This window comes from Talpa europaea, assembly GCF_964194135.1.
Source record: "Talpa europaea genome assembly, chromosome: 14".
Lineage (NCBI taxonomy): Eukaryota > Metazoa > Chordata > Mammalia > Eulipotyphla > Talpidae > Talpa > Talpa europaea.
This window is the reverse complement of record NC_140082.1, coordinates 90,682,592-90,751,214: the sequence shown is the minus strand read 5'-3', so window position 1 is coordinate 90,751,214 and position 68,623 is coordinate 90,682,592. Positions and strand designations below refer to the sequence as shown.

General features: G+C 53.6%; 2 protein-coding genes across 4 annotated transcripts; one reads left to right on the top strand and one right to left on the bottom strand.

The window, feature by feature from the left end:
- Positions 1–10,942: 10,942 nt before the first annotated feature.
- On the top strand, positions 10,943–22,833 carry KIF7 (kinesin family member 7; the record flags this gene model as incomplete). Of its 3 annotated transcripts, none has more annotated exons than XM_084253511.1 (18): positions 10,943–11,270; positions 12,189–12,389; positions 12,712–13,105; positions 13,207–13,720; positions 13,990–14,106; positions 14,574–14,801; positions 15,599–15,723; positions 16,036–16,151; positions 16,270–16,401; positions 17,491–17,693; positions 18,516–18,713; positions 19,056–19,181; positions 19,319–19,495; positions 20,285–20,500; positions 21,024–21,230; positions 21,866–22,064; positions 22,144–22,293; positions 22,463–22,833. In XM_084253511.1, 18 exons carry the CDS (start codon positions 10,943–10,945, stop codon positions 22,831–22,833), a joined length of 4,002 nt encoding a protein of 1,333 aa, XP_084109637.1. The 3 variants fall into 3 exon arrangements, with proteins under 3 accessions (XP_084109637.1, XP_084109638.1, XP_084109636.1); XM_084253512.1 differs by having other exon boundaries at positions 15,596–15,723; positions 17,491–17,687; XM_084253510.1 differs by having other exon boundaries at positions 15,596–15,723.
- A 961-nt stretch (positions 22,834–23,794) lies between these two features.
- TICRR (TOPBP1 interacting checkpoint and replication regulator) lies at positions 23,795–54,332 on the bottom strand (the record flags this gene model as incomplete). The annotated part of the gene is made up of 22 exons (XM_084254078.1): positions 23,795–23,907; positions 24,362–24,484; positions 24,559–26,701; positions 27,832–27,989; positions 28,540–28,671; positions 29,674–29,735; positions 30,714–30,804; positions 35,009–35,155; positions 36,921–36,978; positions 38,612–38,708; positions 39,211–39,450; positions 39,606–39,685; positions 39,774–39,867; positions 40,142–40,242; positions 41,240–41,391; positions 43,389–43,607; positions 44,903–45,042; positions 47,373–47,502; positions 48,386–48,620; positions 50,007–50,245; positions 51,716–51,989; positions 53,679–54,332. 22 exons carry the CDS (start codon positions 54,330–54,332, stop codon positions 23,795–23,797), a joined length of 5,682 nt encoding a protein of 1,893 aa, XP_084110204.1.
- Between the last annotated feature and the right edge of the window lie 14,291 nt (positions 54,333–68,623).

Below are 68,623 nucleotides of genomic sequence, written 5' to 3'. Positions count from 1 at the left end.
TACCATCTTACACCAGTGAGAACGGCACATATTAAAAAAATTAGCAACAACAAATATTGGCGAGGTTGTGGAGAAAAGGAAACTCTCCTGCACTGCTGGTGGGAGTGCAAACTGGTCCAACCACTATGGAGAGCTGTGTGGAGATTTCTGGACCTACTAAACATAGAGCTTCCATATGATCCAGCAATTCCACTCTTAGGTATTCACCCAAAGGACACAGAAACATCCATTCCAAAGAGCACCTGCACCCCTGTGTGTATAGCAGCACTGTTTACAATAGCTAAGCTATGGAAACAACCCAAATGCCCCAAAATAAATGACTGGATCAAGAAGATGTGGTACATATACACCAGGGAATATTACTCAGCAATCGATAAAGATAAACACATGCAGTTTGAAGCAACATGGATGGAGCTAGAAGGGATCATGCTCAGAGAAATAAGCCAGAAAGAAAAAGAAAAATACCGGATGGTCTCACTCATAGCAGGAATTTAGGAAACCTGAATAAGAGACCAGGAAAAAGACTAATCAACACAAAGTAAAAATCAAAATCAACAAGCAACTATAAACCAGAGACACACTACGGGGGCAGGGGGTGGTAGAGGGAAGGGCAGGGAGAGGAAGGACTAGAGTCAAAATAAGAGGGGGTACAATTGTATGGGGAATATAACCAAAATGGAAATGTATACATTGTGCAAAGATGAAAAATCATGTAAGAATTTTATAAAATAAAATATTAAAATAAAAAAAAGAAAGAAAGAAACTCTCAGTGTCATCCTGTAAATGCTGTGAAAGCTAACAACAAGGATTACATTGCTAGCCATTACTCTAAGGACAAAGAATGAAATTCAGCCTGGCCCACAGACCCTGGATCATCTGTTCTCCATCTTCCTCCCATCAAATAAATGGAAAGATATACCCAGTTCATAGGTTGGAAGAATCAACATTGTCAAAACGGCCATCCAACCCAAAGCAATTTAGACATTCAATACAATCCCAATAAAAATCCCAATGGCGTTCTTCAAAGAAATAGAACAAATATTACTGAAGTTCATAAGACAACACAAAAGACCCCAAATAGCCAAAGCTTTCCTGATATCAAAGGGGGGAAATGAGGTATCACACTTCTGATTTCCAACTATACTATAAAGCCAGAGTAGTTAAGGCAGCATGGTAATGGAATAAAAACAGACACACAGACTAATGGAATAGAATTGAGAGCCCAGAAATAAAACCATATGTTTACGGACAATTAATATACATGACAGGAGCAAAGTACATGCACTGGAACAAAGAAAGCCTCTTCAATAAAGGGTGCTGGAAAAGTGGACTGCCTCATGTAAAATAATGAAACTAGACCATGATCTCACACCACACATGAAAATCAACACAAAATGGATAAAACACTCAGATATAAGACCTAAAAACATCAAATATATAGAGAAAAACCTATGTAAAATGCTCCCTAACATAAATTTCAGAAACATGTAAAGGAGAAAGTAAACAACAGATACTATATCAAACTAAAAGTTTTCTGTACAGCAAAAAAAGACAGTGACCCAAACAAAGAGGAATTAACATAAAAGGGGGCCTCCCTGGAGGTGCAGGTGGTTGAACGCAGCGCTGTGAAGATGTCTGCAGCCTCTGCAGCGTGGGCTCGATACTGGCCGGCCAGGGAGCTACCCACATGGTGCGGCAGACTTCTCCTGTCTCACCCGCTGCTCCCCTCAGCAGTGTATTTCGGTCCATCTGCCTGTTCTGCTCCCTGCTCTGTCTCTGGTGAATCCTCTTACCCCCCGCACTTCTGGCCTGTACCCTGGTTCTTGTATGCATGAATAAATAAATCTTATTTTAAAAAAGGGAATTAATATCAAAGGCATACAAAGTACTTTTGCAACTCAACAAAATGAAAACAACGGAATCAAAAATGGGAAAATTATCTAAACAGTCACTTCTCCAAAGAAGACACACAGATGGCCAACAGGCACATGAAAAAATTCTATCATTTATCACCAGGGAAATGCAAACCAAACCATAATGAGACATGACCTCACAACTGTGAGAAAGGCCCATAGTTAAAAAACACGCATACACACAAACAACAAGTGCTGGCAAGGATGTGGAGAAAAGGACCCTCTTACACCGTTAGTGGATGTGTTAACTAGTCCAGACACAATGGAAAAAAGTGCGGAATTTTCTCAAAAGACTGAAAATGGATCTTCCACATGACCTTGCAATTCCACTCCTAGGAATCTACCCAAACAGCACAAACGAGGGCGCTTCCTGGTGGTGCAAGGGGTACAGTCTCAGCATTATGAAGCTCTCCACAGCCACAGTGTACTGAATGCAATCCCTGGCCAGGGAGCTGAGCCACACGGTGCGGCAGACCTCTCCTGTCTCCCTGCTGCTCCCGTAAGCAGTGTATTTTAGTGGGTGGGCCTGTTCTGCCACACACACGCACATCTCTGCCCTGCATCCCATTTCTTGTGTGCATATATAAATAAATATTTAAAAGAAATCTTGGGCCTCCCCGGTGGCGCAGCGGTTGAGCGCTGGGTTGCGAAGCTGCCCGCGGCCTCTGCAGCGCCGGTTCGATCCCTGGCTGCTCCCCGGCCACCAGAGGAGGGTCCCACATGGCGTGCAGAACTCTCCTGCCGCCCGCTGCTCCCCTCAGCAGTGTACTTCGGTCCTTCTGCCTGCTCTGCTCCCCGCTCTGGCTCTGGTGAATTCTCTCACCCTCCCGCGCTTCTGACTGTACCCAGTGCATGTATAAACAAAACAAACAAACAAGCCAGCAAACAAATAAATAAAGCATGCCTCTATTTAAAAAAAAAAAAAAAAATAAAAAAATAAAAGAAATCTTGATTTATGAAAACGTCCCCTGGATCTTTATGTACAGGAAGAACTGACGGGAAAGCATCTCAGTGAAAACCCCAGGAAACGAACCACTCTACCTCTCAGATATATCAAATGTGATGGGCCTCCCCCGGTGGCGCAGAGGTTGAGCGCTGGGTTGCGAGGCTGCCCACAGCCTCTGCAGCGCCGGTTCGATCCCCAGCCACCGGCGAGGGTCCCACACACACACACACAAAAAAAAAATTATCATATGTGACTGTGTTCAGTCAAGAAAGTGGAATATAAAATTCTCAAGATAGTGTTATTCCAGCATGGATAGGAAACAGGAATGAACTCACCTAGTGTGCATGTGGACAAGAATGGACTTGGTGTCCAGTGGAACAAGATACAGCATTAACAGCAGGAGGCTCTAGCTGCAGCCAATCCTGGGGATCACCTTGCCCACATCTTGTTCAAAGAGTGTCCTTAGAAAATGAACCAAAGAGGACTGATTTCTATTTCACATACCAGACAAAATCAAAATCATGTTTTCATGCTACATTTCCTAACACACCATTATGTGAGAACGTGTCGTGAAGAGCATGGGGAACTGTTATTGTAAAGGTCACCTATTGGTGTGAACTCAGGGAAGAAGATGATGACATGTGATGGTATGTTTCTTCTCCCAGTTCATGGGAGTTCATGTTGTGATTCCGAAACTCTACATGGATACAAACTGCCCTTATACACATGTGGTTTAGGTCACAATTCAAAATAATGGAAATCACCACGAAAAAAGTCAGCTAACTCATAAAAGTGTTTCTCTGTGGATGAAAGATCATCATTGGCCATAGGTCATTTTATTTTCATGTATGGTTGAAATTTCCTAGAATGTACACAGCTCTCTCCGAGGTTCAGAATCAGTCAACTCTACTTGTGAAAACTCACCGGTGCACTTATATCCCGACCCTTGCCAAGGGAAAAGGAACCAGTCAAATTATTTTCAAAGTGAATCATTCTATTGTAGTCATAGAAAAACTACTTTAAGGGTGAAACTATGGCCTTCCTGCAAGTCAGGCAGGCATGGGCAGAGCAGACTCACTTGGAGTGAATGTCAAGGTCACCTCACTGATGTTAGTGAGGGGGTTTGGGTTTCTGGCCCGAACCCAGGCTCCTGCTCATTCGTAAATCCAAACAAACACATTTTGCCTTTTTTTAATTTTAAATTTAGAAATGTATTCTGCTTAACTCACAAGCTTTATCTTGCTTTGATTAAAACAGAGAGACAACAGGACACTCATTGACAGTCCAGACCCTTAGAGCTTTCCAATACAAGAGTTCTGAAAACTGTATGTACCTATGGAAGGAAAAAGGCCAAATGAAAAATAATGCCATGACATTTCATCGAACAAGATTTGAAATAACTGAGAGATCCTCTGTCTGCCTAGGTAATTGGCCTTAACAAAAAACAAACCACAAAAAAAGAACAGGACAGCACAGAATGAATTTCCTGTGTTCCAAATCAACTCACCCCACATTATAGCCATGCCTAGGGTCCAGCCAACAGCAAGCTGTCATTTTCTGTCTCCTCCCAGAGCTCAGATCCTGATGATGGTAGCAGAGATTCCACAGTCAATAAGAGATATGGTGGCAGCAACACAGAGTTCCACTTTTGTGGAATTGCAGCCTTGGGCTGACTTCCAGGCAGGCTTGCCATCCCTACAAAGCCAGAAGCATCATCAATTATTTGGGCGCTAAGACTCCAACGAAGTAATGAGGAAGGAAAAACACCTCTGGGAATAACCAGAGCCAGGTCAAGGAGCCGTAAACATGCCAACATCAGGGTTCTCCACCAAGGAGTAGGAGTAACATCAATATAGTGTCATTAATGGAGATCACTCACTTCAGTCACGTGTGCACTGCAGGGCCTCAGGTCACCTCCAGCAGGTGCTCAGTAAACGTGATTCCTTTCTCCTTACCTGAGGAGCCCAACTTCTCCTCATAACAGGGGATTGCAAGGAAGGACGTAACAACAGTTTAACACATTAGAACGGTTAAGAGGCTAGTGGATTATCTACAAAATGCCCAGTTCCACGTGAATGAGTCGCTGTGGCTGATGCAGGCCCTGAAATAGGAGGAATCCTCTTGGCACCATGGGTCATAGAGAAAAGATCTCCAGAGCTCAGGAAAGGGCCCTTCCGGGTCTCAGATGATCCCCCATGAAGAACTTTCCACCCCTCATTGGTGACAGCACCTGGCTTCACCTGCTGTGTTTCTCGGGTGGGTCCTTTAGTGACACAGAGAGGGTCACTGCTTTCACTACATTGAGTCGGTTAATAATAACCCATTTTAGAAAACCAGAGACGTGCAGCCAGAGTGCGGCAGCCGCTGGGCTCCTGGTCACTCAAGGCTCAGGAAAGCCTGGATTCTACTCAAGGGAGAGTCTAAAGGCGCCTCCTGAGGCAGTTTCCAGGTGTGAAAGCGCCGTTCCAGGCTCTGAATGGCCACATCAGCTGCGCGACAGCAAGAGACGAGGCCCTCAGACGAAGGCCCAGGCCCAGCAGGGGCAGCACCTCGGAAAAGCAGAGTCCCAGGCGCACGCGGCCCGCTGGTCAGAGCCCGCACCCGGGAGACTGGACGCGGCTCGCCTCCTGCCTGCTGGACCTGGGAGGGGGGGGGCGGGGATGGGCCCCAAGAACGTGGAAACCCCGGTCCCCAAGCTGCACCGTAGCCCGCGGGGTGGAAACGCACAGGCCCGCGGGGGGCGGGAGGCCCAGGACCCGCCGGGGCGCCCTCGGGGCCGCAGTCGGGAGCAAACGCCTCGGGGAGCGGCGGGGCCGCGCGCACGAGGGACCCGGACCCCCGCGTCCTGCCGGCCCCCAAACGAGCCCCCAAAGCCCCAGTTCTCCACATCCCTGAGCCCCGAGCCCTCGCGCCTTCCCTCCCTCGGCCTCACCTGTCCGCTCCCCGCCGCCGGCTCCCCGGGTCCGGGCAGCGGCGCCCCCGCGGGGCTCCTGAGGGACCAGGCTCACCCCAGCCGGAACCTCACCCCAAGTCGGGGGCCAGCGGGGCCAGGGGCCGGGCCTGGGCGGGCGCGCATGCGCGGTAGCGGCGCAGGTGCAGCCAGGTGCGCGGGGCGGGGCGGGGCGGGGGGCGGGGCGCGCAGGGGCTCCCGGAGGCCACGCCCACCGGCGCCGGCGCTGGCGGGAAGGTTCGCGAATAAACCCTGAGGCGCGGACGGATGTCTCCTCCTCGCGTATATATTGTGACCCTAAATTATCCGTAGTCATTAAAACGGCAAACAAGGCTGCTCCAATTTCTGGGAAAGATTTTTTTTTTTAATCATTCTTAAAAATCCCCTCACCTGAAGCTGACTTAAAAGCATGACTAGGAGCCTCCCTGGTGGAGCAGGAGGTAAGCGCCGCGCTGTGAATCATCCGCAGCCTCTGGAGCCCCAGTTCACCCCCAGCGGGGAAGGTGACCCCCAGGGCGCCGCAGACCTCGCCTGTCTCCCCGCCGCTCCCCTCAGCAGTGGATTCCAGTCAGTCCACCTGCTCTGCTCCCCGCTCGGTCTCTGGTGAATCCTTTTAGCCCCAACCCGCACCTCTGGCCTGTACCCCAGCTCTTGTGTTCATAAGTAAATAAATCTGTAAAAAAAAATAAACAAAATAAAATAAAGGCATGACTAAAATGTCATTTACCTGCAGATCCTGAAATGGATCCTATTTCAAACATTAAAAAGCAGCTGTTATTAAAAATACATTCTGAGAAAAATGAAGGCTCTCGGCTCCACATAGAACGTTTCTCGTTGCACATCATGGTGCAGCACAATACACTGTGGCCCAGAATTTGACATCCCTGAGTCTCTTCTGTGGTTGGTGGTTAGGGCTTGGAGTCAAGCCAAGCTGCAGAGACTGGGGCAGGGTACTCTCCTTTTATCATCAGTGATGAATGAATGAGTCAAAAAAAAAAAAAAAGAAAAAGAAAAACAACACACCCCTGCCAATCTGCAATTACAAACGTGTCTCAAATTGAGTTTCCTACCTTGGAAGAACTGATGGAGGACAAGAGTGAAAAAACTGGAAAGGTGGTGCCCCAAGACCACAACCTGACTAATACAAGTTGGTGGGGGTAGAGGGGAGTAACTAATTCCTGAAACAACTTCAGTTTTTCAAGTTAAGTGGATATAGCCATTTAAGTTTGTTTGTTCTTGGTAATCAAGGAGGTTTCTAATATGAGATGGAAACTAAAGTCCTTACATGTTCTAATAAGTATCCCATTTCAATCATTTTATTTTTTTAAGATTGATTTATTTATGCATACAAGAACTGGGGCACAGGCCAGAGCTGTGGGGGGTGAGAGGATTCACCGGAGACAGAGTGGGGAGCTGAACAGGCAGACTGACTGAAATAGCTGCTATGCTGAGTTGTGTAGGGAGTGATGGCAAGGGCAGCGGCTGGGCAAGTTCAGGGCAGACACCCACCGCGGCCTCGCTGGATGCGCAGCCGCTGCAGCAGAGGCTGCCTACGGCCTGGCCTGACGCTCCCCCCCTCACCGCCCTGTGGGCTGTGTATCCATCCTCTGTAGGGGAGGGTCCAGCGAGTGTCCTGACACCTCCCGTGGCCCATGCAGGGCCCGGGAGATGTTTCCGAGCCCCGAGATGTCTGCTGTCAGCGTCTACTCCGAGGCAACAGCAGCGAAGAGCTCTGGGAGCGGCTGCTAAGTCAAACTAGAGTCACTTTCTGAGTCGTGGGGCCGCCGCTCTGTGGGGCCACCTTCCTAGGACAGCCACGTGCACTGCCGCCCTGCTCCTCCCCACAGTCTTCCCTCCCTCCACCTTTCCATGCTGGAGCCACCTGTGCTGCGCGATGGTGCCTTCCCACCCGGGAGGCTGCGCAGGGCGGCTGAAACTCAGTGTGAGCCACGTGGGTTTTCTTGTAACCGACGACGGTAAACGTATTGTAGGTGATCAATGTTGAGTCCGTGAATGGAGAACCCACTGACAGCACAGCCGGCATAAGGGATCGCAGCTTTCTCCAGGCATTTTGGTGTCTGCAGGGTGGTGGTGGTGGGGGGGTGTCAGCACGGCTCCTCCAGAGTCAACTGCACTTGGCAAACTGGCCACTGGCCGGTTAAGGCGCTGAATGATCATGAGGATGGGCCATGTCCATGAAGAAGCTGGTCTGGGCAGCTTCCCACCCTAGGAGCTTTTAAAATGACACACAGGCCCCCCGCTTCCCCCAGTTTAACCATCCTATGTGCATCTGTGGTGAAAACCACCAGAAAGCTGAGGCCGGGACAGATGGGCTTCAGGAAACAGGCAGAGCCCACAGGGACCAGCTACATCCAGCCCTCTGTGGAGATGTCAGTGGAGGGGACCCCACATCTGTGTGAACCTTCCATACTCACGCCCTTGGTGTTACTGAACCCCCTACTGTCATTTCCTAGGGTCACCAGTGCCACCAACTTGGTGGCTTTAAACCACAGAAATGGACACTTCGAGCCCTAGAGGTCCAAGCACAAACCCTGGCAAGGCTCCAGTGAGGGTGTCCGCAGGGCCACACCCCCACCCCCCCCACCTTCTGGGCTGCGGCCACACCACACAAGCCTCTGCCTCTGTCTCCGCATCGCACGCGTGTGTGTGTTTTTGCACATGGGTGCACACACCTGGGCTCACACATGCTCAGGCCACACGGCCATCGCCACCCAGCCCCTCACACTGCGGATATTTAAAGTTCAGGTGCTCTGTGGGGCCCCGCAGCCTCCTGCCAAAGGCGCTCCCTGACCTCGCGTGCCAATGGCCTCGGAGCTGATGAAACAGAGGCCATGATTGCCGCCTCCTCCTCGAGTTTCCTTTAGATCCAACTCGTGGAGCCTCACCTGGCTGCTGTCCAGGAGGCAGAGCGAGTCTGCAGCCAGCGGCTTGGCCCCATTTGTCACCCAAGTCCAGCCAAAAAGTCAGACGCAGGGTGCCCCAGACTTGGGGATCACTTTGAAATCCCTTTTGAAGAAATGTTGCTTCTCTTTAGCTCACTTTTAGCAGAATTTCAAGGCTGGAAAAGTCACCGACCCCTCGCGGAGGGAAAAAGCCTCTTAGTCGTCGTTTCTCAGTTGCTGCCACTTGCCATAGTGAGCCCCGGGAGGGCAGGCAGGCTTCTCCAGTTCAGAGCATCCGGCCGGCCGGCCTCGCCGGCCCCGGAGTTCCCCAGAGTTCGCTGGGATCCGAGGGCGGGCAGCGTGAACCAGGGCCGTGGCCCGCCCCGCCCCGCCCCGGCCCCGCCCCGCCCCTCGAGGCCCCGCCCCGCCCCTCGAGGCCCCGCCCCGCCCCTCGAGGCCCCGCCCCGCCCCTCGAGGCCCCGCCCCGCCCCTCGAGGCCCCGCCCCGCCCCTCGAGGCCCCGCCCCGCCCCTCGAGGCCCCGCCCCGCCCCTCGAGGCCCCGCCCCGCCCCTCGAGGCCCCGCCCCGTCTGCGGACAGACTCCGCGGCGCCGCCCGGCTCCCGCGCCCCCGCCCCCGAGCGCCGGGCGGGCGGAGTTGCGGGCGAGGGGCGGGCGGCGAGGGGCGGGGGTCCCGGTGACGGCATCCGAGCGCGCCGCGCTGGGGCTGGGAGCCTGGCTGCGGGGCTGGGGGAGGCGCCGACGCCCCGGCAGGTGGGTGCGGGCCGGGGGCGGGCGGGGGCGGGCGCGGGCCGGGCTGGCGGGGGGGGGGCGCGCTCGCCCCGGCCTGCGCGGGTGGCCCCGGAGCCCGCACCCCGGGGGAGCCCTGCCGGGCGCGAGGAGCCTCGGTCCTTGCTCCAGCCCCGGAGGCCCCTCCCGGGGGGCGCGACCCCCTCCCCCAAGTCGGGGCCCGAGCCCGGCACCCCGGCCTGGCCTGGAGGAGCGGGCGCGGGCGCGGCGGGGATCCGGGCCCGCCGTGGCCGCTTCTGCAAACTTTCCGGAACTCCCGTCCCCTGCCCGCCGCCCCGCGACCCTTCCCCTAACTCGAGCGCGGGTGTGGGGGCGCGGGCGTCTCGGGGGCTCGGAGCCCGGCTCCCCGGGCAGCAGTGCGGGGAAACGGGGACCCCCCCAGCCCACACCCCGGCTCCACCAGCCTCAGGGAGAGGGGTGCGCCGAGGCGCCCGCGGTGTCGCGCGGCCGAGTTACTGGGTCCCCAGGGCCGCGCCCAGCAGGTACTGGACGAGTGAACAAACCACTGAGCGCACGAACCGTTACACGTGCCAAGAGACCTAAAGTAATGAGAATAAAGGGGGGTGGGCAGCGGGCAGCGAGGACTGCCACCGGCGGAGGGAGCATGGGCGCCAGGAAGGTTCCTTGATGAGGTTTAAGCATGGCTCTTTGTTGGGCAGCTGCTGAGCATGGGATCCCAGCAGGAAGGGGCAAGGAGGGCTGGCCCTCAGCTTCCAGTCCGGAGGGGGGTCATCAGCTCCCCCAGGGACTAATGATGGCCGAGTGGATGTGAGGGGTGGGGGGACACGGTGCTCAGGGGCTTCCCTGGCTCCCTCTAGAAGGGGGGGCGGCTTAAGGAAAGGTGGTGCATGGGAGGTGGGTTGTCAAGGCAGCCAGTCCCCAAGGCAGAGGGAACCTCCTTTAGGGGAAGGTTACAGAGGAATAGCATGGTCGCACCCCCTTCTGAAAGATGTCCCTGGCTGGTGGGGGAATGGGGGGTTGGAGCAGGAAGACTGACCCAGGCGGCTGTAGGTATCACCCTATCCAGGTGTAAGGACAGGGCCTGGGCAATAGGCAGGGAGTGCATGTGCCCCTGAGAAATGCCAAGGAGGTGGATCTGGTGGTGGAGGTTGACTGTGGGGTGAAGAAGGTGGGGTGGGGGTGATGTGACAAGCCAGACCTAGAAAGCCTGATGGGGTGTGGGAATGAGTCCTGGGAGGCGGGACCCAGGGAGAGGGTGCAGCCGGAACTCTGACACCCTGGGTATCAGGTGGAGTTAGGGCTGCATCCATCACAGCCCCTACAGCTTTGGGCACCAGGGTGGGCACAGGCCTGGCCTGAGCTGTGACCACCCTCCCCTCCATCCTTCCCAAGTTGGGACTGAGGGCAAGTCGGGGCCTGATAGAAGAAGCCTCTTCCTCTCTCCGCAAGGCGCTCCCTCAACATGGGGCTGGAGGCCCAGAAGCTGCCCGAGGTCGAGGAAGCCCCGGTGAGGGTGGCCCTGCGAGTCCGCCCGCTGCTGCCCAAGGAGCTGCTACACGGGCACCAGAGCTGCCTGAGGGTGGAGCCTGGGCACGGCCGGGTCACCCTGGGCCGAGACCGCCACTTTGGCTTCCACGTGGTGCTGGACGAGGATGCCGGGCAGGAGGCTGCGTACCAGGCCTGTGTGCAGCCCCTCCTGGAGGCTTTCTTTGAGGGGTTCAATGCCACCGTCTTTGCCTACGGTCAGACCGGCTCCGGAAAGACCTACACCATGGGCGAGGCCAGTGTCGGTGAGTGACCCATGGCCCTGTGCCCTCTTGAGTGTGTGTGGCTCTGGAATCGCTGGCCCTGCCCTCTTGCTGCGGCTGGGAGAGCAGGTGTGGAAGTTGCTTCCTCTTTGGGGGTTGCCAGGCTGGCTGTGGGGGGGTCAGGAATCAGGGTTCTGGTTGGAGTGGTCGGGATAGGAGCTGCTTTACCACATGGCAGGGGGCAGCCTGGAGTAGTTTGGGGAGAGTTGCCCCTCTTAAGGAACACACAGTGTTTGCTTAGAAGTTCGGAAAGATACCTGTTGGTCATAGAAAAATAGGAAAATATGGCAGGTCACGTGCAGAGTAAAACTTATTTGGTAGTTGCCTTTTAGAAATCATGCCCTGTTAGCATTTCTTTCTCAGTGAAAATTATACTTTAAAAAATGGGATCATATTGCACCCACTCTTTTATACCCTGTTTTATTTTCTTAATTTATCACAAACGTTTTTCTGTCTCGTTAAATATTCTTCAATTAAATTTTTTAATGGCTGCCTGGGATTCCACTGGAAAATATATAAGGTAATTTACTGACCCAGGTCTGTTGGATGTGAGGATGTTTGTATTGTTTTGAAGTTATGAGAACAACCTCTGGTTACCTGCTTGCAATAAGTCTGGGAGGTCCCAAACTGGAGGTCCCAGATCTAGCGATCCGGCAGGAATATGGTGAAGGAGATACTGATATTGTGAAAGGTGCTGGTGGAACCGCAGAGGTTGCCTCCAACTCTGAGATCCTATAACTTGCCTGACCACCCAGCACCTGGCCTGGTTCAGGCTGCCCAGCCCATTGTAGCCCCTGCTGCTGCCTTCCTGCTGGAGAGCGATCCTCAGCTGTGGGCAAGGGCCTCGGGCCATGTCCAGCTGAAGGCACAGTGGCAGGAGGCCTGGCGGTGTCTCCCCAGCCTCCCTGCACGAGGATGAGCAGGGCATCATCCCGCGGGCCATGGCGGAGGCCTTCAAGCTCATCGATGAGAACGACCTGCTGGACTGTCTGGTGCACGTGTCCTACCTGGAAGTGTACAAGGAGGAGTTCAGAGACCTGCTGGAGGTGGGGACCGCCAGCCGGGACATCCAGCTTCGGGAAGATGAGCGAGGCAATGTCGGTGAGGATGTGACCCTCCGCTGGCTGGAGGAGGGGTGCGCCTGGTGGGAGGAGGCTTTACCTGCTCGCTGGGGTGGCTCACTTGAGGGGGGTGGCTTCCTAACTGACTCCCAAGCCCCGCAGCATTTGCTTTGGTTTCCAGTCCTCACTGAGGTCAGTAGGCGCCTGAGTGAGAGGCATTGAGGTGGGGCAGGGGCGGGGCTGCATGCCCTCAAGCCCCAACTAGGATGGGCAGGACCCCTGGGCCTGGGGTGGGCCCCTGAGTTAGGCGAAGCCATTGAGGCCCGTGGTGCCCCCCCTGCCCCGGCCCTCTGTGCCCGCAGTGCTGTGTGGGGTGAAGGAGGTGGACGTGGAGGGCCTGGACGAGGTGCTGAGCCTCCTGGAGATGGGGAACGCCGCCCGGCACACGGGCGCCACGCACCTCAACCGCCTGTCCAGCCGCTCGCACACCGTCTTCACCGTGACCCTGGAGCAGCGCGGCCGCGCCCCCAGCCGCCTGCCCCGGCCCGCGCCGGGCCAGCTGCTCGTGTCCAAGTTCCACTTCGTGGACCTGGCGGGCTCGGAGCGGGTGCTCAAGACGGGCAGCACGGGCGAGCGGCTGAAGGAGAGCATCCAGATCAACAGCAGCCTCCTGGCGCTCGGCAACGTCATCAGCGCCCTGGGCGACCCGCAGCGCCGCGGCAGCCACATCCCCTACCGCGACTCCAAGATCACCCGGTGAGCGCCCCGGCGCTGCCCCTCGCGGGCCCTGGGCGGAGCGGGGAGGCCCCTCGGTCCCCACGCGCCCCCCGGGTGACGCCCCCGCCCGGCGCCCGCAGGATCCTCAAAGACTCGCTGGGCGGCAACGCCAAGACGGTGATGATCGCCTGCGTCAGCCCCTCCGCCTCCGACTTCGACGAGACCCTCAACACCCTCAACTACGCCAGCCGCGCCCAGAACATCCGCAACCGCGCCTCGGTCAACTGGCGGCCCGAGGCCGAGCCGGCGCCCGAGGAGGCGGCGCCGGGCGCGCGGGGGCCGCCGCGGCACCGCTCGGAGACGCGCATCATCCACCGCGGCCGCCGCGCCCCGGGCCCCGCCGCCGCCTCGGCCGCCGCCCGCCTGGGCGCCGAGTGCGCGCGCTACCGGGCCCGCACGGACGCGGCCTACAGCCTCCTGCGCGAGCTGCAGGCCCAGCCCGGCCTGCCCGGCGCCGCGGCCCGCAAGGTGCGCGACTGGCTGTGCGCCGTCGAGGGCGAGCGCAGCGCCCTGAGCTCCGCCTCCGGGCCCGACAGCGGCATCGAGAGCGCCGCCGCCGAGGAGCAGGCCACGCGGGGCCCCGGCGTGCGGCAGGTGGCCGAGGGCGGGCGGCGCTGGGGGCCCTGGGGAGGGGGCGCTCCCCGGGGGCGGGAGGAGGTTTTCAGCCGGACGGCTGTGCCCTTCCCTGCCCGCCAACCGAGCGCACTCGGGATTCAGGGTCACCTCTGCTGGTGACCGCGGGCGTCTCGTGGGCCAGCCGCAGGGTCTTCCTGCAGACCAAGTTAGGGGAACCCCAGAGAGAGGACCAGGTGTCCAGGGACGGAGAGGCGTGTCTGCCCCTGAAGCCCTTCTCCCCCCCGCAGGAAGAGGAAGGGGCACTGCAGCTGCTGGCTCTGCAGAGCCAGGTGGCCCGCCTGGAGGAGGAGAACCGAGACTTTCTGGCCGCGCTGGAGGACGCCATGGAGCAGTACAAACTGCAGGTGGGGCTGCCCCCCTCCCGAGGAGGTGAGGTCTCCCAGGGTGAGGAAGTGAGGGGGGACCCGGCAGGGGCGTATAGATGGGGTGGTGCAGGCACACCTGGCACAGGGGGGCACTGGGGAAGGTCATGAGTATGGTGGGGAGAGGGGACCAGAGGAACAGCAGGATGGATTCTGGATCCAGAACCTTTTTGTCTTGTCCCAAGATAACTGGGTCAGCACCACTCCTGGTGCCCCCTAGGCCAGTGGTTGGCATGGATGGGAGGAGGGGCATGGAGGGGCACGGGGGGGGGGGGGCTCAGGGTGGGGTGGAGAGAACCTGAACTAGTGCTGCACTGGGGCAGAGCACTGGCCCCCACCCCACCCCCCAGTTTTGGCCTAAAGAGGCCAGGGTGGCCTCAGCCCTGGCCTTGGGTCCCCTGCACGCTGCCTGTGAGTGCTGCCCCTCAGCGCATGCTCATGTTTTCCAGAGTGATCGGCTGCGTGAGCAGCAGGAGGAGATGGCAGAGCTCCGGCTGCGGCTGGAGCTGGTGCAGCCTGGCTGGGGGGCCTCCGGGCTCCTGCAGGGCCTGCCTCCTGGGTCCTTCATGCCCCGGCCCCACACAGCCCCCTCAGGGAGTGCCCAGGCCCACGTGTTGGGCATGGTGCCTTCGGTCTGCCTCTCTGGAGATGAAGCTGGCCCTGAGAACTGGGGAGAGGTGAGGAGGCGACGAGGCTGGGTGTCTGCTGGGAGAGGTGCCCCCTTTTGGTGTCCCTAGAGGAAGGGCGGAGATGTGGGGCACTCCACAGGGCCCCTCAGAGGGTCTGGTGCCATCGGCACCCCGGGCCAGCTGGAGACTGCTCACAGTGCGGAGGGTGCAGGGGGGTGTGGATGGTCCCTGGCTTCCCATGCCGCATGGGTTTCGCCGCCTCGAGAGCGGGCGAGCTCACCTCTGGGCGTCCCCCGTCCCTGAACACCTCCCTTTGCAAGGTCCTTTCCTGGGAGCCCTAACCTTCCCCGGGCCTGGCCGCCTGCTGTTAATTCCGTCACGTGGACCTCTGGGCAGAGGCTGCTCCTGCATCTCCCCGGGCACCCTGGTCCCCTGTGCTCCGATCCTAGGGGACTGACGGGTGGGCAGACTTGGCTTTGGCAGAGGTCTGCTGTGCGCCCACACGCTGGCAGGGCAGTGCTGGCAAGACAAGACTGGGCGCAGCTGAGCCCTGTACACAGAATGGGCAGGTTGTCCCCTGAGGAGTAGCAGGTGGTAGGAGAGCCAGAGCAGGGGGAGGGCAGGGAGGGCAGAGGGAGCCAGAACAGGGTGGGCAGGGAGGGCAGGGGGAGCCAGAGCAGGGAGGGCAGGGAGGGCAGAGGAAGCGCTTGTTCCAACCTGAGTTTGGAGCAGCCCCCACGGGTGTCCTGAGTCCAGACCTTGGAGGCGCGGGGACTGAGGGGTTGCGAGGCAAGGAGAGGGCCCCGAGGCTTTGCTGTCCTGAGACACCGACATGCCCCTAGCAGGTGGCAAATGGTGAGGAGGCCGGAGCCGTGCTGCTGGCGGAGGGAGACAGGCTGGAAAGCGGGTCCTCAGCTGCATCAGAAGAGGAGGAGGAGGAGGAGCCCCCGCGGGCCTTGCACTTGCGCAGGTGAGGGGCACCCACTGCCCCCCTCACCAGGACCAGCACCCCACTGGCCCTGGAGAGCAGGATGGGCGTTGGGTGCCCTGAGCCAAGCGTTCCCAGCTGGTGGGCCTAGGCCTCCTGGTCCTCAGCCAGGGTGATCAGTGTGTCCCCAGCAGCCCTGTGCCCCCAACGCGGGGCCCCTGACCTCAGAGGCCTACCAGATCAGCGCTTGAGGTGCCCCCCCACCCTCAGGAGGCAAAGCTGGTGGTCTCTCTCCCGCCCTCTGGACTGAGAGGTGTCAGGGTGGGGAGCACAGACTCCCGATTCTTCCTCCAGAAATGGGATCAGCAAGTGGAAGCACAGAGTGGAGGCTCACCCACGGAGCCCCCCTGACCTGAAGGGCACTGAGCTCTGCCTTGAGGAGTTGGGTGCTGCCATCCCGGCGCCCAGAGGTGAGTGGAAGGGACACAGAGGGCCGAGCTCTCCCCAACATGTGCCCCTGCCCAGCTGTGCCCCTGCCCTGCCTCCCTCGTCATTTGGGGTGGTGGCCTGACAGTCAGCCTGTTCCAGCAGTCAGGGGGAGCCAGGCCCCTGCAGCCACGGCCTCCGAGTGGCGGCTGGCCCAAGCCCAGCAGAAGATCCGGGAGCTGGCCATCAACATCCGCATGAAGGAGGAGCTCATTGGGGAGCTGGTGCGCACAGGTGAGGGCGTTCCGGGCCTCCCACGTGAGGGCGGTGGGGGCCGGGTCGGAGGCCCTTGGTTTCATACCCAGCTTCCATCTGTATGACCTTGAGCAAGAGGGAAACCTGTAGGGGCCCCAGTTTCCTCATCTCCTGAGTGGGGAGCGCGAGTGCCCCTGTTTTGTAGGGCTGCTGTGAGAATGAGGGGTGTTACCTCAAGTGCTTAGAAAGGCTCCAGGAGACACTCCTTCCTCCGCTTCCTCCTCCTCTTAGCACACCCAAGTGCCTGCCGGTGCCACGCCCCTCTTGGACACACTGCCTTGGTCCTGGAGAACACTCGGGTGTGACCAAGACTCAGTGCCCCCAAACTGTGTGAAACCTGCTCCCAGTGACGCGGTTCCTATGTCGGGGCCAGGGGTGTGCCTAGACGGAGACCAGTGACCCCGTCTTTGCGTAGTCGTGAAGGTCCCACGCAGTGCTCTGAGAGTGTCCCTGTGACAGGCCAGGTGAGCGCAGGCCCCTCAGAGCCGCTGCCTGCCAGTGAACAGCCCTGAGATGTCCCCTCCTCTGTCTCATGGCTTTTTGTTGCTGGAACATTCTGGAGCAGGTCCCAGACATCACGTCCTCCCCCGCACTTTGCATGTGGCCTGCGGTGACTTCTTCCCAGGCCGAATGCCAGTAGCCCTGGGTGCTGAGCCCCGTCCTGGGGGTGAATCGGGCTCCCGACGTGTCCCGCATTGCCTGTTTGCCACCTCCCGGCCTGGCCTCACTCCCTCTCCCACCTTCACAGCCATCCTGCAGAATGTTCCAGAGTGTTCTGGGCTTGCCTGTGAGTAGAAGGTACTTCTCGAGGCTTAGAGCATGCAGGCTTGGCCTCTGTTCACACACGTCAGGTGACGCGCCCCTGGGTCACCGCTGGGCACGAGCTCCTCTGGAGACTGAGCCAAGACAGTCAGTGTTAAGCGGCTGGAGGAGCCGGAGGCGCTCAGCCTTGGCAAGGCCGAGAGGGCAGGTGTCCGTGGTGACAAAGGTCTCCAAAGCCATCCAGTGGCCCAAAGAGGGTCCTCTTGGGGGAGGGGCCGACGTGTCGACTCAACCCCTCTCCTCCAGGGAAGGCGGCCCAGGCGCTGAACCGCCAGCACAGCCAGCGCATCCGGGAGCTGGAGCGGGAGGCCGAGCGGGTGCGGGCCGAGCTGAGCGAGGGGCAGCGGCAGCTGCGGGAGCTGGAGGGCAGGGAGCCCCAGGATGCTGGAGAGCGGTCCCAGCTCCAGGAGTTCCGCAAGAGGGTGGCCGCGGCCCAGAGCCAGGTACAGGTCAGTGTTGGGGCCCCGATGGGTGGCAGCTCTGGTGGGGTCCCTAGGATCAGGCGCACAGGCCGAGGAACTAGGCTTGCTGTGCATCCTGTGGGTACCCAGGCCTTGCACCCAGCCCCTGGCCGGTGGTGCAGATGCCTCCTGGCCTCGGACGAGGCCTCCTGGGCAGTGCTGGGATCAGCTCAGCTTTGACACGGCCGCGGCAGGTTCTGCCCAAGACCATCCAGGGGACCAAGGAGAGGGTGGGGGTTGGGCCCCCACAGAGAATCACCGCTCCCTTATGCAGCCCTCTCTTCCCTCCACCCGCCCGCCCCTCCCTGTCGGCCTGCCCGCGTGTCCTCTCCCCAGTGGACGCGCATAACCGCATCCGTGCGTCTGTCCGCTCCGTCTTCCTCGTCCCTGGCACTGACCCATGCGCCATCCGTCCACCCTACTTTCACCTCCGAGCTGCCCCTTCCGCCTGCCTGGCCGCGGACTGCCGTCACGCAGCCCGCCTCTCCCAGGCCGGGGTCCGAGCTCAGGCCGTGGCGCCTGCCTGCTTGGGTTTGCGTCCCGGCCCCACTCCTCACCGCGTGTGTCCTCGGCCAGGTCCCTGCCCTCTGTGCCTCCGTTTCCTGATCTTCAGGGTGGGGGGAGAGTCATCTCACTGCAGGCCACGGAGCCCTCGGGACCCAGCCCGCGCCCCCCAGGCGCCTGTGGGCGCCGCCCCACCTGTGCGGGCTCCCTTCTTCCCGGGCCCCTGGCACGCACCGTTGGTCCCGCCGGCCCTTGCTGCGTGCTCGGCGCCAGGCTGCGGTGCCAGCAGAGGCTGTGTCGGCCCAGGTGCTGCGGGAGAAGAAGCAGGCCACGGAGCGGCTGGCGTCGCTGTCGGCACAGAGCAAGAAGCGGCTGCAGGAGCTGGAGAGGAACGTGCAGCTCATGCGGCAGCAGCAGGGGCAGCTGCAGCGGCGGCTACGTGAGGAGACGGAGCAGAAGCGGCGCCTGGAGGCGGAGATGAGCAAGCGGCAGCACCGCGTCAAGGTCTGCGCTTGGCTGCCAGGGGCCCGGCCCAGCATCAGGCAGGGCTTGGGCTGGGGCCTGCCCGGGAGCCAGGGAGGTGGCGCCCGGTCTCACGGCTCCCCGCCTCATGGCCTTAGTCAGCAAGGGGGTCCCGGTGGTCTTTGCCACCAGGAAGGGGGCAGTCACGGGAAAGTCAAGGCTGGGGTGAGAGGGCAATGAGGGCCGGTGCGAGGGGACTGCAGTGGGGAGCTGGGAAGGCTTGGCCTCTGTCTGTGGCCCCCAGGGGGAGAGATGGGGTGCTGGGGCAGGCGCTGGCCCCGCACCAGGCCCTGCACCCAGAGTGTCTCGCTGGTGTGTTCCCAGGAGCTGGAACTGAAGCACGAGCAGCAGCAGAAGATCTTGAAGATCAAGACGGAGGAGATCGCAGCCTTCCAGAGGAAGCGGCGCAGCGGCAGCAACGGCTCGGTGGTCAGCCTGGAGCAGCAGCAGGTGCGAGTGGGAGCCCCCATGGCCTGGCCGGGCCCCCGGGCATCAGCTGGTGGGCACACTTCCCCCCATCTGAACTGGGGGGCCTAGTGGTCAGAGGTGAGAAGCTGAGTACCCCCCGCCCTGCTGCTATCCCACAGAAGATCGAGGAGCAGAAGAAGTGGCTGGACCAGGAGATGGAGAAGGTCCTGCAGCAGCGGCGGGCACTGGAGGAGCTGGGGGTGGAGCTGCACAAGCGGGAGGCCATCCTGGCCAAGAAGGAGGCCCTGATGCAGGAGAAGACGGGGCTGGAGAGCAAGCGCCTGCGGTCCAGCCAGGTGAGGTCCGGCCAGGTGAGGCCTGGCCAGGTGGCATCCCATCAGGTGAGGTCTTCCAAGTGAGGTCCCGTGAGGCGATACCCCTGCCAGGTGAGTTCTTGCCTGGGGAGGGCCGACAGGCGAGGCTCTTCTGGGCGATGTCCCGGCCAGGTGCAGTGAGTCTGTGTCTTTCATGACCTTAGGGGTCACGATGCGGTTCCAATGTGTGGCTTGAACCTCCTCAAGTTCCCATCCCATTATCCATTTTGCCTCATTAGACCCCTGCTCTGGGAGGGTGAGCGAGGAACAAGGGGGGAGGTGCCTGGCCAGAGTGCCCCCCACCTGCCCCCAGCGGCACACCACTGCCCCTCGCTGCCCGCAGTGTTGCTGTTCTCTCTGGAGCAGGAGGCTCCGAGCCACGTTCCTCCCATCGGGTGGAATTCCACATTGCTCTCAGGATTAGAGGGGCAGGCCACACATGGACCCGAGCCCGCTGCAGGAGCGGTGCTTGGGTAGAACCTCGCTCTAGAAGTCCAGGAGCTTCGGGGTCTGAGCCATGGTGCCCCCTGGCCTTGAGCACCCTCATGGCCTCCCACACCAGGCTCCCAGAGGGCCTCAGGCCCTGTGTCCTATAATCCCCACTGCAAACCCCAGTGACCGGCCCTACCAGCCTCCTCTAGGGGCCTCCCTGGCAGCTGCAGGCCCGTCCGTCCCCACCCCTGAAGCTTCTGCAGAAAGAAGGCCGGCTTTAGGATTCTAGAGAGGACTGCGGGGCTGGCTGTTTGTGTGACCCCAGCGGTGCTGCCCCAGGCCCTCAATGAGGACATCGTGCGGGTGTCCAGCCGGCTGGAGCATCTGGAGAAGGAGCTGTCCGAGAAGAGCGGGCAGCTGCGGCAGGGCAGCGCCCAGACCCAGCAGCAGATTCGTGGGGAGATTGACACCCTGCGGCAGGAGAAGGACTCGCTGCTCAAGCAGCGGCTGGAGATCGACGGCAAGCTGAGGCAGGGCAGCCTGCTGTCCCCGGAGGTACGCGCCACCTGCCTGGCCCCATCTCCTGGCTCCGGGCACTGGCCTCGCTGCAGCCCTGGACGGGGTGGGGCCAAGAGCCCTGGCCTGGTCCTGGACACAAGGTGGGCCTTGCAGCCAGACCTGGGCTCATGCATCTCGGTTCCCTGGGCAGGAGCCAGTTGGGGGCAAGACCGTGTACCTCGTGGCCATGTGCACATGCCCGACCCGAGCAGCAGGGAAAGCCGGGGCAAGCCGAGCTTGCGTGCAGTGCCCGTGCTCCGCCGTGGCCCGGCCTCATGTGGGTTTCTGAGCTTCCTGGGTCCTGTGACCACTCAGGCTGCTTCAGAGAGCAGCTGAGTAGAGCCTGGCTCTGTCCCTGTCCCACCAGGAGGGGCCGCCACCTCTGTGGACGGCCTGACTGCACACTCAGGACCGGGCCACTTGATGGCTCGGCCGCAGCTGCATGCTCACCTCTCCATGTGCCAGAATCGCTGGCTCAGGGAGCGGGACTCGCCCCCTCACCCTGCCCGTGTCCTCGCAGGAGGAGCGGACGCTGTTCCAGCTGGACGAGGCCATCGAGGCCCTGGACGCGGCCATCGAGTACAAGAACGAGGCCATCACGAGCCGCCAGCGGGTGCTGCGGGCCTCGGCCTCCTTGCTGTCCCAGTGCGAGATGAACCTCATGGCCAAGCTCAGCTACCTCTCCTCCTCGGAGACCAGAGCTCTGCTCTGCAAGTACTTTGACAAGGTGGGTCGCCCACAAGCCCCCTGCGGCCTCTCTGGGACGCGTGCAGGGGAGGCGTTTGGCAGCCACCCTCCCGACAGCGGGGGCAGAACTGGAACGGTCCAGGGCCACCTCGGACTCTGCTTTAGAGCCAGTTTTGCTTAGTGGGACCGAGACCGGTCTCCTCACCTACCCTCTGGTCTGGTTGCCCCTTCAAGGTGGTCCTGGCCGAGATCAGCGGCTCTTAACGGGACAGATCATGCCCGGGGGTACTTTCGATCAACACAAAGGTGGGGTGGGCCGGGGACGGCGCTAAACAGCCCACAGTGCACAGGATGGGTTCCCGCCGCCAGGAATTACCTGGCTCAAAGCCAGAGGCGCATGGGGAGAAGCTCTGGCCTTGTGGAATCCCACAGCCGAAGCCCTGCTAAACCTTCTCAGTGCGAGCAGGAGGGCTGCTGGCAGGAGGGCAGGTCTGAGTCACCTCGGGAGCCAGCGGCCATCACTTGGATGTAGCTGTTGAGAGCTGAGACCCTGATGTCTCAGGGACCTCTGTCCCGGCGTGGGGGTGGCCAGCTTGCCACGTCCCTGCTGTGCGGGTGGAGGGCGACCGGGGTTCCCGCGCCTGGGCCTGACTGAGCCAGGCGGTTCTGCGGCAGGTGGTGACCCTGCGGGAGGAGCAGCACCAGCAGCAGGTGGCCTTCTCGGAGCTGGAGATGCAGCTGGAGGAGCAACAGAGGCTGGTGTACTGGCTGGAGGTGGCCCTGGAGCGGCAGCGCCTGGAGATGGACCGCCAGCTGACCCTGCAGCAGAAGGGGCACGAGCAGAACATGCAGCTGCTGCTGCAGCAGAGTCGAGGTGAGGCAGCCCCGCAGGCCCTGCCCGCCCCCCCCCCCACCCCCTGCCGCCCCTCATCACTGCCTGCCCGTCTCTCCAGACCATGTTGGTGAGGGGGGCGTGGACAGCAGGAGGCAGTACGAGGCCAGGATTCAAGCCCTGGAGAAGGAGCTGGGCCGCCATGTGTGGATAAACCAGGAGCTGAGGCAGAAGCTTGGCGGCCTGAGCACGGTCGCAGGCCCAAGTCGGGGTAACGTTCACCTGCCGTCACCCGGTTCGTTCCTCTCTGGGGGCCACTTCGAAGCCACACTGACCACACCTCTGGTGGGGGCTTTTCGCACGAGGCTTTGGGAAGATCATGCTTCGGGGCGGGGGAGGGGAGCCACCCCCTCTGACCAGGCTGGTGCTTTCTGTGACAGGTGGAGAGAAGCGGACCCTGTGCCTGGAGAGCAGACACCCTCTTGGGAATGAGGAGGAGCTGCCCCCAGCCCCCGAACTGTTCTGGCAGCCCCCCATCGCTGAGGGCAGTGCCCGCACCCCCCGGGAAGAGAGGCGGGACTTGGTCCGCGCACCTTTGCCAGTGACCTGGAAGCGCTCCAGCCTGGGGGGTGAGGAGCAGGCTGCCCCTGAGGAGCCCCGACAGCGGGAGGTGGCTGAGCCCCCAGCAGGACGGGCGCCTCTTGGGGGTGAAGGGGGCCTGTCCCGGGGTTTCGGGCCCTCAGCCAAGCCCCGGAGGGAAGTGCGCAGGGTCAGCCCCAGCATGATTGATGTCAGGAAGAACCCCCTGTAGGCTCTGGGGCCCAGCAGCCTCGAGGGGGGCTAGTCCTGCTGAGGTGCACCCACAGATCTGTACCCCAACCAAGTGACAAGCTGGCCATTGGCCTAAAGAGCTGGACTCAAAACCTGGTTTTTAAAAAGTGCACCCCTCCCCCTTCACTGGGGGACTTGACTGCCCCAGGCCTGGGTCTGGGGGAAGGCTAGCGCCATGTCCAGTGCCCTAGGTCTGGGGCGCAGCAGGAAAGGAAACGGCCTTGGGCTCTAAATGTCTGTACGCGGCGGAACTGGGCAGTACATATTTTTAGGATTTTGTAAAACCATTTTATAATAAACAAGTACAGTCTCTAAAGGGAGAAATGGAGCGTCCACTTGGGTTTGCTGTACCAGCAGGCAGGAGTCGGCCTCGGGAACACGGCAGGTGAGGTGGTCTGGAGACGGCCCCCACGGCCCGGGCAGCGCGGCCTCCAGACCGCGCCCCTCCAGCCAGCCGCCAGGGCGCAGCTGAACAGAAACACACCTGAGGCCGGGGAGCCAGAGGGACTTTATTGCTGCAACAGAAATGGCTCCTGTTGCCCACAAAGGCTTTGGCTTCTCAGGGCGGAGTCCAAGAGCACAGCGTGTCCCGGGGTCCCGCCTGAGGGCAGCCCGTGGGAAGCTGCCTGGGGTGGTCTCTGCCCTCCTACCTGCCCAGGTCACGCCCACAGCAGGCCTGGGTGGGCTCCACCTGCAGCCCAACCTCCAGCTCCCGACAGGTTGGCTTTCAGGGGGTCCTGAAAGCTGACGTGTCAACAAGCCTTGGGGCCAGGCCCCCATCTCTCCATCTCCGCGGGGCCCTGGCTGACGTCACCTCCATCTTCAGTGCTCCCGCAGCCATCAGAGTCCTGGCCGATGACGCAGAGCAGGGCCCGGCTGGAGGGCTGGAGCCCCCCTGGGGCGGCGCATAGTGCTGTGCTCGGCTGGCGGCATCCCCCCAGCTAGCTGATGAGCTTCTTGCGTGTGTAAGTCCTTGCGATGGGGCGCCGCCTGGAGAAGGCTCGGCTCAAGGGGGACTCCTCTGCCACAGGAGGGAAGATATCCGCATCCTCGTCTAGAAAAAGCAGACAAGTGGCCTGCAGAGACGGCTGGGGTGGAGCAGAAAGAAATGCATGCGGGGGTCCCCAGCCCGTGGGTGCCGTCCTACGGGGGCGGGGTGCAGCGCCCCACAATCACGTGCTCCCGGGAACACCAGCCCCGGGGCAGCACAGATCTGTGGGGTGTGGCGTTTGGTGTGAAGGGAGGCCCACGGGCCGCACCCACGCTCAAGCTGCAGGCGCAGCACTGCTCAGGCCCCCTCGGCCCAGAGTCAGCAGCAGGCCGCGTCACCTGCCCCTTCTGGAAGCCAAGGTGGGTGCACCCAGAGGCTTGTGTCTGGGTGCACAGACCCAGGATGGAGTTTCCCTGGGGCCGGCCTGTGGCGCTCCCTCCTGGGCACCGGGCGGAGCCTCGGAGCTCATGTCCGCGCGGGGCAGGACTGTCCAGGCCACAGGGGCCTTCGCAAATACCTGAGGTGTCGCCGTGCCGGGTGGGCGCCTTCCCCTGGAGGAGCAGCGGAGACTGGGTCAGCGCCTGGAGCCCGCTGGCAGAAAGGCCGCTCCCCACGCTGCAGCTGGGGGGCGGGGTGCAACCTGGGGGGAAGGCACACGGTCAGCACAGCCCCGCAGCGCCCCCCCCATGGTGTGCTCAGAGGCGGCGCACCCACCTGAAGCAAACACGTCGTCGTCCCCTGCAGTGGGCAGCTGCCAGGCGCTGGCACCCTGGGGCCCGTCCTCGCTCCTGCGGGCTTCCCGGAGCTCTCCCTGCGGACCACACCCCCTCTTGGCCTGGCCCTCGGCTTCCTCCTTGGCAGAAAGGGGTCTCTTCCTGGACCCCAACCCGAACAGGCCCCAGGCGGCCTCCTCTACCCTGGGCATCCCCTCCCAGGGAGGCGACTGCTCTGGCAGCTGGCACACTCCCTCAAGCTCAAAATCCCCCAAGAGGGGAGTCCTGGTGACGCTGAACTCCAGGTGGGGCTCCTTCCCCTCGGGCTGGAACATCAACATGCCCCCGGGAAAATCCAGGGTGGCCTCGCCTCTCCCGGCGCTGGCGCCGACACTGCAGCCCACCGCCCTCTTTCTCCGTGGCCAGTCTTTGATGGGGTCGGGGGGGGTCTTGCCGCTGTGCTTCGGAGATGGGGTCCAGGGAACCCCAATGTCTGTGTGGAAGGGTGAGGGGGTACCGGTGGGGCAGTGGGTGGGGGTACAGCACTGGCAGATGTAGGTCTGCCCCCCACCTTTGCCGGGGGTGCTGTGCGAGGGCCGAAGGCAGGGGGGCGACAGGTAGGTGGGTTCAGGTTTGCTGGAGAACTTGCTGCCCCTGGGGGCGCTGGGGCCGGGGAGGCTGCTCTCCTCTCCCGCGGGGCGCTCCCCGCTTCCTGGGGGCTCGGCTTCTGATGTGGAGCTGGGGTCAATTTTTTTAATCCGCAGCTTGGGGAGGCCGGAGGCCTGCATCTCCAGCTCCACCGCGTAGGTCTGCGGGCTGGCGGGGGCTCTGGACACCGCGGCCGGCAAGCCCCCCGGCTGCGAGGCAGGCTGGCACCACCTTCTGTCTGAGGCCCCGCACGGGGTCCGTGGGGAGCTGGGCCCCATGGAAGGAGAGGGGGGACCCCCCCGGCTGGACAGATAAGTCTTCTCCTCGGCAGCTGCCACGCTGGACCCCTGGCCTTCCGCCGGCGAAAGACTCCCTTCCACGCCATCGTGGGCACCGGGCTCGGCTTCGTCCAGGAGCGTGAGCGGCTCCGTGTCACCGGCAATCCGCGGTGGTGGGGATGCAGGCCAGCCGCTCCCGGAACGGGCTCCAGAGGAAGCAGGCCTCTGCGGAGCAGGCTGAGGCGAGGGGCTGGCTTCCGCCAGGGCCTCTAGAGCGCCCCCGGCAGCAGCCGGGCCGTCAGTGACAGCAACCGCGGGCGCAGCAGCGGGTTCTGAGGCGCGCTCCAGGAACCTTCTCGTGGGATTACACACCCTTCGAGGCCTTTTCCCCCATTTAGATGGGGGCAGCGGAGGGACACTGTCAGAGTCAGGGTTCTGGGAGATCCGGGGGGGAGTTGAGGGTGCAGGACAGGAGAGCGAATGGGCTGCGCTGCCCGCTGTGTGGGGCCCTTTCCCAGCTAGGTCTCCGGGGGCCGCAGGCGCTACCGACTCCCTGTGTGGACTCCTCCGGGGAACATCGCCCAAAGAAGGGTTCTCTGGAGAGCGAGGTGGGGAAGAAGTCAGAGTTGTGTCTCCTGGTCCCTTTGGGGTGTGGACACTCTTGTCCTCCCATGTCTGTGCTGGCTCCTCTGCCTGAGAAGCTCCGGGGACAGGGGGATGTGGGTGCATTTGATTCAGAGGTGTGCCTGTGCAGGCAGCTTGTCCCTGCACCCCCAAGGTAGCTGCTCTCGGGGGCGTTCTAAGGGCGTATCTGACGGGAGTGGCAGCGGCTGACAGAAAGGGGGCTGCTGGGCCCAAGGTGCCTTCTGGACTGGGGCTCGGGCAAGATGGCCACACAGGATTCTGCAGACAGCCAAGCGGGCGAGCCCCTGGCCCATGGGGAGTTCCTGGTGTCGTCTTTTCCAGAGGAGAGGCAGTTCCTCCTGCCAGGGAGCGTCCGCTCTGAGGGGTAACTTTTGGCTGAGTTGGTGCACCCCAGCCACACGGGGAGGAGTCTCTCAAAGACCCCTTACAACCGGCCTGCTTGGCAGGTGTCACTTCTGCAGGGGGTCTCTGCGGCCTCTCGGGGGTGCACAGCGGGCTCTGTGGTGGACGAGGGAACCTTCTTGGTGTTGCTTTAGAAGAGCCTGGAGATTTTCGGGACGTCTTCTTAGGCGTCTGTAAGGGAAAACTCATTCCAGTGCTGGATTATCATAACCCGTGTTCTCTAGGGGGCGTTTCTGTCATCCCTCGATGCTTAGAAGGGCAAATGGGTGCTTTTGATTTATCGCCTCAACCTAGTCTAGTCAGCACTCGTGCTCAGTGGGACACAGACATAGTAATAGTGGGGCCGGCGCAATAGGCCAGGCAGGGGCATTGGGGGAGCCGAGGGAGGGCTGCCTGTCTCACCCAGCTGGGGGTGGGGGAGGAGTCTCGAGCCACACCTTCAAGACTGAGTGTCCGCAGGTAAAGGCAAGAGGTGGGACCGTGGGGCAAGGGACTTCAGGCACAGCAAACACTTTAAGTAAAGGCATGAGAGTGAAAAGCAGCAGCTGTGTGCAGGCCAGGACACAGCCTGGTGCTGCTGAGAAGCCCCAGCAGAGTCGGCTGAGGCAGGCCAGCAGGGACCAGACCCAGAGGCGCTTGTCTGTCCAGGGAGCAGCCTGAACGCGGGCCTGCAGAGCTGAGTTTCAGACTTCCCAGAACTCCATGTCCTCCCCCAACCTCAGAGCAGCTTACTGGGTTTCCAAAAATTAATATTTTTTAACACAAGGGCTCCATTTTAAGAAAACTTAGAATATCCTGCTCTAACGGATGAGCGCCAAGCAAGTGATGTGGCCAAAGAGATCTCTGGGGCAGGATGGATTTGAGAGGAAAGGCAGGACAGGGAAGGTCGATGTTCTGTAAGACACAACTTGGCCTAAAATGGGCAGGAATGATTGACTGGCGGTGCCAGGGGAGAGGGAGCAGTCAGGGCGACTCCAATGGGTCCCGGCTAGAGCAGTGGGCAATCTAATGGCGGGTGACATGCTACACGCTCATCTCCCGTGTGTGCCCACGGCCCACTACAGATCAGGAGCAGCCACAAGAGAATGGGACCACTCCCATAGCCTACCCCCACCGTGGCCTCCGCCAAACAGCCGCCCTAGTCCCCATATACCCAGTCGCCTGGGTCACCTGCTGTGGCCCCCAATCTCTAGGATTATCACCTACAGACCCCCCTCACAGACTCAGTGGACTTCCTTGGCCTTGTCTCTCGATATGCTCCCCAAGACTATGCTATTTTAAATATTATAAAAACCTTATACCTGATAAGCTGTAGGTCTGTCAGACCCAGGCGTGTTTCGTGAAGGCCTTTTAATGCGGGCTGAACCCTTCTCTGAAGGACTGATCACCTCAGACACAGCCCCAAAAAAAAGCCTCTTGGGAGACCGAATACTTTGAAATGGAGAATTTTCTCTTTGTTCTGCAAATCAAAAAAGTGACATCACTTAATTTCTTCACAATTCCTGCCCTCCCAACACCAATGCAATAGTCCATATGAGAAACAAGATGAACTTTTAGAGCAACTGGGAAAGAAACCCCATCAGTAACTGCCACCTTCTTGAAATATAAGCAATTACATTAGTTTAATTTAAACCTATAAATAAAAACTCCTAGATGATCCAAGCTAATGATGGGGAAAATTATAAAGGGGATACAAACAAGCATCACCTTCTCCCCGGGACACCTGTTTGGGGTCTCTGAACACAAGCTGGAGGTTACAGGTGACTTCTTGAACGAATTACTTCTCAGGACAACGTGGACAACCAGCTGGAGGAATCCAAAGGGATAACTCCAAAAATGGTGGCCATGAATTTTTTAATTCACCATTATGAGCCTCAAAATACAATCTGAAATACAATCTGATTTCACTTCTCTAATGTCAAGAAAGAGAATGTTGAATGTTATCCTTCTCTTCCTAGATTACTCCCCACCAGTCAGCGCGGACTTCTGGAGCAGGCGCGCCACGTTACCTGACTTGTCTTGGGATGAGTGAACTCTCTGCACACTTCGAGACTTGGGCTGAGACACAGAATAGAAGGAACCAGAATTTGTCCTGCTGAACGACAACTGCTTGATTCGAGGACTTCGTCTCAAACCTAATTCTGTAAAAAGAGAATCAGAGCCAGTGGTCAGGGGAGAGCATGAGGCTGACGATTCCCCACGGCAGGGATGACGGCTCTGCACCACCCAGGCGGAGACAGGACAGCTGTTGGTCTTGAGACTTCTGAGTGTGGGTCCAGAGTCAAGAGGCCTTTTTCTAGACCCCAGCAAGATACAAAACACACTGGCTCACCAGACTGTCACCTTCAGAAGTCTCATTTTAAAAAACATACACTGCAGGTTTCACATGTGTATGCTATACATATCTGTATAGCAGTAACACTGGTGAGAGTATTATGAAAGCTAAAAGTACCTCTAAGTTAGGATCACCCAAGTAAGCATTAAAATTTTGACCTCTCTACATGTTCTGATTTTTCAACAATAAAAATCAATTGTAAAAAAAAGCTAGTTTTTAGAAACCCTTTCTTCACCAAATACTTTTCTAAAAAAGCCAAGCTGGGCCTCCCCGTTGGCGCAGCAGGTTGAGCGCCGCCTGCGCTCTAAAGCTGTCCACAGCCTCTGCAACGCGGGTTTGATTCCTGGCTGGCCAGGAAGAAACCCACATGCCCTCTCCTGCCTCGCCTGCTGCTTCCCTTGGCAGTGTCTTTGGTCTGTTTGCCTATTCTGCTCCCCACTCTGTCTCTGGTGAATTCTCTGGTCCTCCCTCACCGCTGACTGTACCCCAGTTCTTTTATAAATAAATAAATCTTTAAAAAAAAAAAAGCCACAGCACTTTGAGTCATGTGACAGTTACAGCCCTCACTCCAAATTCCATTTCTTTGGTAAAAATATTTCTCAGCACATTCTAAGACCATCCATTCACCCGTAGGTATTTACTGATTGACGCGATGGATCCAGAACTGACAAAGTGTCTGTAAAATATCTAAATCAGTATCTTGAGAGACAAAACAAATAAAGGAAAATTTTATAAACTAGGTAGACAGTAATAAACAAACCCACAAACAAAAGTGCAAGCCCCCCAAACAAACAAATGTTGGTAATACCATGGTCTCCTTTTTCTGGGGACTCTTCAACCACGTCAATCTCAGGCCCCGGATCAGAGGACCTTGAGGAACAACAAGCAGGACGGTTACTTGCCATCACCACTGCTGTGTGCGGGACACAGCCTGTCACCCCCAGGCAGGACCCCTGCTGTCAGTGCCCATCTGCACTCACATCCAGTGGGATGCTTAGGGGGATTTTTAAGAAAGCAGTTTTAAAGATCACATCTAAAACATGTATACCTTCTGCCCCACAACTTCATTTCTTGCTATCTGTAGGGAAACTTGCACAAGTGCAACATCTGTACATAAGTGACATTAGGACAGGGCCCTGACAAGGTCAAGTGTCCCCCCACTGCTCCTATTCAAATAGCTAGAGATCCTGGGCATTATAGAGACAACATACTTAAGACTAGAAGTGGAGATAAGTGATAGACTGGTTGGGGACCTCAGGGCCAGGAAAGAGACGGGGCCAGTGAGCCCCCAGTTCCCTGGGTTGGGTCTTCAGAAGCTGACGACCGGAGCACCAGCAGTAGAGCACCAGCAGCTGAGGACAAACACTACCTGAGGTAAAGTCAGTGATCTCCAATCAGAGGGCAGACGAACAGGACAGCAACCTTTCAGACAAGAACAGCCTGCCCTCTCCCATTCAATTGCCACGGAAAACTGTGGCCCCTGCCACATCCTGTTCTAGCCTGGCCTGGCAGCAATGATGGTTCCCTTCTTCCCTGGGTCACTAGATGAAATGGACGTAAACTAGCAAAAAACTGCAGCTATCCACTCGATGGAATACAACTCAGCTATAAAAAGGAATGAACCATGGACACACCCAGTCACATGGACAGTCATGCCAAGTAAGACAGCAGGTCAGTGCACATACTGCATGTGGTTTTCCCGCCCCCTCCCCAGCCCAGCATTTACTGAAGACCCTTTGGTTATAAGCTCACAGTGAAGACCTAAGATGCATGGGTCACGAGGAAACAGCGGCACCCCAAACTGGTCACTGGGAAGGCTGCGTGAAGCTGGACCAGGCTGTCACCCACCTGCCCTTGATTTGCCTGTGAAGCAGCCTCCTGGACATCTGCTTGTGTACAGGGGTCTCGGCCACACTCTTCGTCAGCAGTCTGTGATAACCTAAAACATAAACAGCAGGAGCTTCCTTTCACTTCATCAAGCCGCAGCAGCAAAGCAAGAGGAGCATTTTACACTTAAGTGTGCCTAATTGCTGAGCTGGAGCCAATCTTAATGGTTTTGGACTAAGGCCTAACTACAGCCCAACCACTACAACACAATACAGTACAGTACAGTAGATACAGTACAGTATCTACAATATCAGTAGATTATAGATTAAATAAAATGTTAGAGATTAAATAAAATGTTAATGTAAAATATTCTAAAATTATTAGTTCCTGAAATCCTGAGGAAAGAAACACGCTCACATATACCCATCCTAGTTGGTCATTCTTATATTTATGATTAAATGAAAAATAGGATGTGAACGTGCCGACAGGCCACGCAAAGGCGAAGCTATTTAATATAAGGTAAGCCAGCTGGCATACATTTTCTCATTAAGTAGTTAGTAATCTGCTTATGGGGAGACTGGCTTAAAGGAAGTTAAAAATGACCAGAAAGAGGCATTCTATCGGCAGGAATGCACTGGGAAAAGCCAATGTTTATTTAGAACTCTGAAAACTGACCAGTTTACAACAATCCAGGGAGTAGTTATTCAAGAAAAATAGCAAGGTTGGCCCAAAGACCAAAACCATACAGGGTATGTTCTCCAACCACAACAGAATGAAACTAGAAATCAGGAACAGAAGAAAATTTGGGAAACTCACAAATGTGTGGAAGTTTGACACACAACTAAACACATAACCAATAGGGAAAGGAGAACTTAAAGGTATTCTAGATGGAAATAAAAACACAACAGACCAGAACTTTCAAGATACAACTAGAGATGAATTTGTAGCTATATAAATGCCTGCAATAAACATCTCAAACACTTACCTATCTTAACCTTTGAAAACTAAAAAAGATGAAACATCAAAGCAAATAGAGGGATAGAAGTAATGAAAGTCACATAGGAAATAAATGGAATCAAGAATAGAAAAATAGGGGCCTCCCTGGTGGCACGAGGGATTAAGACGCAGCACTATGAAGCTATCTGCAGCCACTGCAGCATGAGTTCGATCCCCCACCAGGGACCTGATCCACATGGCACGGCCAACCTCTTCTGTCTCCCTGCTGCTCCCTACAGCAGTGTATTTCAGAAGATCTGCCTGTTCTGTGCCCTACTCTGGTGAATCCTCTCACTTCCCCATACCTCTGGCCTGCATCCCAGCTCTTGTATGCATAAATTAAAAAATAAATCTTAAAAAAAATAGAAAAATACCAAGATGAAAATGCATACATTGTGCAAAAATGAGAAATATAAAAAATACATAAAATTTTTTAAAAAGAATAGAAAAATAGTAGAAATAATAGAGAAAAACAAAAGAGAGAACCAAACTACTTGCTTCTTTGAAAAGATAAATAAAATCAATAAACCTTAGTTGGATCAAGAAAAAAATGGTGGGCCTCCCCTGGTGGCGCAGGCGGTTGAGCACTGCGCTGTGGAGCTGTCTGCAGCCTCTGCAGTGCTGGTTCGATCCCGGCTGGCTGGCCTACAAGGGTCCCACATGGCGCGGCGGACCTCTCTTGTCGTGCCCGCTGCTCCCCTCAGCAGTGCATTTCGTCAGTCTGCCTGTTCTGTTCCCCACTCTTTCTCTGGTGAATCATCTTACCCCCGCCCCCGCACATCTGGCTTGTACCCCGGTTCTTGTATAAATAAATAAATAAATCTTTAAAAAAAGAAAGAAAGAAATGGTAAAACGCAAACTACCACCTCAGGAATGAAGGGAGACTCACAGAAAAACAAAGGACTACGGGGAAATACTAGGAACTGTAACTGCAAATCAGATGAGCTAGGTGAGGGGGCAAATTTCCAGAGACATACACTACTGAAAACAAACTCAAAAGAAATAGATTTGACAAAGGAGCAAAGAATATGCACTAGCACAAAGAAAGTTTGTTCAGTAAATGGTGCTGGGAAAACTGGGTCGCTACATGCAAAAGAATGAAGCTTGACCACTACCTCACACCATGCACAAAAAACAACTCAAAATGGATTAAAGAACTAGACATAAGACCTGAAACCATAAAATACATAGAAGTAAATATAGGTGAAACACTACATGACATGCACCTCAAAGACATCTTTACAGACACATCACCCAAAGCAGTGATAGTGAAGGCAAAGATAAACAGCTGGGACTACATCAAATTAAAGAGCTTCTGCACAGCAAAAGAGACAATAACCAAAACAAAGAGAAACCCCACCGACTGGGAGAAAATTTTTGCACCCAACACTAACGATAAAGGACTGATTACAAAAATCTACAAAGAGCTGATGAGACTCAACAAAAACAAAGAAAATAATTCCGTCAAATAATGGGCAGAAGAGCTAAAAAGAAACTTCTCTGAAGAAGAAATGCAAATGGCCACCAGGCATATGAAAAAATGTTCAACATCACTTGTCATCAGGGAAATGCAAATCAAAACTACAATGAGATACCATCTCACACCAGTGAGAATGGCACATATTAAAAAAACTAGCAACAACAAAAGCTGGCGAGGTTGTGGAGAAAAAGGAACTCTCCTGCAACGCTGGTGGGAGTGCAAACTGGTCCAACCACTATGGAGAGCTGTGTGGAGATTTCTTGACCTACTAAACATAGAGCTTCCATATGATCCAGCAATTCCACTCCTAGGTATTTACGCAAAAGACACAGAAACAGTAATTCCAAAGGGCACCTGCACCCCTATGTTTATAGCAGCACTATTTACAATAGCTAAGCTTTGGAAACAACCCAAATGCCCAAAAATAGATGACTGGATCAAGAAGATGTGGTACATCTACAAAATGGAATATTACTCAGCAATCAAAAATGATAAACACATGCAGTTTGCAGCAACATGGAGCTAGAAGGGATCATGCTCAGTGAAGTAAGTCAGAAAGAAAAATACCAAATGGTCTCACTCATAGTAGGAATTTAGAAAACCTAAATTAGAGACCAGGAAAAGACTAATCAATACAAAGTAAAAATGAAAATCAACAAGCAACTATAAACCAGAGACACACTACGTGGGGGGAAGGGGCGGGGAAAGGAAGGACTAGAGTCAAAATAAGGGGGGAGGTGCAATTATATGGGGAATATAACCAAAATGAAAATGCATACATTGTGCAAAGATGAAAAAAGATGTAAGAATTATATAAAACATTTAAAGAAAAAAAAAAAGAAAGAAATAGAAAATCTGAACAGATTTGTAACAACTAAAAAGATTGAATCAGTGATCAAAAATTTCCCACAAATGCCCAGGACTAAATGGTTTCACAGCTGAATTCTATCTAACATATAATAAACAATTAACACCTTAATGTATATGTTTGATTGTTTTCAACTATGATGTGAAAATGACTGAATGACTAAAGAACAGTTGCTTCCTGTAATTCATGCTGGATCAACCGGAAACTGACACGCAAAGAATGATGTTGGACTGTTATCCTCCCACAAAATAATATACAGAAATTAACTCAAAGTGGATCAAAGATCTAAAAGCAAGCACTTAAACAATAAAACTCTTGGAATAAAAAAAATGTAAAATTAACTAGTAGTAACCACAGAAGAAAGGGAAAAAAAGATCAGATTCCCAAATTTCTGCAACCATGAAGAGAGTGGGGATCACACTAGGTCCAAGAAAGCCATCTGTAAGAGAAGCAGTCAGAAGCAACCTCCAAATCTACAGCAGATGCTCACAGCCAACCTGATGGTACAAGGTGGAGCTTTTCAGACTCTACCCTTAACGTCACCTCTATGACAGAAGGTGGACTCCATACCTGGATGTCCTAGAGCAGGCTGATGGGAAATAGGGATGAAACTTGGGCTTTCTGTATTTAGACCACTCCCAAGGAGGGTGTCTGTGGAGAATCTGCCTCTGCCACATGAAGCTTCAGCTTGCACTTGGGTCTCTGCTCAATGGATGCTCGCTATCTGGGGCAGGACAGACGGCTTCCAGCCACGTGCCAGTCTGTGAGTACTTTCTCTCTCCCCGCCCCCACCCCCTTTCCTCACTCCCTGTGTAAATAAATTCTGTTATTGCTGTTTCTCCTTGCGTGTGTGCTTTTGGGTAGGGTTCTGTGTTCTTAAGTGCATGGATGAGAACCCAGCAACTGGGTCAACCCAGTTCCTCTGGATTTGGTGTTCCACCCCAATGTAGTTTCACTGCTAAAATGTAGTACCTTTGGTCTTCTTGAAGTTCTCAGGTTTATACTGCAGACCTTCCACAGCGGACACAGATTGGCTTCTAGGCAACACCTGCTTTTGTGATCTCTTCGAAGGAGAAATCATTTCCTCGTTAAAGAGATTCCTTCGAACTTTGGTCATTTCTGAAAGCATCAAAAATAAAAGTCAGAAAGTATCACTACTAAATGTCATGTCTGAGAAAAAGACAGATATCCAAACCAGAAAAACTGCTCAAAGAAGCCATTTCACAAACTGATGCTATATTCACATTCACTAATAGGGTTTCCTTAAATAACATGCTCACAAGGTAGATTCAAATTATTTATTCACAAATTCAGTTTAAATCCAACTAAACTGCTATCTTTTTCATTGTAAAGTGGACAGAATCCTTAAAGAGTTTGGTCCTTTTAGTATATCCTACTATAACAATTTTTCTCACTTTGGACCGTTTCACTGCTTTATATTCAGTCCAGCTTCAAGGAAATAAACTCTTCAGTTCCACAGATTTCATTCTTCTTTTTGCTGGATTATTTTAAATTCCCTTTCTCACCCCAGAGCATGAGAGTTGTGACCATCAAGATCCCAAGTTAGGAGAAATAGCTAAAGAGTCAAAAACACTTCACAAATCCAGCAGGATGGCATCTTAAGCAAGAGGGCCTGCAGGGACTACGCACAAATTGACTAAGGGTAAATTCTTCTAAGAGCAAGTTATTTAAAACCAAACAGGGTTGGGATCCACAAACTAGGAGAGGCCCTCACGTTTACCTATTGATGCTGTAAACATTAATGCTAAGGACACCAATAACAACTAACAAAATCTCAAAGAAAAGTTTTTGCCTTAGGTTTCCTGTGAAACTGACGGGGGAGAAAGAGCAAGTTTAATGACCTGATGGCCTAATTTGATCTATTTTGTTTTGTTTTTTCCTCCCAAGTTTTTAAAAAGTTTAATATCTACAGAATATTTTTAAGAATATAATAGGGCCTTCCTGGTGGCGCAGGCGGTTGAAAGCCACGCTGTGAAGCTGTTCGCAGCCTCTGCAGTGTGGGTTCGATCCCGGCCGGCCAGCAAGAATCCCACATGGCGCAGTAGACCTCTCCTGAGTCTCGCCTGCTGCTCCCCTCAGCAGTGTTTTCAGTCAGTCTGCCTGTTCTGCTCCCTGCTCTGTCTCTGGTGAATCTTCTCACCCTCCTGCGCCTCTGGCCTATCCCCAGCTCTTGTATAAATAAAAATAAAATCTTAAAAAAAAAAAAAATTATATATATATATATATATATAAAATAAACAGACTCATCACTGAAATCCACCAACTGACAGCATCTCCTTTCTTCTCACCCTTTACACTCCGTGTGCAGATGTCACAGCCCCAACCCCCGAGCTCCAGCACCCTCTCCTGCAACAAGGGCGCACTGTCTAGTACAAAGTCCATCTCGACTTTCTCTCACTGTCTCAACACTATCTGTCAGCTTTCTCCTTCCCCTAAATTTAAGGTGCAAGCAGGGATCATGTGATATTTAGTGACTATTCTTCTAAACCAAACTTACTGTCTCTTCTTTCTTGGCTTTCACGATAATGCAAGATTTCAGGTGATTTGTAGAATGTAGTATTTTGAGACCATGTGGACCTTACTCCCCCAGTGCATGGTATTTGGGCATTTCATTAACAATTACACAAAAACTGTAATTTACCATGTATGCAGGTGCTCATACAATAAAATAAATTTGCCATTGAGGCCAATAAACGTGTACACTGTGCTTGCCGTGGCCATGTTCTCACACTGACTGTACGGAAAGAGGAGGTGAAGTAAACTCTTCTCTGCACACCCCAGTCCAGGCCACTTGCCCGCTCTGTATTGTGAATAGGGCAACAAGAAGGAACAGAAATAACTGCACTGAGGAGACCAAGAGTACCTTGTACGGCTTCTTTCCCTGGGAGAGGAGGCTGCTGAAGGGCAGGGTGACAGCTGTCCTGAAAGATGGAAAAACCCTGTAAGAAGATGTAAGGAAATACTCGCTGAACATACGAGACTAAAAATCTCACACGAACCCCTTTCACTCAGGTAGCTGCACTTGCAGGGATCCCTAACAGAAGCAGGAGCAGAGGCCCAGAAACAGGCATGTGCTCCAAGGACACTGGAGCTGCTGCGGTGGTGCAGTGAGATGTCCGTACACCTGCACCGAGCATGAGACACTTCAGTATGGCCACCTGACACTCATGAGAAGAATCCAAACAGCTGAGAGCACACAGGAAGGAAGGCCTACATATACTGACACAGAAAGGTCTGCAATGGGGGAAGTAAATTTAAAAAACAAAGAGTAAGTGTAGCAAGTTAACCACTTACTCGGGTTCTGCACGTGTGTAAGAGGGGTCTGTGAATCCCTGACAAATGCTGTCAGCAGCACAGAACAAGGCCTGAGCATATATAACCCCCAGCTGTCATCAGCGACCATTTCTGAGGAACAGATGAAAAAGGAACACCCTACCTTTTAACTTTATGTGATTTTGTTTTTCAAATTATTATACTTTTCTAACTAAAAAATGAGGAAAAGCCCATATCAACCACCAGAGGGTGGCCACCCTCAGGAACTTCTCTATTAAACAGCTATGTATTTGCTATATTAGCAGGAGTTTCAAGCGTTTAAATTTCAGATGCATCTAGACAATGGAATTATTTTTAAAGATTTTTATGTTTTTCCAGTTATGCTACTCTAATAACTGAAAGATAACGAAAATATAACCAAAATTAAATCCTGATCTCAGTAAATCTTGTCTTAAAGAAGTAAATGGTCTTGATCAATCCCAAACAGAAAATTTAGAAGGAGTGCTGGAGAGGACCTGCACCGCTGGCAGGTCTGAAAAGGGGAGGCCTGACACAATGCAGCCTCTGCTTGTGGACTATGCACTAGAGAAGCAGGACCCCAAGGTACCCAAGAAAGTGAATACCGTGAAGTCTTTAAAAGAAATCCGAGCTCCATTCCAAAGAGAGCTACCAGTCCTTAGATAGTGTGCAAACCACTATAAGGATTTAGGATTCTAGAGCTAGTTCTCACAGTTTCAACTATTTTCAGATCTTTGTCTCCTGTCCTTAGCAAGACATTAATTCTACTTAGAAAATAGGGTGGTTTTTGTTTGATTTTTGCAACCAGTGGAAACCTCAAGTCCTTACAACCAGGGCCATAGAGAAACAATTATGGCTGATTTCATGACAGCAACCTGGCCCTTTTCTAACCAATGGCCTCTTTGCTTATGTTAGGTGTTTTTTTAATGGTTTCCTATCTACATTAAAGATTTTGAATTAACTTATCCCTAACACTTATTGCTGATTATTTTCATATTTCCGCTTCACCATCACACGTTTGGATAAGAGAGTAAAGGATACCGAGATAAAAGCAGATGTTTATACTGTGCACACAACTGTGCACGCAACTGGAAGAAATCTACATTTCTTTACTCCTGGGATCACGGCTGCACACACACTCACGAAAACACCTGCTCATCTCTGCACCCTCCAATGCCTACTTCCTGAAAATCAAGACACTGCCTTTATTCTCACTGGTTGGTCAACTCAGGCCGGAAGGAACAACCGCTGGGAATGACTTACAGTTTTTGTAGCTCTCTTGGATACTTTGGGAATTTCAATTTGCCGAAGAGTCTGTGAAACGTCAGCAATGCTTTTATGTCTTATTAATGCGTTTTTCCTTTTAAAGGAAGAAAGAAACAGTCAACATACACTTGCCCGAGGGGACAGTAGTTATATTAGCACAGAGCTAGACTTGAAACATCTAAATAAAGGCCAGTCATAGTTAGGATGGTATGAGTTCACAACAAAATAATCGATCCCAGCATTTCCAAAAGTAACTGCTATAAATTCAACTGTTATGTACAACGAAAAACATCAAGGAAGAAAATAAAAAGAAAACCTCAGAAAGTCAGCTGGAACCCTAAACTCATCTCAAAAGGTTCCGAGTTCTGGGTGACCCCCATGATGGAGAGGGAACACAGGGTGGGCCGCATGATCAACACACATCCTGTGGGCCGTGTGCGCCCGCAGTGTCAGAGCTTGTCAGGACCCAGCGACTGGCTCCTGGGAGTCTGCCAGGAGGGCTGCTAGTCCCTCCCTATTATAGACACAGACAGCTGGGCTGTGGCTTGAACGCGCCCTTCGTTGGAAACCAAGAGTGTGTGTAGCCCTGTAACTACCTCCTCTTCTTGGCTGATCTGGTGCGCAGCTCCTCCAGCTGGTCCGACTCAGTGCTGGCCGACACTGACCTATTAGCACATGAGGTGAGAGGCTCGGAAAGAAGGGGTGACTTGCTCTCCTGTGTCAGGGAATCATCACTGAAAAAGTCGGCAGGAAGGACACTGGCCAGCTTCTGAGGGATGGCTAAGCCGAGGCTGTCATAAAGCTCCCCGAGTGTCTTTGGGATGGAGTCAATGTACCTGGGAACAGATGGGTACGATGTGGTCGCCACCCTTCTTCCCCCTCCTCCACCCAGCATGAGGAACGGGCCATAAATGCCATAGTTATGAGACAATGCCACATGCAGTTCTCGGCAGAATAATTTTAAACTTAAACCAGTAGTTATCAAACTCACAATCCCAAAATTTCCTCCAGAAAGCCGGCCAGGTACGCTAAGTCCTCTGTCAAACACACTATGCGCAACAGATCCGCCACCTGCAGGAGAGTTCAGGATCACCACCCACTGCTGTGGGGAAGCTGGGGGCACCCAGTGCCTTCCCAGGGGCGCCCGCTGTACACTCACCTCTTTCACCACTTGCTCTGCGTCACCCGCGTGTTCCTGCGCTGAAGGGCACTGCAGACACATCTCCAGACGAAGAAACACCTGGAGCTGGCACCTTGGGAGAACAGACACTTGGTCATATGTACGTTGCATGCTGCGAGTGCTCTCCTTAAGCAGAGATCTGGTTATGCAGAAACCACCACAGCCGCCTCTCAGCAACGGTGTGGCCATTAGGCTGACTCAAACTGCACGAAGGAGCATCATCCGGAATTAGCCACAAAGGCCGCTTGAAGCAACTAATGCTCTATTTTAAACTGACACAAGTGAATCCTGAGCTTTGCCTTGAAGTATTGGTAAAGAGAAAAACAAAGAAAAAGGTAGTTACTTACTCTCTGACTTTTTCTCCTTTATCCGGGTTCTTCCCTATATTCTGTCGAAGACTTTTGCTAGTCTTTAAGAGGTTATTTTTTATTTGATTCAGGCAGTTCACCTGAAAGTACAAAATTATTGCATAAGGGAATGTTAAGTTACTTGTCATTCCTCATTTTTTTCACAGCTACCCAATGCCCTAAGAAGGGAAGTACATTCCCTTATAAAGCTCCCCTTTCTGGTCTCCCTGGTGGCACAAAGGGTTAAATCTCAGCACTATGAAGCTATCGCCAGTCTCTGCAGCATGAGTTCAATCCCCAGGCAGGGAGTTAACCCACATGGTACAGCAGACCTCTCCTGTCTCGCCCGCTGCTCCCCTCAGCAGTGCATTTCAGCGGATCCACCTGTTCTGCTTCCCACTCAGTCTCTGGTGAATCCTCTCACCCCAGCACCTCTGCCCTGTACCCCAGTTCTTGCATGCATAAATAAATCTTTAAAAAAAAAATCTCTCCTTTCCTTCAGATGAATGAAAAATAGTGAAATGAATGTTCTTCTGTCTTTAAAAAGAGCTTGGTAGAAAAAGCACTTGGGAGCACATGGGCTCTGACACAGCAACTCTGCAGATCTGGATTTTCTAGAAAGGAGGACCCTACGAAGCAGTTGGCTGAGAAGTCTAAATGGTCAAAGATGGTTCCATCTGTTCACCTCAGAGAAGGGACTGGCCGCCCCCAGTAGCCAGGAACAGAACAACAAAGCGCGGTCGGTCTCATACGCTTCCTGAGCTCAGGAGTCGTTTGGAAAGCTTTTAAAAAGCACAGATGCCTAGGTCCCACCTTCCAGCCTCGCTTCAGCTGGCCTGGAGGGAGTCGAACACCAGCATTTAAGAAAATGTCCTAGGTGAAGTCTAGGCGCAGCCATGGCAGCCATGCAGCAGCTCGCGGCTCATGTGGGGAGAAAAGCCAGGCCCCAGGCCTCCCACCTCACCTTCCACCAAGGCCTTCTGAGTTATGCTCACCCCTGTGCTCACCTTATTTCTGAATTACATGTGGCATAACACACTTACAAACATACCAACTGAACCCCCCAACAAGCAGCCAAGACCACACCCTGACTCTTACTTCTAGTCCCTGGGTGCCTGTGGACTTGAGGAACGCTTTAATGGTGGAGACCATGTTCTGAGCACATGGATACAGCGCAATTTCCCCTGCGGCCACGGTCTTTTGGTAACTTTCATGTATGTAAGATAGTAGCTCCTTCTCAGTTTTAAATTCTGTGAAAAAAGTCACATTGGTCATTACATTCAGCTGAAATCATCAGATTATTTAAACCACTGATTGCCTATTGAGAATTTTTGCCTCTTGGGGGACACCTGGTTATGTCTGGGTTGCCATGACTGTGGAGAGAGGAAGGGAGAGGCAGGCTCCCAGAGTGCGGAGGCCTGGGATGAACCCAGGGCAGCCCCACAGCACAGAATTATCCAGCCTGAATGCAACCATGCTGACACTGAGAAAGCAGATAGTGGTTAATTTTAACACTTTGCAAAACAAGTATACATGTTATAAATTTAAGGGTGACTGCTAATGAAAAAGAAACTACATGATCTCCAAGCTTAGCAGAAAGGAAAAACAGGACAAAGAAAACTTGATTATTCCCATGGTCTGCTAAAAAGGAAAAAAACAACAGAAGCACAATATAAAATACACCTGAGCTTATCAGGAACCATAATAATCATAAACACACACTCTACAAATACATTTGCTGGTCAAAAGATGATTCTTTAAAAAGCTGAAAAGTCTGAGGCAAGATAGTATTTATTTATTTATTTTTTTAAAGATTTATTTTGATTTATGTATATAAGATCTGGGGTGCAGGCCAGAGGTGCGGGGGGTGAAAGGATTCACCAGAAACAGTGGGGAGCAGAGCAGGCAGAAATACACTCCTGAGGGGAGCAGCGGGGAGACAGGAGAGGTCTGCTGCGCCATGTGGGTCAACTCCCAGGCATGGGATCGAACTCGTGCTGTAGTGGCTGGCGATAGCTTGATAGCACTGAGACTTTAACCCCTGCGCCACCAGGAAGGCCCAAGATAGTATAATTTAAAATGAGACAAATGTAAGCAATATTATTAGTATTGAAGAGATAGAGGAGGGATTCAAACTAGTATTATGAAGATCAAGGTTCATTTTTTTCCTAGATAACTTTTCGTTGAAAAGAGTATCCTCTTACATGGATGGCGCTGGGAGGGATCATGCTCAGCGAAATAAGCCAGAAAGAAAAAGAAAAATACCGGATGGTCTCACTCATAGCAGGAATCTAGAAAACTTAAATAAGGGACCAGGAAAATGAGTAACTATAAGAAAGTGAAAATCAAAATCAACAAAAAACTCTGAACCAGAGACACTTTTGGGGGGGTGGGTGGCGGGAGGGGAGGGATTGGGGTCAGAATGAGGGGGTTGCAATTGTATGGGGAATATAAAAATAAAATTTATTATTTAAAAAAAAAAAAAAAGAGTATCCTCTTCCCAATGACTTACTAGAGCACCTCTGTCAAAAACCACTTTAACACAAGTCTAATTCTGGAAAAAATCTGGTTGAGGCCACACTGTCTGGGCACTTGCTCCTGCTCTCCTTTCAATGCACTATAAAGAGACGCCCTCCCCCTCACACGTCCTGTCACCGAGGGACCTAGCCTGCACAAGAAGAGAACTTTAAAGGAGTTTCAGAATTTTCAAAAGAACGCAAGGTGATATGTAAAGTTTGTGCCCAAAGCTCACAAGCTATTGTCACAACCGCCCGCAGGACTGTTGCTGAGAGCGCAGATGTGCCCTCAGACTCTGAAACAGGCCCTAATCCAACCAATGTCTGGAAAAGAAAGCCACTGGCTTCAGTGCCTTTCCAGCACGGTCCTTCGTCCTCTGACTCTGCTCACGGCCCCTTAGGAGCCAAAGCCTGTTCCAGCCCGATTGACCTCCCTTTTTGGCCCCAACAATGCTTTACTTCCTGAACGAGCAAGCGTTCTCTGTGATAGACGCTTGACTCTTTGCATTAGGTTTATTAGTTCATTATATACGTCTGTTCCTTGTTATTACCTTTGGAGCTAATCACACCAGCAACATCACCTTACTCTTACTGTGGCCCCTGGGACACGCTGTCGGGTGTACTCAGATGGCCAGCCTGCAACCTCTACTGGGGAGGTGACTGGTGTACTGGGGCGGGGGGGAGGTGAGGTGTGACCCCCCCCCAGATAGAGGTGCTACAATGAGGAGTACCTTTAGCTTTGGAGCTCCTCAGCACCCTCCCTCTGCCTTCCAATCTATCAGTTGCTCTCCCACTGGCCATCTTCAGGGTGCCTTTCTCCCCACTGGCCTCTGGACTGCCGTCGGGATGCAACTTCTGAGCCTTTACGTTCAGCCTGGCGACATTCAGCATCTTTAAGGAACGGCACATGGTGTTCATCTTCTGCCTCACTGGAGTACGAGGGACGCCTCCTGGCAACACACCATGGGAAGAAAGGAAAACCTTTTACTTCTGTGAAACCAAGAACTGAAACTTCATGCAGATGAAATATTTTGTGGGAGGACACTGGGACGAAGTACAGGCCTTCAGAATCTTTCTACCTACAATAGAGGGTAGAAAGAGTATAGCACAAGTTCAGAAACAAAACATGTCAGTGTGGTGAGGTGACTTACAAAAAGCAAATGCCAAACGGCCCATTCCGGTGCTACCCAGGGGCCGCTGGGCTGAGAACACTACTCTGGAAGACAGCAATCTGCATCAAGAGCTACCTTCTTGCAATTTTTTTTTTTTTAAAGATTTGTTTATACAAGAACCGGGTTATAGGCCAGATGAGTGGGAGGGTGAGAGGATTCACCAGAGACAGAGCCAGGAACAGAACAGGCAGACTGACGAAATACACTGCTGAGGGGAGCAGCGGGCGTGGCAGGAGAGGTCTGCTGCGCCATGTGGGATTCTCGCCGGCCTGCCGGGATCAAACCCATGCTGCAGAGGCTGTGGACAGCTTCACAGCGTGGCACTCAACTGCCTGCACCACCAGGGAGGCCCTTGCACTTTAATACAGTAACTTGGCTCTGGAAATTTTTGCTATGGAAATCACTCAAAGAATAAGTCATATGCCTATTCTCTATAATGATAAAAATTTTTCCTTTTTTTATAACAATAAAATTTGAAAACAAGATGAAAAGTTACCTTTTACAGAAAAATGGAAGGAACTTGAGGGGAATCATGCAAAGTGAAGTAAGCCAGAAAGTTAAAGACAAATACTGGACAATTTCACAGTTGTGAGTTTAGAAACAAAGCAGATGAACTTGATAAAGCCAAGTAATTATAAACTAGCAACACTGTAACTGCTCTGGATGGGGGAGAGGGGTCAGAGGTATGAGAGATGGCAGTGATAAAAGTAAAGAACTTTAAAAATTTTTAAAGGTTGTAAACAACCCAAATGTTCAACACACATATTTTGTAAATTTTGCTGAGCATCGAGGCGGAACAGCAGCAACAAAGGCAAGGCAGCAGGCACACACGCAGACAAAGCCAAGTGCCAAGTCACATTTAATGTATCATGACTGAAAATGAAAATGGTTCACTCACTAAGCTAGCGTTACGGATTTTAAAAAATTATTGCACTAACGTCATAATTTCCAAATACGAAATATAAGGATTTGTCCTTCTTTACTCAGCTACTATACCACTCTCGCTTCAGGGAGTGTCAACCTTTTCAAAGAGCCTCCATAAAGACCGCCTCGGGGACAGCTTGTGTGCCTACGTTTCTTTCTGCTGTCCTCCTGGTTGGTCACGGTGGCATCTTCCCGAGACCTCCGCTGGTAGAGCTCAGACAGGCACCGTGTGAATTCACTGTCGACTGCGGAAGACTCCTCCTTGTGGGACGAGGCAGCCTGCAGTAACCTGTGAACAAGCCAAGATGTCGGGGTGAAGCTGAAATTCTGACTTCCCAAAATGTTTTAAAAACAAGCAACAACAAAGTTCACTCTCCTTTAAAAGCGAACCCAAATACATCACAAGATGTCATCAAAATCTTTTTCCAGGAGGGAAAACACCCTTCATATCACAAACGATTTGTCAAAAGGCAGGGCCAGAAGCTACCTGTTCCTAAAACCATCAGTCATTACAGTATTGACCTTTCTAAATAGGATTCATTTCCCAAGACACAGGTCTCATTTAAGAACTCCACCCCCAGTCTGATTTTGCTTTTCACATTTAGTTTTTTAATGTCTTATCACTTTATCATCATGGATGCTATAAAACAGAAATATAATTTTTGCCCTTTTTCTTCTGTGTATTTTTCAGTTTATTGAGTCATGTATTCTTTCTTTTTTCAGCATTTTATAATGCTGTCCTTTGTCATAGGCAAAGCCCCCCTAGGCAAAGTGTGGGTCACTTTGGGGGCTTATTCTGTTCCATTGGTCTATTTGCCTATCCTTGCACCAATACCACACGGCCTTACTCACTAGAGCTTATTCAATTTTGTTATCTCCCAGGGGTAAGTGTGCCGACCTGCTTTGTTCTTAGCCCTTTTGAACGGTACCATATCAGTGCATCAGAAAACTCAATATTATTATGTGTCAATTCTTCCAAGCTGACCTACAGACTTATTGCATTGTCAAAACTCTTAACAGACTTTTTTAATGGAAATTAACAGACTGGTTATAAAGTGCACATGGAAAGGCAAAAGATCTAGAAGAACCAAAGCAGTTCCGAAAAAAGGGCAAAAAGGACCACAGCCGAGAGGACTTAAACGGCCTGATTTCAGTACTCAAAGTCAACTCAATTGACTTGATATCACAACATCAGTTGATATTACAATATCTACATCATTTCTGGACTGATTCTTTCTAGAGAGACCTGCACACTGGCAGTAAACTGATTTTCAATGGAGGGCACAGTAATTCAATGAGAAAAAGACTGTCTTTTAACAAATGGTATAGAAGCAACCTTGAATTTACCTCTTAATGAATTTCTGCTGTACCTTTTACACTCCTAATATTTTCTATTGGTTAACCTTGCTATAGATTATTCCACCTAACTCCTCAAAGAACCATCTTTGTCCCCGTTGCTCTCTATTGCTTGTTTCGTATTTCACTCATTTCTGTTCTGATCTTTACAACTTCTGATCTTTGCCTGCCTTTTTTTTTTTTTAAAGGTTTATTTATTTATACAAGCACTGAGTACAGTCAGAAGCGTGGGAGGGTGAGAGAATTCACCAGAGCCAGAGCGGGGAGCAGAACAAGCAGACTGACGAAGTACACTGCTGAGGGAAGCAGCGGGTGTAGCAGGAGAGGTCTGCGCACCATGTGGGACCCTCACCAGCGAACCGGCGCTGCAGAGGCTGCAGGCAGCTTCACAGCCCAGTGCTCAACTGCTGCGCCACTGGGGAGGCCCTGCCTGCCTTCTTAATAAAAAATAAATACCGAAAGAGTTTGCTTTATGGTATTATTTCCTATGTTAAACCATGAGGTAACTGGTCTTTAATTTTTCTTCCTTAAAGGACAGTTTAATTCTGTAAATTTTCCATTAAGTATAAATTTAGTTGCATTATACAAGTCTGCTATTTTCCATTTTTATTGAAATTTAATATTAAATATTTTCTGATACCCGCATAAGAGAACATCTTACTTTTAGAATTAACATTTTCCCACCTTTTACTGTACTAAAATGTACAATATAAAGTTACCATCTTCATCACTTTTAACTCACAGTTCAGCGACATTAAGTGTATTATAATGCGGGGCCTCCCTGGTGGCGCAGGCGGGTGAGCGCAGCGCTGTGAAGCTGTCCAGTGGCAGTCTCTGTAGCGCCGGTTCAATCCCTGCTGGCCTCGGAGCAACCCACATGGCAAGCAGACCTCTCCTGTCTTGCCTGCTGCTCCCCTCAACAGTGCATTTCGTCAAACTGCCTGTTCTGCTCTCCCCTCTGTCTCTGATGAATCCTCTCACCCTCACACGCATCTGGCCTGTACCCCAGTTCTTGTATAAATAAATCTTTAAAAAAAAAAAAAGCGTATTATAATGCGCCACCATCACCAACATTATTCTCAGAACTCTTTTCAGCTTTCAAACTGCAACTCTACACCCATCACAAATATTCCCCCTCTAATCAGCTTTAATACTGTGGACAACAGCCAGGAAACGTGATCTAGTAAAACAAAACAGACCCACATGCAGACAACTGAGAGCCGATCTCAATAACCAACACCCAGAAGAAAGAAAACATTTTACCAAAATGACTCCATCAGGTCTGAACTGGCGCCGCTGAGGTTGGAGCACGGGAACCAGCTCTCCACGACAGCAGGGCTCCAGCGCGTGGTCCGGCGCAGCTCCTGCTGGGCCCACTCTGGAACAGGAGGGGCTGCGGGGCGTGGGAGCAAGGGAGGCGCGGCAGTGGCATCAGTACCAAAGCAGACCAAGCACTTGCTCCCCCTTTGGGCTGCTGAGATCCCCCAAGAACAGACGAGCGGGATCACTAACCACCCTTCACCGCCTCCCGCGCCGCCACTGCCCAGAAGGCAAGAGCACAGGCTTCCTGTGTGCCTCACCCGCCCAGGGCCCTGCCACCTGCTGCCGCCTGCACCCTTCTCCCCTGACCCTTCCTTCAAGCCTTGGCTCACGTCCGTGTTCTCCGCTGACCACCCTACTCACACTGCAGCCCTCTGGTTCCTGAACATTCCCCATTCCTTTCCTCCTGCTCTGTCGCTTGTTTATACTCTATAGGCTCCTTATTCATTGTCTTGTCTCCCCAACTAGATGTTAAACTCCATAAGAACCTTTGTTTCGTTCTCTGATGTATTCCCACAACCCAAAACAGTGTGAACATAAAGCAGGCACTCGGCAAACCCACTGAGCACATGAATGAGCATGACTATCATGAGCACATGATAGCACACCCGCTGAGCACATGAATGAACATGACCGGACCGACCTAACACAAGCGAGGCTGGTGCCACACAACTAACAACTCACCGAGCTGAGAGGCTGAGGGACTCACACGGTTCCGCTGCAGCCGTTACTAGAAACCAGTTTCATCTTATGCTTTTGATTTCAACCTTGTTTCCCAGAGCCCGTGGCCTCCTCAGAAGTGCTTTAGGACTTCTATAAATAACGGAGTAAACTGCCAGGAACCTTGCAGCTTGCTTTTATCTGTTTTACACGCGATCCTGGAGCTCTTCTAAGAGCATACTGGAAAAAAGGTTCTGCTGCCCTAGACTATGCTAGTTAGTGGCTCAGGTGCTTACCAGAAGCAGCAGGATCTTTGTGTGAACTGTGACTGTTACTCAACACATCGTCTAAGACACTGGAGAAAAGAGAAGCTGTATCCTGGGAGCTTTCTGCTTCGAGCGTGTGGAGAAAATGTCCTTGGAATTGGGCTTCCTCGGTACGGAACACAGTGAGGATTGTAGCGTTGACAGAGAGTGGGGAAATAACTCCAGTGACAGGGGGCCAGCCCTCACCAGGGTCCACATTGACAACCTACACGAGAGGTTTCCATTAGCTGTTGTCAGACACCTCAAGAAAAACTGTTTAGTGAAGGCAGCATGGTAGCTCCCCATACAATGATTATTAATAAAAAACTGTGGAACAGACTTGATGAGTATTAAGAGCTAGACTCCAACTCACAGACCATATAATCCTGATCCCTCAGTTTACCAGTAATAAAAGCCTAAGGCAGCCAAGAATATTTACCTAACACTACTTGTGCTTATTGTAGCCCACGGAACCCTCACCACCATGGAGGTCAAAGTGACTGCCATCCACGCGAGAGAGGCGGGGCCGAGGCCAAGGGACACGTCACCTGCTTAAGGCCACCATGTACCAAGGAGCAGAGGTCAGGCATGTCTGACTTCAAAGCCTGCGCTCCGCACAACGGGGCCACAGCAGCACTTGGGGGCTGGCTCAGGCCGTGCCGTGGGAGGCAGACCAGTCCAGACTGGCCCAGCGCACAAGTCAGCAGCACTCTTGGAACAGTATCTAACCAGAGAACAACCTGGTTCTCCTTTAGAATGTTTTACAGTGGGATTTGGAACGCAGACACTTTCTGACGTTACGCGGCAAGTGACAAAGCAAGATGAGGAGTTTGTGGAAAATTTAAAAAGCAAAAATCACCTTTAAATAAAATCTGGGTGCATACGTGTTCCTTTTCAGAAGACACTTCAGAGTTGGCGTAACCACAGGACACTACTGTGTCCAATTTTACAGTGTAGTCATTTTTTTTTTTTAAAGATTTATTTTTATTTTATTTATTTATACAAGCACTGGGTACAGTCAGAAGCGCGGGAGGGTGAGAGAATTCACCAGAGCCAGAGCGGGGAGCAGAGCAGGCAGAAGGACCGAAGTACACTGCTGAGGGGAGCAGCGGGCGGCAAGAGAGGTCTGCGCGCCATGTGGGACCCTCCTCCGGTGGCCGGGGAGCAGCCGGGGATCGAACCGGCGTCGCAGAGGCTGCGGGCAGCTTCGCAACCCAGCGCTCAACCGCTGCGCCACGGGGGGAGGCCCAGTGTAGTCATTTTTTAAAAGATGTATTTACTACGGGAAGGCAATAAATACATAAAATTTAAAAAAAAAAAAAAAAAGTTCATCAGCCACCTCGGCACCCTAACACAATCAACTCTGGCCCACTGCTTTTTTTCTCTGTATGAGTGTAATTTAATTGGATTCAGGGAACAGCAACTTTATAAATGGTCTCTTCACTAATGAGCAAGCATCGTCACCACGATACCATACGTAGACAACCTTTTTTGCAAGCACGTCATCCATCTCACTGAGAGGATGAGACAGACACAGGGCAATCCTTGGCACGTATAAACACCCTTGTTTCACAAGAATAATGGCAATCATGGGGGTGGGGCGGACACCTACCAGATGCAGGTCTTCAGCAGTCAGCCTGCTCACCAGCTGCTGGAACAACCCCCTTTTGGCTACCGAGTCCTCCTCTGGGATCTGCAGCATCCAGCTGTCAGTGGCCAAGGTGCTGCTTGCTGGCAGAGACCACTGGGCCACTGTGCCCTTTAGAAAAATCCTTACTGGCTTTTGAAAATGTCTCTGCTGCATGGCCAAGGGCTCCAAGATAACTGCCCATGTTTCTTGACTCTCTTTGCCTATTAATGAGAAAGAATAGGAAAATTCTAATAGGAAACAGTTCATGAAAAACATTTAATAGTAAGAAGGAAAACTAAGCTTTTCAGCTGAGCTGCTAGCATCGCAGACTGAGCTCACACCTCATCCTGCTGAGTAGGCCGTTGCGCCACTTCACTTAGCTCCACAGGAAAAGCCATGCACGAATGAACTGCAGGGCATGACCTAATGTCAGAACTTCTCCATAATTACTGTTTAGAAGTATCCGTGCAATGCAGACTTACAAAAAAGACGTCGCTTCTTAAACCCATTAAATATGGGGCCTCCCCGGTGGCGCAGCAGTTGAGCGCTGGGTTGCGAAGCTGCCCGCAGCCTCTGCAGCGCCGGTTCGATCTCCGGCTACTCCCCGGCCACCGGAGGAGGGTCCCACATGGCGCGCAGACCTCTCCTGCCGCCCACTGCTCCCCTCAGCAGTGTACTTCGGTCCTTCTGCCTGCTCTGTTCCCTGCTCTGGCTCTGGTGAATTCTCTCACCCTCCCGCGCTTCTGACTGTACCCAGTGCTTGTATAAATAAATAAATAAATAAATAAATCTTAAAAAAAAAAAAAAAAAACCATTAAATATGATACATCACACCTTAAGAGATTAAATTCTAAAGAATTCAGTCCCATAAATTAAGAATTTCAATAAGGGACCTCCATGGTATTGCAGGGGCTAAAGTCTCAGGGCTATCAAGCTATCGCCAGCCACTGAGGCCTGAGTTTGGTCCCCGGCCATGGAGGTGACCCACACGGCATGGCAGACCTCTTCTATCTAGCCACTGCTCCCCTCAACAGTGTCTTTCAGTAGATCTGCCTGTTCTGCTCCCCACTGTCTCTAGTGAATCCTCTCACGCCCTGCATGTCTGGCCTACACCCCAGTTCTTGTACGCATAAATTAAAAAATCTTTTAAAAATATCTGATAAAATTTCAATAAAAACAGAATTTAGTTTGATGCATACATTTCAACATAGTGTGTGAATGTAGAACTAGTAAGAAATGAATTCACCACATAGTGAATTCATAGAAATGAATTCACCAAATCATATAGAAAAAAAAAATTACAAAGATTCCAACATGCTGGCTCTTGTTGGTAATAAGCACCATTTTTAGCTTCCTTTGACTAACAATTTATCAATCTCCTCTATGAGGCAATGAAATCTTACCACCCACTTGCTTGGGCACTGGACAACATTAATTCATTGCAAACAGCTGGGGGGGGGGTCTCTCAAGCCACTCAATCACTTACCCACGGACCAGTAATGATACTCGACCAAGTCAATCCTATCTATGGTACCTCCGATTGTGTGGAAGTGCTTTTCATTCTTTTAACTATCAATATAAGCGTTCATTGAGGCCGAAGTTGCTGGAAATTCTAAAGAAGTTAAAAGCAGGAGCCTACCCCTGAAAGATGAGTGTTACAAGACCAACTGCCCCAAATATCATTCACTTACCTGCAACAGGGAGAAACAAAGTTCCTTCCACCCGAGGAAACGAGGCCTCATACTCGGGCGACTGATGGAGCAAACGGTTTAGTGTGGAATCAGCTGGCAGAGCCGAAAGCCACGGAGAGAGGTGAGGCTCATGTGGCAGCTTCCTGCCGCGCGGAGTCCTTCCAGCTTTGGCAAAATCCTGGCTGAAGGTCTCAGACGGCAAGATGGTACCCCCGACGTGGTGGAGTAGTTCACATACTGTCCAGTACCCAAGGTGGTCTGGGGATTCCCACAACTGAAATAAAAATTACCAAAAACCCCCCAGGTTACTGCAAATTAGGCATTCATGAACAAAGCTGAGGGAAATCAAGAGAAAGTAAAGAGATGCCTGATGCCTACGTTAAAGGATCAAATGAGGGGATCTGCTGACCTAAATAGCAGCCAGACTGTTACTACCCGGCCCGAGAGTGTCACTCCACGGTATGCTGGAAACAAGTCTCCAGTTAGCGAAACAGCAATTCCATTCGATTTTCACTCACGTAACAGAAGTAATGCAAATTGCCGGGCAAATGTGTCAGTTACAATTAATACAAAACCTTGATACGTGAACAAAATCACCCTGTCCCACACAATGGGGACCACGTATGGTGAGAGCGAGGCAGGCACAAGTGCCCTGGAAGGTGACCACCGCTGGCCTGCCTGCTCAGGGGACTGTGGGGACAGAATTGGTCTCGCTTCTGCTGTCACTGAAGGCCTGGTGCTCTCTCTCTCTTGGACTCCTTAGGGCCTGGGCCCTGCTCAAAGAAGTGTCCTTCCAGAGCACGTGTCTGATCATGCCACTTCTCTAGAACTTTCAAGGGCTTCCCCTGCCTTCACCATAAAGTATCTGCTCATTTTCAATTTGCCATCTTGTCCTTTAACCCACTCCCAGAGTAATGGCATGCATTATAAGAGGTGGAATCACAGCTCTCACTTGGTTAAAGGACCTTCCTATCCAACCCAGACCAGCTTGGCCCTACAGAGACCCCCAGTTTCTTGACTCCTCCCTGGCTTGCCTCGCCCCCAGGGCCTCTGCACGCCTGCCTGCTTCTGAAACAGGAGCTCATCTCCAGCTCAAGTCTTTGCACCTGCTCTTCTCTTTGCCTGGCACGTCCTTCCCCAACCTTCATGTCCCACCCACACCGCTAACTACCCCACTTCTCTGCTCCAAAGGGCCTTCCCCACCATCATCCTTCTGCCTCCTCTGCCCCACCCCAGCCTCCACCCCAGCTTTATTTTCTCCAGCGTGTCCTCTGCCATCCTATCACTTGTGTACCCCTTTAACAGTAAAAGAGAAACCCCACTTGGGCTGACCACCACGTCCCCAGGAGCAGAAACAGCTGAGCGGATCCTCCATGTGGCTTCTCAATATTGGATGACTTAAACGAAGGGACAGGAGGAGAGTAGGGATGGTAAAAACAAACTTTCCACAGCACTGAACAGGAGGCGGGGCCTCTGTCCCATCAAAAATCCAAAAGGGCCAGTTAGGACTGTCAGCACAGGAAGAGGCGCTCAGTCTGCCAACAGTCTTTGTCCGCTGACCGGTCTACAGGGGAGGACAGAGGCGGCGGGGCTGGAGCACAAAGAGAGCGAGCACCCCAAGAAGAGCTTGGAAATTCAGAAGCGGGGTGGTTGTGCCATTTGGGGAAGGCCTCGGCTGGCCTTCCGGGCGACTGGACAAGGCCCAAACGAACCCTCAGGACCTGTTGCCGTCGAGGAGGTTCGGAGAGGCTGGACTATGGCCCGCGTCGCGGCCACTGGGAAGGGCCTTCCAGGCTTCTCCCGGCTTGGCGCGGAGGACCTTGGACTCGTCGGCCCCTGCGACCCCGGGCCTGCTTCTGAAGGGTGCCCCGCGGGTTATGCGGGGCTCACCCTGGGCCAACCCGCCTCTCTGCCGGCGCTGCTCAGTGGCCCGGGGCCGGGCGCGCGGCCTGCTGGAACTTACCCGGGCCCGCTCGGTGGTGTCCACCCAGTACAGGGTGATCCTGCGCGCGACCATGACCTCCTGGACCCTCCTGGGCAGCAGCGAGTCCATCACCTGCGCGCGGCTGGGCGGCGGGCCCCGCGCCTGGGCCTGGCCCCCGGACGCGAACTGCAGCAGCTCCCGCCGCGAGTGCGGACAGGCGGCCAGCAGGAAGACGGCGTTGGCGAAGCCCCCGAGCGCGGCCGCGGCCTCGCCCTCCACGTCCAGCAGCCGGGCCCCGCGGCGGCGCAGCGCGGGCTTGGCGGGCGACGAGATGTCGGGCCGGTCCCACTCGTAGTCCAGCAGCGCCTCCAGCAGCGCGCCGCGCGTGTGCGCCGCCCGGGGCGCCGGGCCCGGCAGGTGGGCTCCGGGCGCGCCCGCCGCCAGCCGGGCCGCCAGCGCCGCCTCCAGCTCCTGCCAGGCGCGGGCGCCCAGCTCGCGGAAGTCGGACGCGCGCGACGGCCCGGGCCGCGCGCCCTGCGAGTCGAAGAACCTGAAGGCCCAGCGCACCCGCGCCAGGCCGAAGCGGCAGCCCAGGTGCGTGAGCAGGCGCAGGGCGGCCCGCCGCACCGGGCCCTGGCCGGCCGCGCCGCCCGCCGTGTCCAGCAGCAGCATCACGTCGTGGCAGCCGGCCATGGCGGCCGCGCCCGCCCGGGCCCCCGCCGCACCCGCGCCGGACGCCGGCTTCAGGGAGGCCGCGCCATCCGCCGCTCCCCACACACAGGCCCGGTCGAATGGCTCCCGCGCTCTCCGAGGGCTGCTACCATTGGCGGAGCCGGACGCCTGGGCCAGTTTCTATTGGTCGCTCTCTTTACGTGAGCGACGTGAGCCACGTCCATCCTGGGCGCTGATTGGTCGAGCGGTAGGGCCCGCCCCGGCTGGCCGGGTGGAGGGCGTGTCCGTGGGCGGGGCTAGGTGATCCGGAAGAGACTCCCTGCTCATTGGCTGGGCGTACGTTTTAAAATTTAAAGAGATGGAGCTCGGGCTCTCGTCGCGAGAAGCCCCGCGGAGGGGGCCGCGCCGGGCGGTGGGCGCAGGCGCGGGCGCGGGCTGCCGGGACCCTGGGAGCCTGACCGCCACCCCGGGGCGAAGTGACCGGGGCAGCTTGGGGTGGCTCGGGCCGTGCTGCTTGGAGTAGCGCCCGGCGGTGAAGGCTTCCGTTCCCTGTAACTTAAGACCGGTTGTAAAGTTTGCTCCCTTTGCCCTGGTATCTTCGAGGCTTTTCTCCGATGCAGGTAATCGCAGGTGCAGGTAAAAGAGACCAGTTCACCTGGAGGGAACTGGAAACAGCGTGAATGGGGGTGGTTAAGGTATGGTGCACCCCCAGAGGAGCCTCGCCCGCTTTCTGCAGTGGTGTTTGTACAGGTGATGCTGCACCTGCCCTCGTCCGTGTCCTGCGTTATATATAATGTCTATACACGTGTTTATGTTTCTGTAAACTCAAGATAGTACCGGGAACAGAAGCTGTCTCTGATTGCCTCTGGAGGATGAGATGATGGCATTAACTTATTTTTCCACTTTGCTGAATTTGTGCAGTTCAGTATTTCTGTATTACTTTTGCAATAGAGAAATAGAGGGGGAAATATCTCTTTGCATAATCCTCTCGTGGCAGATGGAAGAACATCTTTCATGTAAAGAAGTTGGGGGAGCAGTTTCTATTGTTGGTTTTAACAATAGGGAAGATTTAAACTGTCCTGGTAGACAGGCCTGCTTTTAAATCTCCTTCCAACCTGAGAGTCCCCCCCAGCCAATTGTTTCAGTACTACTACTGATACTTTATAGAATGTCCATGAAGAAAATAAACATTTTCTGATCCACCCACTGTCATTTGAAAGCACAAACATTGGTTCGTTTCAATGTGTTTATTATTCATTCAACAAATAGTTATTTCAAGGGACAAAATCAATAAGTATCTTTACCTTCAGGGAGTTTGTATCCTAGCAGGAGTCAAACAATAAATAAGTAATTATACTATGTTATCTTGTATTAGAGTCTTGGAGAAAAAAAAAAGCAGAAAAGGGGGCTAAGGAGTGTCATTTCCAATGGGATGATCAGGGAAGCTTCACTGCAATGACATTCCAATAAGGCAGTGGGAAGATAAGGGAGAGAGGCTTGTGGGGGCAGGAAGTGGGGCGGGAAGCAATAGTAAGTGCAAAGGCCCTGAGACAGGAGCACCCTTATTCTCCAAGCTAACTTCTTAGGGGTCATTGTGGCTCTTAATGAATTAAAAGTTCATTCTTCCACAAATAGAGGAGGCTGATCAACTTAACTGCATGGAACAGTTAAGAGTCATCTCCACCATTCCAGCCTGCAGGGCCCAACTACTGAAGGGAAGAGGGGTTAGTGGCCATTGGGGAGTAGCCAGCCTTGGTCACCTGGGATTCAGTGCCATTGGGCTGGAAACACAGGGGAAGGAGAAGGGTGAGGGATTTGAGGGCCTGTGCCTGGGACAGGTTGTACTGATTAAAAATTATTTCAGCTCCCAGCACAAAAAGCATGACCACAATGGCTTTTCCCCTACTTAGCAAGTGGGTGGGAGTCTGTGGCTGCTGCCATGCTTCATGGGTAGACCATGTCAGGACCCACAAATGTTCCATCCTCTTGTCTATACCACTTGCTCATCACCACTAGGGGCTGCCCACATCTGGTTGGTACTCAATGCAAGAAGAAGGAGCAGTTCACCCAACAAGAAGCAAAGTTTCAGGGAAGCCACCCCTGTGGCTGGATTTTGACATAAATCTCATGGCAGAGAAGTGGGCAATGTGTCCTCACTGTAGGGGGGGGGAGGGGCGAAGGGAGCTGTGGGGGTGTGGTGATCCACTGAGGGGCTGTTGGCTGGATCCCAGCCAGGTGGAATGAGACTTGAGCAGGAAAACAGTCTTCTGGAGGCCGTGGGGGCATGGCTTCTGCAGGGAGTATCCAGGGTTCCTAGAAACAGGATGGGAAGGTAAAGGAACATTCCAGGGAGAGGCTGAGGGCAAAGGGGAGTCACAATAAATAATAATGAGCTCAAGATGTTTTAATCACCATGAGAGTAGAGGAAATAGCCAGAACCATTGAGAACAGATTTAACTATACTTGGAACCGAGTACAATCAAATAAATTTTAAAATTGTGTGTGTTACTGTTTTAACACTCAAAAAAGTCACACACACACACACACCCCCCACACACATCAACACTTGAACCGAGAAAAAAAGTATTTGTTTGGATGAAAATAAATACCAATGGACCTCCAAGATCTTGCACAGGGTGTAATCAATGGTGAGACCCCCCCCAAAAGGCATAGGTTGGACAAGATAAGGGAATGTCCAGGAACTAGCCTGAATGTCTGTTTATGCTGGGGAGCTGACACTGGCCATGGGTGGGGTGGTTTGAGGGGGTGGGAACACAGCACCCTCAGCTCAAGGGAACTCGAAACATCTGCTGCCAGGATCTTGGGGTGACTATGGCCGAGTCCTGGGCCCCTCTTCTTCCTGCATCCCATAGATGAAGATGTTGAGTATCTATTCCAACTGTAGGAAATTAGTGTGCTTTGGTTCATAACATGTTTTTTTTAACTTTTTATTTCAAAACCATCCTAGATTGAGGTTCATTATTTCTCTGGATCCAGCCCCATTTGTTGAAAACATTATTCTTTCTTCATTGACATGCATTAGCACCAAAAATCAATCCTTGAAGATATTACTTTTAAAATAAATGTTTATTGAAGTAACACTGCCTTATAATATTATATAAGTTTCAGGAGTGCATCATTATACATCAGCATGTATATAGACTACATTAAATTCACCCCTAAAAACCCAATTCTGTCATTCAGCACACAGTGACTCCTTTTACCCCGCTTACCCCCGCACCTTTCCGTCTGGTGGTTTGGTCTTACAGTCTAAAGGTTTTCTTTGGTTTCTCTCCATACCACATAGGAGTGAAATCACACAGTGTTTGGAGACTTTATGCTAAGTGAAATAAGCAGACAAATACTGTGTGATTCTACCTTTGGGAGACAGAAAGCAGAAGAGTGGGTGCCGGGGGTGGAGGGAGTGGGTGTTTAATGAAGACAGAGCTTCATTTGGGGGTGATGAGAAAGTTCTGGATGTGGAGGTGGTGAGGGCTGAGTAACAATGTGGGTGTGCGTACTGCCACTGAACTGGACACTCAAAAACAGTTACAATTGTCATTTTCTATTATCTCTGTGTTATAATAAAAATTGAGCTAGAAAAAAACTCCACTGGGAATAGTAATCTGTGTTGGCTTCTTTATTCTGTTCCACTGATTTATGTGGCTGTCCTCCAGGCAACAACATACAACCTTGACTACTGTGATGGGATAATAAATCTCAAAACCCAGACCAGTGATCCCTCCCCTTTGTTGTTTTTGTTCAAAATTGTGTTAGGGCCTCCCTGGTGGCACAAGCGGTTGAGCACAGCACTGTGAAGCTATCCATCCGCAGTCTCTGCAGCACAAGTTCCATCCCTGACCATCCAGAAAGCTACCCACACGGCACAGCAGACCTCTCCTGTCTCACCTGCTGCTCCCCTCAGCAGTGCATTTCAGTCAATCTGCCTGTTTTGCTCCCCACTCTGTCTCTGGTGAATCCTCTCACTCCTCGCATCTCTGGCCTGTACCCCAGTTCTTGTATGCATAAATAAATAAATCTTTTTAAAAAATGCCACTTCTGGGCCTCCCCGGTGGCTTAGGGGTTGAGTGTCTGCACTTGTGGCCTGAGTTCAATCCCTGGCCAGGGGGGCTGACCCACATGGCACAGCAGACCTCATCTATCTCCCTGCTGCTCCCCTCAGCAGTGTATTTCAGTAGATCCGCCTACTCTGCTCCCCACTCTGTCTCTGGTGAATCTTCTCACCCCCCACACCTCTGGCCTACACCCCAACTTCTTCTACACAAAAATTGAAAGAAAAAAAAGTGCCACTTCTGCCCAGCCCTCTGTGGCAGCCAGCCCCCCACTGAAACTGGGGGGGGCCCAAAGGGTGCAGTGGAAGTCCTGTTTCTCTCGGTTAGTCCCCCCCCATATCATCTGGTAGGGGCAGTGGTCATCCTGCCACCACCTGGTGGGTGTGGAAGCCCAGGTTCACCACCTGTGGGTCCCTGATGTGTCAGCAGTTAGGCCTCCTCCACCACCAGGTGGGGTAGTAGTCCCGGCCCTGTGGAAACTAGAGACACTGATGGGTTAATAGGCTAATGGATGCCAGAAAACAGCAAACAAACCAGAAAACTAGTCAAAAGACCACGGAAGGCAGACAGACCAGTGTCTCTAGTATCCAGCTGGATATAAAAAGCAAGGGGAGGGCCTCCCCGGTGGCGCAGCGGTTGAGCGCTGGGTTGCGAAGCTGCCCGCGGCTTCTGCAGCGCCGGTTCGATCCCCGGCTGCTCCCCGGCCACCGGAGGAGGGTCCCGCATGGCGCGCCGGTTCGATCCCCGGCTGCTCCCCGGCCACCGGAGGAGGGTCCCGCATGGCGCGCAGACTTCTCCTGCCGCCCGCTGCTCCCCTCAGCAGTGTCCTTCGGTCCTTCTGCCTGCTCTGCTCCCTGCTCTGGCTCTGGTGAATTCTCTCACCCTCCCGTGCTTCTGACTATACCCAGTGCTTGTATAAATAAATAAATAAATCTTTTTTTTAAAAAAAGTAACATACCATCACTTTAAAAAAAAAAAAAAGGCAAGGGGAAGGGAATCTCTGCCCTGCGCTCCTTGGGGCTCCCCACCTCTGGTAGTCTGCCTCTTCTATGTGTTGCAGCAGGGGTGTGGGAATAAATGTGTCCACTCCTTTGTGTCTGGAACCAGAAATCAGCTTCATTGTTTGCTCCGTAACTGGCCACACTGTACTATATTCAAGGTGTCTCTGTAACAATTTACTTTCTAAACTGTGAGGCTACAGGGCAAGGGCTGTGTTTTGTCTTTGTATCCCTAGTGCCTAACAGAGTAGCAATAAATTACTTTTTGATCAAACTGTAGCGTGTTGAGACAGAACTTGTGAGCTATAGACAGGCCCCCAGAGGGCAGCGGCAGAGCCTGAGGACAGGGAAGCAGCCTGTGGGGCTCCAGGAACAGTTCCTCAGAACTGCAGGCAGCTGGGCCTTCGCAGGGAGGTAAATCACTGCCCCCCCCCCAGGGTGCTCGAGGCTGCCCTGGAGCACATGGGTCCCACTCTTTGGGGGTAGTGGGCTTCCCTGTCTTTCTTGGTGAAGAGAAGGGAACTCACCTGCTAGGCTAGTGGTGACTCTGGCAACTCCTCACAGTGACTGCATGAGGCAAGCTTTATTCACCCCCTTTACAGATGGGGAAGCTGAGGCTCTGCTGGGCTGGGACAGCTAGTAAGGGGGCCCTCGCAACTCTCAGGCTGCTTCTCCCAAAGATGCAAGGTTGGCCCAGCTCCCCATGGAGTGGCAGGAGGACCCTCCCGGGACAGGCCCAGGCCAGTGCTCAGGCAGGGGAGGCTGCACCCCACCCCTCCTGCCTCACCCCTGAGAGCCCCTGGACCCTGAGTATGTTCCTTCTACTTTAATGGGGTGATAATTACTCTGCTTTTAAAGAACTCTGGGTCTAGGGCCAGGCCAGCTACATAATTTGAAGTACAAAGTGGAAATTTTGTTTAAAAAAATGTAAATGTCAAGACAACTGCAGGGCATTCCCCAAGCACATCCCCCTGCTAGGCATGCAGGCCCAGGGACCCGCCTGCCACACGCCCTTAGTCCAGCCCTGCCCAGAGAAGCCATAGAAACCATGAAGCAATAGCTGCTCTTTGGGGGCCACTTACCCTGTGCCATACTATCCCTTAAATCTTTTATTTCTCTTAATCTTTCTGGGTTTGTCCCCCACCCCATGCGTTTTTATCTCTACTGGGAGGAGGTTGGACCAGACCAGTAACTCTTTTCTTTCTTTTTTCTTTTTTTAAGATTTATTTTTTATTTATACAAGAACCAGGGTACAGGCCAGATATGTGGGAGGGTGAGAGGATTCACCGGAGACAGAGCGGGGAACAGAACAGGCAGACCCACGAAATACACTGCTGAGGGGAGCAGTGGGTAAAACAGGAGAGGTCTGCTCGCCATGTGGGTCAGCTTCCCACTCTGTCTCTAGTGAATTCTATCATACCCCACAAGTGATAGCTTGATAGTGCTGAGAGTTAACGTCTGAGCCACCAGGGAGGCCCCCAACTAGTTTTTAAACCTTATTTTTGCAGCTCAGAAAGGTGAGGCAGGTTGCTGGGCCTCACGTTGCTGATGAAATTGTCCCTCTACTGACTAGAGGGAGGTTGATGGGGCTGGGGGCATAATACAAGTGTGGGGAGAAGGCTGGGCACCCCGCCTCACCCCTGCCCTGACCATCTGTGACACCTGTCAAATGAGGCCTGGAACCCTCCTCTCTTGCCTCAGCTTCACCCCTCACCCAGCCCAGCAGTGCCCCCCAGAGTGGACTTGTCTGCAGCCAGTGCAAACTTGTCTGCAGCCTGTGCCTGCCTGGCCCATACGGTGCTTGCATGTGCCCCCAAAGGCCCCATCAGGCTTAAAACAATAATTAAGTCTCCACTCTCAGGGTACACAAGGAAGCAAAGGCCCCTGGGGAGGAGGGACCGGCTACTGCCGTGGACTCAGGGGCTGCGGGCACAGGGCAGTGCCCAGGCCTTGTGGTTGGCCCTGAGGGTTTCTTAGTCATGTGATTGGATGTTGCTGATTAGCTCTGAACACCCACCATGCGCCTTGACTGCCCCACAAACGTACCTTCTAGTTTCCTTTAGCACGTGACTGGTCTCCGCCAATTCGATGCGGCCTCAGAGCCTGTGATTTTGGAAATGAGCCCCCACAAATGGCAGAGGCACCCAGATTCCGGCATCAGCCATGGGAGGAGCTGCGCCTGGCCCCCACCCATCTCTCCTGGAGCTGGGCCTCATCACAGCTGCCGGGGCCTGCCCCGAAGACCCTCCACTGCACGAGCCTTTTCCACTTAGTCTCGCTCGGGAGGGCTCTGTTGTTTGCAATCAAGACTCAGTGATTGGCGCCTGCATCTCCCCAGGCCTGTGACGAGAGAGAAGGAATAGTGTTGCCGGCCTGGGTCAGAGCCCTCTGACTCAGGGTCTCCACCTCCTCAAACCTGAGTGCCTCCAGGGCTTGGCTCCACTGGGAGGGAGCCCTGTGATGCTGGGGAGAGTCCCTCCGGAGTGGTAAAGTCTCCCAAAGAGCCTGCCCTCTCCTCCACACCCCCAGCAACACTTGTTCCTTGTCTCGTTGCTGATGGCCACTCTTGGGGGTCGAGGAGAATCTCATGGGGGCCCTGGTGATGAGCAGAACTAAGCATCTTTCCATGTGCCCGTGGCCACTGCATGTCCTGTTGGTTCATATGACCTGACTTGGCCTCTGGAATAAAGTGAAATAGAAAGGCGGAGAGAGATGTTGTCCTCACCCAATTTTATAAAAACTTATTTTTTTTTATTTATGCATACAAGAGCTGGGGTGTAGGCCAGAGGTGTAGGGGGTAAGATGACTCACCAGAGACAGAGTGGGGAGCAGAACAGGCGGATAGACCAGACACACTGCTGAGGGGAGCAGCGGGGAGACAGGAGAGGTCTGAGTAGCTCCCTGGCCAGGGATGGAACTCAGATCACAGGGGCTGGTGATAACCAGGGAGGCCCCCCTCACCCAATTTTAGAGGCATGTTTCCTGTTTTCCCTACCCAGGGCTGTGTTTCCCCTAAGGTTTCAGTCCATGAAGGTCATGGGTGTACTTGAGTTATTTCTCGCCTCTGGCTGAGGTCTCCAGGGCAAGCAGGGTCTGGTTCTGCCAGGAACTGGGCTGTGCCCGGGCTCTCGTTTATCAGAGGACTGACTGGCCAGAGCAGCGGCCTTCAGTCCATTCTGAGTCTGCTCTTGGGTCACCTCCAGCCCCATCCTCCCAGCCCTCCATCTCCTCCGCTCACCCCCTGCCCCATTTCCGGTTGGTTACAAGAGATTCGTGGGAGAACTTCAGCGTAGGAAAACCTTCTTTCTTTCTTTCTTTTTTTAAAGATTTATTTATTTATACAAGCACTGGGATACAGGCCAGAGGTACAGGAGGGTGAGAGAATTCGCCAGAGACAGAGCAGGGAACAGGTAGAAGGACCGAAGTACACTGCTGAGGGGAGCAGCGGGGAGACAGGAGAGGTCTGCTGCGCCATGTGGGAATCTCCCTGGCCGGCCGGGAATCGAACCGGTGCTGCAGAGGCTGCAGACAGCTTCACAGCGCTGTGCTCAACCCTCTGCACCACTGGGGAGGCCCTGGAAACGCTTGTTTCTCCCTCACTCTCACCTACTGCCACACTCACCCACGTCTGCCAGCGGATGTGGTGTTTCCCCACCAAGCAATTCTCTGGGACACCAGCCGGTGTCACAGTGTGATTCAACCCAGACACGGTCCACCTGGAGAAAGCGGCAGATTCCACAGGTGAAGGCTCAATGCCACAGCTGTCCCCCACTTCAGACACCAACTGCAAATAGGAGGGTCCCAGGTGACCCACAACTTCTCTCTGACTCAGCTACAAGCCAGAGGGTCCCGTGACCTCTCCTGGGATGCGGTCACTTGCTAGACCAGAACTCAGGGCAGCGGTTGCCTGTGCATCCCCGCCCGTCACAGGGTCTGGGAAAGGACACAGGAGCAGCCTGACAGAGGGGGGCAGAGGGCAAGGACTGTCGAGCGCGGGAGCTTCTGCCCAGCAGAACTGGGGTACTGGGGTGCATCACCCTCCTGGTATGAGGATGCCTTCACCCACCAAAGCTCTCTGACCCCACAGGATTTCATGGCGGTTTCTTTATGTCAGCACCGTCAATTATTAACTCCATTCCCAGCCCCTTTCCCCTTTCTAGGGTGGGGTGGGGGTGGGGTGCAGCTGAAGGCTCCAGCTTCTTATCCGGGCTTAGTCTTTCTGGTGGCCAGGGCCCCACCCAGAATCTTCTCACTAGAATCCCAGGAAACCCCAAAGGATTTAGGAAAGGCTTGTCTCCAGAGCCCGGCCAAAGACAAAATACAGAAAAAATTACCCTCTCCCTGCCCCCACGCCGCCCCCCACAGTGCTCTTAGCCCTTAGGGATTTGCAAGGAGCCCTGGGTCAGGAGTTGGGGTGAGCCCAATCTATACAATCTTATTTCACACTTCTACCTTGCTAGTTCCCTGGGCACAGCTAGCAAAGGGGTCCCTGCAAGACCGGGGTGGCTGCTGGCTGACCTCTCCCCTTGGGTCCTGGCTTCTAGTCTCAAGTCAAACAAGGTGCCAGATCCAATCCAGCCCACCGGCCTGGGCCTGGCTGGCAGCTCAGCTCTCAGCTTCCCTCGAGGTGACTCTCCTTCCAGGTTAAGATCATTTCCCTTTCTGGGGGCCAGCCTGGTGGCACAAGGAGTTAAGCACTGTACTGTGAAGCAGTCTGCAGCCTCTGCAGCATGAGTTCGATCCCTGGCCAGCCAGGGAGCAACCCACGTGGTGCAGCAGACCTCTCCTGCCTCGCCCGCTGCTCCCCTCAGCAGTGTACTTTGGCCACACTGCCTGTTCTGCTCCCCACTCTGCTGAATCCTCTCACCCCCCCACGCCCGCCCCGCATCTCTGGCTTGTACCCCAGCTCTTGTATGCATAAATAAATAAATCTTTTTTTTAAAAAAATCGTTTCTCAGGCCTCCCTGGTGGCGCAGCGGTTGAGCGCTGGGTTGCGAAGCTGCCCGCAGCCTCTGCAGTGTCGGTTCGATCCCCGGCTGCTCCCCGGCCACCGGAGGAGGGTCCCATATGGCGCGCAGACCTCTCCTGCCACCTGCTGCTCCCCTCAGCAGTGTACTTTGGTCCTTCTGCCTGCTCTGCTCCCCGCTCTGGCTCTGGTGAATTCTCTCACCCTCCCGCGCTGCTGACTGTACCCAGTGCTTGTATAAATAAATAAATCTTAAAAAAAAAAAAATCGTTTCCCTTTCTGAAACACCAACAAGCCAGGGCCCTGGGCGGGGGAGCCTGCGCTCAGCACGCCCCTTTCTCACCCTCTTTGACCTCGCGGACCCTCCCTGCCCCCCTGGTCCTCCTGCCCCCTCCGCCTCCCTGCCCACCAAGGCTGGCCTTGGAGTCCCACACTGTCCTCCGGCACAGAGCTCTCCAGTGTGTCTGGCAGGGGCTTCCTCCCCCCGGGGGAGGTGAGGAGGGGGAAGGCCTGTCCCCCACTTTGGGCCTGCTGGTGGGAGTGGCCACAGGGCTGCTCTCACCTGTGGCTCTGTACACAATTCCTGTGAAGGCCAGGCCACCCAAAGATGTTCAGACAGGACCCCCAGATGTTCATATAGACCCCCCCCCCAAGAGGGCCAGAACAGGCCTTCCTAAGAGGTGTCACTTTGGCATATGGACAATTTGGAGCAGAAGTCACTTGAGGCCCTTCAGGCTTGAGAAAAACACTTACCACCCCTTAACTACCCAGAAGAGCGTAAACTGGGGGAATAACCCAGAACTCAGATTACTACCAGAAACATCCATTCCCTCGGAGAAGCCCATCTCCATGCAGAGCAAAGGCCAGTGCAGACCTCGTCATGCCCACCACCCCCTCTAAAGCCCCGGGCCCCCAGCCCCGTCCTCAGCTCAGACAAACGCCTCTTTGGCCTGAGTTACTGGTGTTGTAGATTCTCCGCACACATGTGATTGTATGTGCACTTTTCCCCTCCTGCTGTCTCTGAAGCTACTGTGGTTGTTGTGACCAGCCCAGAAGAACCCAGAGGGGACAGGGAAACTTCCTCTCCCCCCCACTGCACCTGCTTACATGGAAATGTCCATCTTTCTCACCACCCCATGTAGCTACATGTAGCTGAGCCTTAGGTATACACTTTACAGACACATGTTAATAAACCAGCCAACCCCCTCGGGGACCCACAGTGGACAATGGACAGGTCAACCCCAGGGTAGGGGCTGGGCCTGCAGGACCATTGGCAGAGTCGGGCCCTGGGAGCCCCGACTTTCAGAAGCTTGCCTTATATTATACCAAACAGATTTGTTAGTGCGTGACTGAGGGGTACCCAGGGGCCCTGAATTCAAGGAGTGCACACTCTAAAACAGGGTCCTGCCATCCGCCGCATGAAGACAAAGGAAGCCGACTCTCCGTGTGAGATCTTTCGTAGCATTAGTGCGTGGAGCGGGAGGAGAGAGGCGATTCCTAATACATTTCCATAAACCCCCCAAATTACTGTGGGTAAATGCTCAGCCAAACAGGATCAGCCTGAAGCCAGGCAGCCCAGGCCCCAAAAGCCTAAGGCACCTTCTGGTGGGGAACAGATCTAGACAAGGGGGCAGATCTAGACAAGCCTGGGACAAAAGGAGCAAAGTCAAAGAACAAATCAAGATGACCGCCGCCATTGTCTCCACCAAGGCCAGTCTCCCTAGCCTCTCACCCACATGGCTCTCTCTTTTTTAAAGATTTATTTATTTATGCATATAAGAGCTGGGGTGCAGGCCAGAGATGCGGGGGTGGTAGTGAGAGGATTCACCAGAGACAGAGTGGGGAGTAGAACAGGCAGACTGACTGAAATACACTGCTGAGGGCAGTAGCCGGGAGAGGTCTGCTGCACCATGTGGCTTGCTCTCTGGCCTGTGGGGGATCGAACTCTTGCTGCAGAGGCTGCAGATTGCTTCATAGTGCAGTGCTTACCCTCTTGCACCACCAGGGAGGCCCTTTATACAGCAGATTGAACATGTTTGCATTTTTCAATGTTATTGCAGTTATCTACTAACATAATTCTTACAATTTTGCATTTGGACTTACTTGACTACAGGTTACTTCAGTTATGATTGATTCTTATTCCTTAATCATCATCACGTAAGGTCTTGGAAAATGAGAAAATCTAAGCTATAAGCGAATTTCAAATGTCATAATGTTTATGAAGACAAAGTTAAAATAATAATATGTTTTTTCTGTGCACTTGTAATAACAGTGCACTCCCTAACTTTGATTTTGCAGGTTTTCAGGGGTTTTTTTTGTTTTTGTTTTTGTTTTTTTGTATTTCAGGTCATTTTTCCAGCTCTCACTTGTTTCTGTTGATAGGAAAATGGGTCTGGAGTTTCTGAACTTCTGAGCCCTGTGCCCAGACAGGGCAGACGCAGTGGCAAAGTAAAGGTGGGAGATTCTGGCCTTGACTTCAGTGAATTCTGCCTCCTTCCAGGTGGAAGCCACTGCCCTTGTCCACCAATGGGCACCCACTGTGCCGGGAGGGCCAGTGCCTGGAAGGACAGGGCTGGGATTTGACCCTTCCTCAGGCTGCAGCCGGGTACACTGTATAGTTGTGTTCTCAAAATCCTCCCAAGAGGAAAGTTACTCCTGGTTCCCAGGAAGGGCACCTAGTTCGGAGAGGTTCACCCACCAGCTCCAGATCACACAGCCGAAAGGATTCTGGACTGAACAGGCATCTGCGTGATTCCAAATTTGCTGCCTGAGCTTCCAAGGGCCCCCGCTGCTGCCCCCGCTGCCACTTTGCTGCCAAGTCGAGCCCCTTCTGCCCAGTCCTCTGGTGCCTGAGCCCCTTGGCAGGAAATCCACAGGTCTGGCAATGAGGGTGGAGAGGGGCACAGGAGGCCAGGGTCTCTGCCAGCCTCTGCCCTGTGCTGGGGAAGGGGCTATTTATGCCAAAGTGCTCGCCCCCCGCGGCTCCTCCCCTGTCCCCAGGCCTCTTCTCTCTCCGCCCTCCTCCCCAGGGCCAGTGGGTGGCCGGTTGGGAGTAGGCCCGGCTGCTTCCCCAGCGATAGTCTCAGCTGGCTGCCTCCCCTCCCCCAGGGTTCCCTTATCTGGGGCCATCGGAATCTCTCCAGCCACATCCCCTCCCCCCAAGGTCACCTCCAGAGCTGGGCACTTGCTCACTGCCCTGGCCCCCCTCTACCTCAGCTGGAAATGAGGGAGGGTTTTTAAAGAGCCAGCCTGTCCCTGGCATCCACCCTCCACCCTAGAGACTGACTGGGAAGCTGAGGGGAACGTAGCGGCTCTCAGGCAGAACGCGAGGGCTTTGTCCCAGGCTCTGTGCCTGGCGACTGTATAGCCCTGGGCGAGTCAGGACCACTTGATGGGCCTCAGTTTCCTCAGTGGAAAGTGTGTGGCGGCATCAGCTGCTCTCCAAGGCCCTCTCCTTCTACAGGCGTGTGGGCGAATCTGTGGCCGGCAGAGCTGGGCTTGTGACAGGGCCAGGTGGGTGGTGGGCCCGTCCTTAGGTAGACAGGTTATTGACAGATTTATAGATAGAGAAACAGAATAATAAGTTAGTGATAGATTATTCATAGATCGATATTTTCCTTTGGTTGGAATACTGTCCCTGCTCTCTCAGGAAGATGTCCGGTCGATGGTTCAGTCTAGAGGGGAGAGGAACGGAGATGAGACCCACCCCAGGGGAGAGAGGAGAGCAGGGTGAAGCAGAAAGGGGCAGTCGCCCCTGATTCAGTTCTGGACAGCACTGGAATCAGAGATGGCGCTTTTGAAAGTGGGATGCCCAAGTCTTACCCCACACCAGCTGCCTCAGAATTTCTGGGGGTAGGCCAGGCATGCTCCCCAGATGAGTCAATGCACAACCAGAGAGCAAAGGTCCTGACATGCCAGCTCACCTCTGTGCCCCTGCAGAGCTGTCCACACTGAGCCAGGACCGCCATGCCCCTGACTGGTGGGTCTGGGATTGGCCTGTGTTTCCTGCCTTTGTTCTACAAACTAAATAGCTTAAACATCCCAGGTGGGGTGAGGGATTACAAAACCCTTTTTCCAAATGCCTGGGATGCTTCAGATGGCCCCTTTGAAGACAGAGGCCAAGACTCAATGGTGGGCCTCCCCGGTGGCTGGCGCAGCGGTTGAGCGCTGGGTTGCGAAGCTCCCCGCAGCCTCTGCAGCTCCGGTTCCATCCCCGGCTGCTCCCCGGCCACCAGAGGAGGGTCCCACATGGCGCGCAGACCTCTCCTGCCGCCC